The sequence below is a fragment of the Platalea leucorodia genome (genome assembly GCF_965183815.1).
Source record: "Platalea leucorodia genome assembly, chromosome: 1".
NCBI classification, from domain to species: Eukaryota; Metazoa; Chordata; class Aves; order Pelecaniformes; family Threskiornithidae; genus Platalea; species Platalea leucorodia.
Window position 1 is genome coordinate 139098809 of NC_138823.1, and position 72089 is coordinate 139170897.

Consider the following 72089-nt stretch of genomic DNA (forward strand, 5'->3'; position numbering starts at 1 on the left):
TTCTTCTACTGCTGATTTAATAGATAAAAATAAGTTTTCACTTGCTGAAGCTTTGCTTGTTTTGTTGATCAGAGGCTGCTCTATGCAGACTGAAATTATTTTGGTGGGCTCCAGTGAGCAACATCTGTCCTAAGTTTTCAGATATACTATAAGGCACAAATAAAATTTCTCCTCTGGAGGGACTCAGGACTGCTTAATAGAACTGCTCCCCTAACCTGAATTTTACTCCTGTTGCCAATAGGAGCAGGGTAATTATAACGTGCCGTGAAAAAGGGAATGTTAGTTAATGGTATCCCACAAAGCTGTGATGTTTGGCCTCATAGACCGTCGTAAGCAGAACGTCTTGACTGCAAGACTCAGTTGTAAACAACAGATATATCAATCAGATTCATGACAGGTTTAAGTTCTAACTTTCTCACTTTGTCTGCCCCTGGCCACAACTTCTCTGGAACACACTAGGATACATAAACATTTATTGCAGACAAGTAATATATATAACTGATTCACTCATGTAGTAGCCACTGTTATGTGTAAAGAAAATGGTGTTTAAGTAGTCTTTGTTAACTGGATCGGGACCTTTGAGAAGATGCTGAATTTCAGCTATTTTTCCAGTCCCGATGCCTTGTGCACTTTTAAAGGGAAAAATGAAGAGACTATTTTAATGGCAAAATAGACTCACTACCGATATCAACATATCAAAATAAATTAAAAAACAAACAAACAAACAAGCAAACAAAAAAACAAACAAAAAAACCCAAGCCAACAAACTCTTCAATTTTAATTTGGAAGAGTAATCAAAGTAAACATTTTTATTTAATTGCATTGCAATCCTTTACATTGTAAACCTCTGGGTGGGTATACATATGTGCTTTTTCTCAAAACTGAAGCTCTTGTTTTTTCACTGCTGTTATGGAAGATTGAAATACGCCAGCTTGCTTAGCACAATCATAGTTTTCTTTTTTTTTTTTTTTTGTCTCTGAAATCTGTAGTTTGAACCAAATTTTTCTATGTAAAGTGTAAATAACTTAGGAACCCTGTTTATTCTTATTTTTTGTGTTTCTTATTTTTGTAAGAAAGCCCTAAGCTTTCTAATGTCTCATGTTATTTTTGCTACACCAGCCTCTTTCCTTCAATTCCCTAACTACAAGCAAGTTCTTTCCCATCTCTGTGTTGTGTCTCCAAGGACAGACTTTGAGGCTGGTGGTTTCTCTCCTGGAATGCAATGCTAGCTAGCAGAAAATTGTGTTATATCTCCTTCAATCTCCATTTCTGCTCTGTTTCTCCATTTATGTTGATTGTACACACTCTTTTTCTGTTTCTGCCTGTTTTCCTTCTTTTCTCCCTGTCTATTTGCACAGCTCAGATTCTTCAGTGGACTTGATGACCTTTTAATCATTGTGTAATCAGGTTGGTTAGGCACAGTGTTTCTGAGAGCAAGTGGGTAACCGCAAGTGGAGAGCAACAACTGCTGTTTGCTGAGTTCATACTGTGTCAAGCATGACTGAATCAGCAGTATCATCTGATTCACTGTGGTCCAGATAATATTTAAAAACACCTCATGAACAATCATTCCCGTAACTATGCTCTTGGACCCATTTCTTTGCTGCTTTGTTCCTCCTTAAATGATCAGTGGCCTTTCTAGTTATCCTTACTGTGTTGAAATAGTGCTGCCTTCTGTGCTATACTGTGAGACATCCTGAGATATCTTTGACCAGGCTGAGGTCCTCCAAAACAAATTTTCAAAGTGATTGACTCACAGTGTGTAGCACAAAGTTATCTTATGTCTTCTCCCAAAGTATGATTCATGCAATTTGTCCAGCTGAGGTGTTCATGGACTGTCATGTATAACCAGAAGTGTTACTTTATCATTATACATGACTGATATTTGTCTGTCTTAGCTATTTATCCACTCAGTCAATGTAATACCTGTGACATCCTGAACATCAGATCCCTAATGGTTCTAGAGAGAGTAATCATGCACATGAAGAACATACAAGATGCCCTTGCATCTGCACTGATCTACAGGCAGTTTTCACCTTCCTGACCTAATTTTCTAGTTTTTGATGCCACAGATTTTGACTGAATATTGACACCTGCCAGTAACAACAGCACGGTCTCTTAAGTAGAAACCAAGGAACAGCGGGAAGATATGCCGGGAGAGGTTTAGGTTGGACATTAGGAAAAGGTTCTTTACCCAGAGGGTGGTGGAGCACTGGAACAGGCTCCCCCGGGAGGCAGTCACGGTGCCAAGCCTGAAAATATTTAAGAAGCATTTGGACAACGCCCTCAGACATATGGTGTGAATTTTGGGGTTGTCCTGTGCCAGGACAGGAGATGGACTTGATGATCCTTGTGGGTCCCTTCCAGCTTCAGACACTCTATGATTCTATGATTCTAAGTATTAGTTTTCACAAAGAACGGGTCAGAGTTATTTGTACTAGAAATAATGGATAAATTGATATGAGCTTTAGCAGGAGAAAGATCACACCCCAGAAGGTGTTAAATATCCTCATGAATGCCACTGGGCAAACAGATCTAAAACCGGGAAACAATATGATCTGCAAATTCATGATATCCTTTCAAACTATTTAATGCCCACTAGCTGCATTTTCTTGTATAAGATGAAGGATTCAGTTATTCTATGGTCCACAAAATAATTATTTTCTTTGCGTGGTTCTGTTCATTGAATTCTTGCAATATAAAATCCACTCCCGTATATGTTCCCCGTATATGCCTGCTACTTCATGAAACACAACTAGCAAAGATAAAATATGCTACCAAAAGCTTTGTCAAAAACTTCAGCCAATAGGAACTGAGTACAGTGTTACATCAACAGTCTTCAAGTCCCTTACTAGAGTTTCTTGCATGTCCCCATTCCCCAAACTACAGAGAATAAAACAGCAGATTTGTAAACATTCCAACACACATGCAACCATTTTTCTAGATGCTATTTCTTGGAAAAGAGAAAAATTAAAAGGTCTAGTATATTTGTATGTGACAAATAATAATGATATAAATGGCATTCTCACACTATCACTAGATCATAAATTGAGAGTCCCAGATATTTTGCCTGTGTTTTATCAATATTGTGTCACTGAAGTACTGTCATTTTTTTTACTGCTTCATGTTAATGCAACAGTGGTTGAGTTTTGGGGTTTTTTTTAATTCTTTAAGCCACAAATGAGAATCATTGGCTATTTAATTTTCAGCACTCAGAAGAAAAAGAGGAAAGCAAAAGAAAATAGACATTTCCAGTCTGTAGTTCACTGAACAGAGGGGAAAAAAACACTAAAAGAGAAAAAAGATTATGTTTCAAATTATAAGTTTCCTGGTTGTTGTGAGTTTTCATACTGTTAATTAAAATAATGTAAAGGGTTCCTATGTCTATATAAAACTTTACATTAAATAGTAGAAATACTTTGTGTCAAAACATAAAAAATAAGAATGCATTTTTTTAATTTTTAGAATTTGTTTTTAAAAGACATAGCTCTAAGCTTAAGGAATTTCATGCAAAAAACATTGTAAAAATGAATTATTTGTCTGACATCTTACACATATTACACATACTACAAAGTATGAAAAAGCAATAGTTACAGCAAAAATTATTTTCTAGTTTCAAATTCATACTGAACTTTGAGCAAAATATTAATTTCATAGTAAAGGGGAAAAAATTAAGCAACAGGTAATATTAAGAGAAGCAGAATTTATGTATCATGTTATGTTTTTTGACCTTTATAATCTTATGTAAACATTTTGGAATACTACTTAAATACAGTCTTTGAAAGAATTTAAACAAATTGTATAGAAATATGTGATAGATACTCCCTTCTACTGTACAAACAAATTTCATCTCCTGAAGTAAGTTCTTTAACATGCCTTATGAATCAGGTATTCATCACACTGAAAATTTCTAGATTATTGAAAAGAACAATTCTTTAAGGGTCATTACAATCTGGTCTCAGTTTAAGCACATCTTTGATCTGAAAAAGATGAATTAGTGTCTTCAAATATAATTTAAAGCAAACTGGACATTCATTGTCAAACACCCACTAGATATTCAAAGTATCAGTTGTGACAGACGGTTTGTGGGACAGATTCTTAGCTCATGTAGATTGATGAGAATACATTAACATCAGCAGAGTGACATTGATTTATGTTACCTTTAAAATATGAACTGCACATCTTTGATTTCTTCTTTTGCATAGTCTGACTCCATTACGAACGTATTGAGATGGCTGTCTATCACAACAGTAAATTAAGCAAAGGGAAACATGTTTGCATGTGTCTTTTCTGTGACAATTATAATGCTTTCACTTCCCAGAAGTGCCCAGTAAATTACAAAAATGTTTCTCCTGAGCACAATAAACAATAAATTTTACTAAGGGAGACCTTATATTCTAGCTATACACTAGGTATCAATTAAACCTCAAATGCCAATCTGTAAGTAGCTGCTGAAATGAAGACTTAGGCATAGGAAATGACAAGGTGAACAGAAGAGCCTCTTTGATTCAGTATTGGCAGGATTTATATACTACCAAAAGTCCACTGACTTCTCTAATAGAGCTCATGGTATTACCATCGGTTTGAAGATCGATCAGCACTTTCCCACAGGGCAACAAAACCCTTTGCTCTGCTTTCAGCCCCCTGAACAATGCAGCCTTTGTTTGCCAAAGTAGCAGATCCCAACACTTCTGAGCTTTTTAACCTTTCTTCGTGCTGGTGATTACATTTGCAATTCATGCCATGTGGATTGTGGATGCTATTTATAAATCCCTGTGGGGGGAAGAAAAAAAAACAGGGAGGAAAGGTTGGGGAAAAAAAAAAAAAAAAAGAAAAATTAATCTGTTAAGTTCCTCCTGAAAAAGCCAAAATGTCCAGTTTTTAATGCACGTGAAAGTTTTCAAAACATGCTGAGCAGTTAGAGCAACAATGTCTCACATGTCTGCTTATGGATATACCTGCTGTGAGCATGAGAGAGCCAGGCTCTGTAGTGCAGAGGGTGATACAGTTCCTGGTGCCCATTCTACCATTTGCATCTAGAACATAACACCCAGAGTTAGGATTTGCATATCAAGGATAACATTTTTTGCAGATGTTTAGTGAATGGAGAATACGAACAGGAACCACCTAATCTTCACTGAACAGGAGTGACTTCTTTGTGACATCAAAATATGTTGTTACCATTCTTTGTAAAAGACAGTCTTGAAGACAAAACAGAAGGAAAGGAAAGGAAAGGAAAGGAAAGGAAAGGAAAGGAAAGGAAAGGAAAGGAAAGGAAAGGAAAGGAAAGGAAAGGAAAGGAAAGGAAAGGAAAGGAAAGGAAAGGAAAGGAAAGGAAAGGAAAGGAAAGGAAAGGAAAGGAAAGGAAAGGAAAGGAAAGGAAAGGAAAGGAAAGGAAAGGAAAGGAAAGGAAAGGAAAGGAAAGGAAAGGAAAGGAAAGGAAAGGAAAATTTCTTTTTTCAGAGAAGAACTAGTTAAATGTCTTGACCAGTTCTCACACTTCTCCTTGACTTCTGCGGTCCTTGTAATCTGACAAGGATGAGGACATACCAGTCCTTTGTAACCCAGAAGTCTTGAAAGCAGGTGTTTTGGGGAGACATAATATTTTGTTGGCAAAGCAGCATCTCATAGAGGCATGGTGAAGGCCATATGACTCTAGCCAGGTTCTATTCTATAGTTATCTATTAGCTGAGTTTGTCCATTTTCAACTCCATTTCTAATGACAGAATGTCAGATTCTATGAAAAGAAAAATAATAGAATTTAGCATAGAGGTGGCAAAGGAGACAGCAAAACTGAGATGTTTATCACCTTCTTTCTGTGCACAATTTCAAGTGATCTGTGAGCCAAATAAGGAAAGCTATGTTTCCTGAATTGTAACTAAGGCTTCTGCAGAAATTCTAGATGTATTTCAAGCTGAGAGACTCCTGGTAGGGACATACCCTAGCTCTATCAGTCCCAAAGCCATGCCATGCAAGGAATAGTGTAGCTCCATTGTGTAATGCATACAAAACCTATGGATGTTTGTATCTGAGCCAGGATCATTAAATATGATGCAAGACTTGCAGCAGTAGTTCTAGCCTTCTACACCAACAAAACAGACAGGCATATATATTAATCTAATTTTATCTTTCTTCATCTGACAAAGACTGAAACAGGAACACAAATAAACCTCTCTTTATTCTTGGAAAAACTCCCAGTTGACAATAGCTCTAAAGGAGAGAGGCTGTCTTAAGCCAAATCCACTGAGAGGCAGGGATTTCTTACATTTCTCTTGCATTTAGCTGAGCCTAGACCAAAGAAAGTAATATTAAAGGTTAGGTTTCATTCTGCTACTGTGGCATTTCTTAACTTAGGAGAACATGAGTAAAGGTGGCCTGTTGAGATTTGACATGACAACCATTGTCATCTTGTTGAGGTACAGCTTATAGAACAGATGTCATTTATAACACAGTACAAAATCTTTAATGCCTTTTAAAAGCAGAGCTTTTTAAAAGTGCATTTCTCAAGGGATCCTTTTTTTTTTCAGACACAAAAAGCTTCCATACTTTATGTCTGCAGCTACTGCTGCACAATGCCCTCTTTCCCACCCCTGGTGTGATTATTCTCTGGGAAGTCACAAATGAATAATAATATAATTTTCTTTCAAGTTAATGGAACAACAAACAAATCCCAGACCTCTTGCTTTTTAATAATGATTGTAGATTTCACAAAAGGTAATAATTAGCTCCAAGAAGGACAAAAAGTTTCTTGCAAGATCGCCAAGTCACTTCTTCACAACCTCAATTCTTTCATGATTTTTCAAGCAGTAATATATAAATAAATTAAATAAATATTAAATTAACATAAGTACAGAAGCTTAACTTACACTGAGCACCAGAATACTCTTAAATGCTACTTATCGATACTTCCAAAGTTTTCATTTCTTCTATTCAGTCTATTTTATAATAGTACAAATATGGACTGATTTCATCATTGTTCATTGTGAATAATTCTCTCTTTTTTCCCAGGTTTATCTAAGATGAGTAGTTCAAAAATTCCAGGCTTTCCAAGTACTAAATAGTTCTGACGTCTGGCAAATTTCTTTCTTTCTTCTATTTTTGAAAGAGTAATTAAAAAAGTGAAGTCTCATACATTAACCTCTCTTCAACTTTATTTAAGTATTTTCTTATGTTTCATTGACTTTAATATGATAGAAATGTGCATAAATCCTAGCATGTGCTTATATACCTTTCTGAATCATGGCCAAGATGGTAGAATAACCAAAGAGAAAACCTATTATTTCATATACATAGTCCTATATTTTATTCTCATGTTGCAAGGACAATATGTCCTTTACTCCATACATTTGGGGTCTACCACATCCTTGCTGGTTAATTGATCATCATGGGATTAAATAGAAAAGGGTGTGAGTTAATAATGCCAAACATATACATTAGGATAAGATTTTAAAGGAATAAATGAAAGGCTTCAAATTCCAGTTGACACTAAATGGGATATAACTGGGTTTTTTATGCCTTAGAAAATATCCTCCATTATAATATTTCAACTTGGTGGCTAGAAGTGACTGTAGTTTCAGGTGATTAGGAAAGCTGAAGCTTGTATTTTTTGAAGCGGAAAGGTATGAACAGTACTTACTCTGTTAACTAATAATAGATCTGTCTCCCCTTAAACTGTGGGAAATAGAAGCAACTAGGGCAAAACAATCAGATACAGCTGGAATATATATTATTGCTTGTATAAAACATTGGATAATAAATCTTAGTTTGAAAAGCACATAATGAAATTTAAAACTACCTGTTTTAAATCCTTTTAAAAGAGGACACTCCAATTACATTAGACATCTAAATATCTCAATACAGAACTTTGGGTTAGCATTAGCTTTTTGCTGCTGCAACATTCATGTACTTTCTAAAAATACTTGTTTTTTAAAGATTACATATCACATCTTCAGAAATATTATTGGTACCACTGCATTCCAGAAAGACGGCAAATTACATCATAGATTTGGTTTAGCTAATATCATTCATAAAATCCATAGGATGACACATATACTGCCTAGAAATCGATCCTCTTACTAACATTAATTCCTAGAACATGATATTTATTAAAATGCGTACACTCAATGGTGTCACGATCTCGTGTTATACAGCAAGGCCTACATCATTAGACTGAAAAAAGCTCTGCAAACCTGAAAAGCTAATAAAAAAGACTTTGAGAGTATCATTATTCTCATTTTACAAATGGAGAAATTAGAAAACAAAAGAAGATATTAAGTACCCACAGTCCATCTTCACAGTCAAGAAGGAAGTTCCCATTCTCTTAAATGGAAGGAAAATAACACTAAAAATGGAGGGTGACTGGCACAGCCAGGCAACAACTCATACTGGAGCCATCTTTATACTCTTAACAACTCCTCACTTTGACTGTATACTCAGATTTCCTTTCTTAGGTTTTTCATTGCCGGTAAAATATTTCTTACTTTTTTCCTTATTTAAGAAGATGCTTTCTAGCTTACAGGTGATGTAAGCATCAGGAGCAGCAGCAGTTGCTAAACAAACTTATTTTCAAACAGAGTAACCAGCCTCAAAATAATAAAAAGCCTACAAAATAAAAAAAAATAATAAATCGCATGAGCTGTCAGTGCACGGCTTTATGGTTACCTTGGGGCTGCAGCAATTAAAATATGGTATTTACTTAAAAAGAAAAATGTCAGGCTCTTTCAATTCTCAGATCTATGAGTTGGTTTTGTGTTTTATCTACTTCTTTTTGCTATGGGACCATCTGGGAGCTGAATATTATTAAATTGACTATAATAAAAAAATTATATTAACTTATTGGGCAGGCTTTCTAAAGACTCCAGCAAGTTGATGAGGATGTCTTTAGAGAACCTGGGTGAAGTCAGAATGATATGTTCAACATGCTTGGAAAGGTGTCTTACTCAAATCTGAGATCTTTTTAAAGACTTGGCTTTTCCTCTGTATTAAATGGTTACAAAATCCTCAGATGTTGAAAATCTGGACTTGCAGTGTGGAGGGGAATCATCTGTGCTTGTGTCTTCTTATTATTTTACACCCTTCTCTTTCCAAGAATGAAAGCTGTGAATGAAGATTGGAAGATCTTTAATTGCCCATCAAGTAGAAAAAATAGGAGACCTTTGTTAATATTTAGTTAATCAATATTTAGCTCATCTTTTCCTGAAAGCTTCTTGTTTGGATTTCACTTTGAAGACTCCTAAAAACAATGGAAGTACTGCTTGCCTCCCTTCTTCCCCCAAGTCTACTATTTAGTGCTGGCATTTATTCAGGAAAGAGACTTGAGCTTCAACCTCTCTCAGACCAGCATTTAAAGATATTAAGTGAGAAGAATCAAAACCAAGTTTGTACACAATACTTTCCCAAGTTTTCTAGCTTAGGAAATTGTTAGAAACTTAAAGATACTATCTATTTTGCAAAAGATGTTACCAAGCTCATGAAAAAAGAAAGCAGCAAATTGAGATAGCAACTTAATCTAGCCATGATCCCAGTAGTTTAGAATTCATCTGAGACACTGAAGCTAGAAGCTCTGGAACCTGATCTGAATAAGGGGAACATGGATCTGGCATATCCCTGCTAGTGCATCATCCCTGGTTCTGCTGGGATGATGAATGGTTCTTGAGATCTGGTCAGAAATTCTCTTGAGAAGGTATTTCTTTACAAAATCTTCACTTAATGAGCATGATCCAGCAAGAACTTCAGTTGCATTTAAAATGATTCCATTAAAAAAATTTCCAGGAGGCTTTAAATTTGAGTTCATGCACACACACATGCGCAGTGCACACAAACAAAAAAATAAGGAACCATCTGCTGAGGCAGGTTGCTTGCCCTGACATATTTTCACTGTGCATTTAAGAGATAATGGCATGTATCTGCAATGTAATTTCTCATGACAGCCTTTACTTATATCTGTGAAATACTGTGCCATCATTGGTTTTAGTAAGTCTTCCTGTTTATTTCAATTTGTCAGATAAATAGCTGCATAGGCTAAGAACTTAAAGACATGATTCATTACACAAAAATGGGTATTCAACACAGTAAAAAATTATGGATTATTAAAATCTGCCAATGTTAGATATAGTTACAGATAAAAAACAAATATGAGCAGAGATACAAACAAATACATAGACCCAAGATTCATTCAATGAAATTTAATGTTTGAGCTGGGACAGTTAGACAATAGATCAGAAAAAGCCTACATTAAAAAGAAAGACTGATAATCAGTCATTCAGGTGTAAAAGTGGTTGTGTAATTGCAGATCATGACATTAACAACAAAAACTGGATTTATTGATTAATTAATAATTAATAACAACATGTTACTAGTATATTAATGCAAATTAAATGCACAAAATGTCTGCTGTGACATTCTGCAGACTCAGATATTGACGTCTGAATGACTGTGATAACCTATGTATCCCAGACTTTCTGGATACAGAGCTTTCTGACTCCTCTGCAATTTATCTCTGCATGTTTACACACATTAAGACAAAATCACAGTGAGACGCTCAGTGATTGGCTGATACCTACAAGGGTGCAAAATGAGTCAGGTAAAGCAAGGACCTCAATCTAGCTTTCTCTTAAGTGAGTGTTGGACAACATGGGGATACCAGCTATCCTAAGGTATCTCATGCCTTCATAGGAAAATATATTATTAAAATGCTATTTTTCCATTAAAAAGCTTTTGCCTAATAAAACATAATGTCTGGCTCTACTAATTACTACTAACATAACAATTTAATAATGAACAGAAAAAACAGAATCGTAGAAATGAATGAAATATCTTGTTCTACTCATTCCAATTAGAGAAACAACAAAATGTTGTAAACACAATTCAAATTTTGCTTTTAAGGAAAAAATAATCTCTCTTAAAAGTTATATTGTCTTTTTTTACTTGCTTAATGAAAGAAATAGCTCTTGTTCATCTGCTGTCTACATCCTATTTACATCATTTCTCCTGTTTGATAACATGTAAGGTCCCTTCCATACTACAATTTTGCCTTCCTGTGAGGAAATGAAATTTCTCTCTTTTTTTTTTTTACACAATGTGGAGACAACTGCTTTGTAGCCTGAAGGTACATGGAAGAGGAAAGATTTCACTCTGTTGTTTGGGGAGACACCTGAAAAAATTGTCATAAGTGATGGGTCTGGAAGCTGAACTTACTACCTAGCTTTGATTTTTCTTTTCTGAAAAAGAGAAAACAGCTGCCAATTTCTCTGATTCCTGCAACTAAGAAGGTCAGGAGCTCTGTTCAAAAGAAAAAGCATGGGAGGAGCCAAAAATGCAAGCCAGTGTAGAACTACATTCCTTATGAGGATGGCTTCAAGTCTTTGAACATCGTCTTGGATTATTTTAGGTCTAGGAGAATCCATCATGTACGGAAAGCAGATTCGTATCTTATATGGGGAGGAAGAAAGTATATCAGACTAGCATAGAAGGAAAGGATCTTATCACAGAATTTTTTCATAGCTGGCCATTTTACACAGTATTTCTGTCTAAGTAATTTGGGATAATTCAACCCTCAGTGTGCACTGTAGTATACAGTGCCTGTGACACAGAAGCTAATTTATGTTAAGATTTTTCTTTTTCTTTCTTTCCTTTTTGTTTTGTTTTTGCAATATGAGAAGTAAGTGCTCTCTGCTTCTCACACTTTTTCATTAATTAGCTGGCTGATGGGCTATGGCCAGTTCCACAGCTCACTGAGCAGCCTAATATTAATATCATGTAGCTTTGTCACTTTACCCAAATACTATATAGCTTCTACTGTATAAATAAACAGAATCTCAGTAATAAGAAAACCTCTAGGTCTTTTTGCTGGTGGGTTTTTGGGGGATGGAGGGGATTAGGGATGTTTTATGTGTGCTAAAGACAGGGGAATAAAAAAAAAAAAAAAAAAAAAGATGGACTGGTGAGTCCTGTATGTGAAAACAGTCTTGCAATCAAGCAAATAGAATCAAGCTGCTGGATTAGAAACATGTGTAGCTTACATGACCAGAAAAATACTGGTGAAAATATGAAGAAAGATTTTTTTCTTATGGGGCAGACTTCTGGAGAAAACATGAACAAAGCTGTAGTTAATGCTCAGTTTTGAACCACTCTTTGCAAGACAGAAACTGACAAACTGGAGCAAGTATAATGAAAAGAGCAACCAAGATGATTGGGGACTGGGCCACATAACATATGGGCAGAGACTAAGGAAGCTCCATTTGTTTGGACGGAAGAAGAGAAGGCTGAAGGGAGTATCTAATTGCAGTCTTCGAGTATTTAATGGGAGATTACAGAAAAAAACTGAGCCAGACTCTTTGTAGGCACTCAGTGAAGGGATTAGAGGCAATAGGCACAAGTTTTAGTGAGATAAATTCTGACTGAACAGAAGGGAAAAAAAATTATAATGGGAGCTGCCTGGACAGGCTGTGGAGCCTTTGTCTTTGGAAATATTCAAAACTCAAGTGGAAATGGTCATGAGCAACCTGATATAACTTTGAAGCTAGCCTTGCTTTGAGAGGAAGGTCCCCTAAGGTCTAGAGGATTTTCAGAGGTGTCTTCTAGCATAAATTATTCTATAATTCTATAAAATAAGAGAGATATAGTTCCTTGGATTTTTTTATTATTATTTTATTTTTCTTTTTTCTTTTTTCTTGTTTTTTCTTTTTTTTTTTTTTTCTTAAAAATAGCTAATCACACACAGTCTGAGAAAATCACCATTTTAAGTTTGAGAAAGAATGAAAACAGTAGGTATCGATTTCCCCTGGGATCAGGAGTTTGGTGGGGATGTGTTTGTATGAGGTCATTACTTGCATTTGAGCTTAGTATGGCTTCGAACTTTCTGAATTTGTGGGAAAAGGGCACCTGGTGAGCAGCCTGTGTCTGAGTAGCTATGACTGAGCCCACAGGGACCATCTATATTTTCTGACTGAAGTTTAACAAAAGAATACTTTGCCACTAACAGGACCATTGAGTTTGAATGGCTCTGTTCAGGATCTGGGGTTGCTGGAGCTGTAGTATGGAAATGCCCTGTGGAAAAGCGGAAGTGGGAAGAGACTCCATTATCTGCTTGGCAAGCTCAAAAGACCATCATACAATAGTCAGTGGAGACACCTAGGAGGGTTATCTGGTCTAAAGTACAAAGCACAAAGAGCTGAGACCCGTGTTCTGGGGTGATGAGAACACTGAGACTGTAATCACCAGTTTTTCCCCAGTCTGTAACTTCTTTCAGGAATAAAGTGTAATTCTGTGTTTCTTTATTTCACAGTCAATTTCTTCAGAATGGTGTTGTCTGAAGGGAACATGTTAAGCCACTGGAACTTTGGAAATGTTACAGATCTTGACAGTCCATTGCTCTAAAAGATGTAGATACATTACACAGACACACAGACGTTTACACACATATATGTAGTGTACATATAATGTGTGTATATATATATGTATATTAAGTATATATATGTGTGTATATAGTGGACTATGCTGAAAAGACTGAGGTGTAAGAGCAATCCTCAGCACATTAATAGCCACAAAATGGCATAGAAGCACACTCTCTCATCCTTTGACAGACTAATTGCAGGATAATTTTTGTTCAGAAAGCATGGCTAGACTGAGACATGCTTCCCAGACAACTAACAGAGCTCTCACCTGCTGTAATTTGTTATTATTAGGAGAGAGAAAGTCCATAGTGTATAGCAAAGCAGTGAAACTACTTTCCCAGTAATAAACCAATGCACTAGTCAGCTAAAGTTTTGTTGTACTATTTTTTTATTTGTGACTAGACAGATCACACTGATCGAGTTTTCTTCAATTCACCCACTATTTTGCATATTTCTTTTCTTATTTCTGAAGTTTGGCCAGTGCAACTCGTCATGTTTCTATATTTGATTCTGAAATCAGGAGTGTGCAGATCACAACCACGGGATGTACATACATAAGTAAACCCCATGGAGAGGACTTAGAGAGACAGAACTTTCCATTGCGTCTATAGAGAAGAAAAGGGACATTCTTAATCACACTGAAGGATATACACACACAGATGTCAAGATTTCAATTAATAAAGGAAGTTTCTGCGAACCAAGGACATCAATGAATATTAGATTTAGTAAAGACAATCCCTGTGGATCAAGAAAATATTGAAATGCACAATTTCAGTCACGTGAAGAGAATTCAGAAACTACTTGAAGAGACAGCGCCCATTATTTAAAGACATTTTATCTTGAAATAGTTCCAGACTGCACAGTAGCCTACAAAGATCACTTCACTAATAGTTCAGAGTTTGCTTACAGGGTCTTCTGCAAATAGTTGTTTTCTCAAAAAATACTGTGGAGGTCAGTGTAAGCACTATGACACAAATCTGGTGAATATTTTGCTCACATGTACTGTTTCTCGTGCAAAATGAGCTAATGCACAAGTTAAAACGGAAGATAACAACAGAGACTATGTCCATTTCTAAACTGGTTTCTGAATGTGGCCCACTCTGGGATTCATTGTTATAACTTAGAGAGGGGCATGGTCATTGCTCACCAGGAGCACCACCCAGATCTGCATTTCTTTTCTACTAAAACAAGGGACACCGGCATGCAACAGCATGCCCGGGTCACAGCACAATCTGAAATTCTTTTGCAACCCAGCACAGCGGTTAAATTGGAACATGTTCCTTACATAGACCTGTATAAACCTGGGATTAGAAAAGGAATCCCTAACTCCCATTTTCTTGTCAAGATGCAAGGAACTGGCTATTTCTCTGAGTTGTAGCTTGCGAAAAAGTTCTGTGTCTCTCTGAGGATGTGGGACAAAAAAAGCATTTAGAAGATTTTTGAGTGGGACACTGAGATAATCCTTGGCAATCTGAGATTTTCTGGCCAAAATGGACATCTGGTTACTTTTTACAAGATTTTTCTAGCCCCACACATCATATTGCAGCAGTGAACTTGCTTAACAACTTGTTTCATGATAGTAAATGTAACTTTCTAATGATATATGGAATGTCCCTTACCCCCACCCTCTTCAGCGAAAGAACAGTCTGAAAAATATCACTGCTACTTGGAATAGTCTAACAGTGGTAAGCAAAAGGGGGAGAAACTCTTTCCTCATTAGGCAATATACACCAGCCAGTCTGGCCTTGAACTATCACATCATCTTTTTCAGTTGTACTCTGATGTGTGTATCATAAACTTCTTGGTCATACACCAACACGAAGTGGAACAGCTCTCCATATCTATAGTAAATCTGATGACGCTATGTCAGCTAATCTGTTGATATAGACTCTACACTCATGACTCTCAAGTAACTGCATGGTAAAGTGTGAATACTGCCTCTAAAATAGTCTTTCAATATCTTTTAACTCATGTTATCTTTCTTGTGACCTCTTTTCCTCACTCTCAGCATTTGGTATATTTTGCCCTATCACCATTATATTGGTTTTAGCTTTCTCATGATTACATTTACTGAGTGTTTCATAGATTTTCTTTTGGTTTTGGTGATATAAAGGATAACGTTATTATTCTTCCCATGCTCATGAAATGGCACAGGAGTTGTGAACTATAGCTGTAGCTGACTTGATTAAGAAAAGCCAAGCAAAGTGGGGAAAGGACAGGAAGGTTATGCTAGAACTATCCAACTCTGATGTTTTGTTCCAGGTTCCTTCATCCGGAGAGTTTATGCAATGACTCTGCAGGAGTGGACCTGATCACATTAATGATACAGTAAAGTAAGCAGTGAAACTTAACCAGAGAAGTGCTATCACAAAGATGATTTTATGACACCCTATTAGGCAGAGCAAGATGGTGTAGAACTCATATCACAGTTTCTTAACCTAGCGTGTGATGTCATTAACTCAGATGGAGAAGCTGTTCTGATTTTAAAGAGTTTTGAATGCATGAAGCCGTAGCTATAAAGTAAACTGAGAATAAAGAAGGAAAAAAAAATATTATTAGGGACCTCTGTTACATGTGAGAAATAGTAGAGAAAGTAGTAAAAAATGGCCTGAGTGTCTAGTCACAGAGACAGGCTTGGAGTAGCAGAAGCAGAAATAGGTTTGTGGTATGACTGTACATGTATGGAAGAGTCTGCCTGAGCTGCCATTTGGCTGTCAGCCTCTCTGGAGCACCGACACCAGAGTAAGCTTCAAGTCCACTGGCAGTTCTGATAGGAAGTGTGAAGGAGAAAACTGCTGGGCAGCAATGTGAGAAGTCCAGTGGAGCAGCAGAGAGCACAAGTTGAGAAATCAGAATCAACTCACAAAGTTCTTTTAGACTGAAGCTGAAGTTAAAAACAAGAAATGAAGCTCTGGGTCACTTTCTGAGAAGAGATGACCTTGTGCCCAGAGAAGGAGTTTTGGTAGATGAGGAGCAGCTCCTCCCACTCTTCCTCCCTTTTACTTTTAAGCTCAGTCAAAAACTTCCTGATTTTAGGGGGTATAATACCACTTAGCAAAAGACATGTAAGTATTGGTGCTTGTTGGAATCCCACTTCACCACAACAACGGCACTTTTGGGAGTGTCTTGAGATGTCTACTCTCAGAATCAAGACATTCAGAAACAGCATAAATAAAATGCAGCTATCTCAAATTATTATCAGGAGAACATTTTTAACTAGACAGATTTTATAGGGATGAGATTGTTCATTGGTGGCTCCTGTGTCACTTACTTTTGGGGTACATACTGTTTCTTCCATGTATCTTGTAGCCTAATACCCTAGCAGAGCAAACATAAAGTACTTAGAAACGCCATGTTACAATTAACTTGCAATTATTAAAACAACTGATTTGTCTCTGATGTGAATGTTCCTAGGGAAGAAATTGTAATCAAGCAGCACCATATGGACAATAGAGATTTGAATCACACAGAAAAGAGAGTGACTAACAAGAAGTTACGAGTGTAAGTTATTGTTATGCTGGAAAGTGGATACAAATTTCCTCCTGTGCCTAAAACCGTTGAAGCTGGGGAACCTTCAGTATAAAAAATTTAATTACTAACACAGAAAGAATAACAGGACTCACATTTCTCTAAACTTTTGCAAACACAGGCGAAAAGCAGTAATATTTCTACCTTTTACATCTCAGAGGAGTCCTAATTTTTGCTGTATAAAGAGTCAGTACTGTTTTCAGAACTTATTACAAAACACTAGTCATTGAAAATCTAGTAGTGAAATCAGTAGCAAGAAAAAAAGGTAGCTTGTTGCTTAGCATTAATAAACAAAAATGCATTTTGGTTATGTTATAGTTGATGCAGCCTTAGGGCAGCTGCCAATCAGGTCATGTTTTATGTCTCTTAGTTCTTTGCTATTAAAAACAATCAAGGTTACCACGGAAACTGCAATTTTATCACATGGTACTTTTGCAGTCTTTCAGCTACAGAACATGCTATTAAAGAAATATTTCTGAGTGCCGTGTACTTGTGTATTTCTTAATATTTTGAATGAAAATATTTTTAACTCACAGTCAAACTGCCTATTAGGCATATTTTATTTTTGCTTTTAGGAATATCCAATGAAGGATGTATTAATGAACATATAAGACCTTATTCACTCCTGAAATCTTCCACAGTAGAAAATAAAACGGAAAAAAACCTCACCCTTTATAGTTCTGATAAAAATATAACTATTCTAGTTCACAACATGTAAAATTATTACATTTTAAATGTATTTCTACTTTGTCTTCCATTTCATTCACCTCCAACTAGATGGATAATAGTTTAAAGTATTATGATTTTTGTGATTATATTTTTTAAAAGAATGCTAAATGTTTTATTCAAGTTCATTATTACTATACATTTAATTTGTGTTCATGGTTATTCTCTTTTCAGTCCTATAAAAACAAAAAGAGTTTTGCTCTTCGGATTCATGTTTGAGAAAATCATTGCTGTTCTCGATAATAAGAGTGTATATTTACAAATATATGAAGCGTAGTTACAGCTTGATTCTTTCAGGTATATAAAGTGTACATAAAGGTATATAAACCTCATTAATGTCAGGGTTTTACAGTTATTTGGCAGAATGAGTAACCCAGCCAAAATCTAAAGTGCTACTCCAGCTGGGATGAACACTTGAGAAGAAAACACCCAGCACAACAAATTTGTTGCCACAAAGGCAACAGCAGGATTTGTCCTAGTCAGCTGACTCTTATATTTTGTCATGAAGGTGTAACAGAGTCAATTTGAACACCAATGGAAGAAATTAAGTTTATAAGCACAGGTTTATAAATCTGGATGTGGTATTTGTTTTGGAATAGATTGCTCATCTAGTTTATGAAAGAAAGAGAACATAATGAATTTTTTTAAGAACCAGTGAGTTTATTAATTTGTTGAAGGAATGAGCAGGTGTTTTCGTGAACTTAACTCTCAGGTTCTTCTAACCATAAGAAAAAAAAGAAACAAAAATAGCATGATTAAGCAGGTGGGCTGAGCATATAGAGGTAAGCTATGATAGGAAAGAACATTTAAAGAGGCAGTAGCACAATAAATATATTAAAAGCAAATTCTGGCCAAATCTTCCAATTCCATACTTTTTAAATTTGCAGGCATCCTGCCACTTTTTCCCCCATGGAGCTTACATTCTTATTCTTCAGCCTACTGTATATAATAATTTGTCCCATAGGACAACATAGTCTTCTCATAAACACATAATTTATATTTCAGTTGGAATGACATTTACTTCAATTACAGTACTACTTTTATTATTAGCAATAGTTATTTATTGGATGCCAGTATTAAATAAAGGGCTGTAAAAAATGCATAGCGTTAGTGATTCTATTTGAGCCGATGTTTTAAGTGCTTGCCTTTATTTGTATACACTGCAGTTGTGGTGACTGAATAGTGATAAATAGCAATAAACCATAAACTCAAATTAAAACCTACAATGTCATGGCATGAATGATCCTTTTACATAGCTGAGAAATGCTGAGATGGACTAAATAGTCTGCCTTGTTCATTTCAAAGATGTTAGCCACCTTAATATGCACAGGAAACCACATTGGATCACATCCTTCTTTCCTCTTAGAGTCAGAATCGCTGGATAATCATCAGATGAGGCAGGTTCAGAGCAAGTCTTCATTCCTAAATTGTTAATTACAAGGCATGCAGGCCTATATAAGTTAGGGAAACCAGTTTTTTGCATAGATGTGCTTAAGCTGGTTCAGTGCATCATTTTCTGTGACACTGCAAACACATGTATCCAACTTCGAATAGCCTCTGCTGTCAGGCCTAAAGAAGACAGAAACCCACACAGACCTGTTACTCCGTATGTTCTTTATGGGGAACGCAGGGCTGGTGCTGACTTTCCCCATCCTCGCTTGCTCAGGAGGCCCAGAGCACTGCAAACAGGCAGTTCTAACAGAGCCCAACAGAAATATTTTTCATGGTACTCTAACTGCTGATTATTTTTATAAGTTAGGCTGGTCAGCTTTTGACAGGTTCTCATTTACTGTGTAGAGTATAATCTGGACCCTAGCAACAGATGGGTACCCTTCCTGAGGTCTGCTGCTCACTGGCTTGCAGTGCGTGCTGAATAGTGCCTGCACAGGTCCCTGCAACAGCACTGCCCTAGCTGCAGGTATGGGCAATGCAATCAGACAATACAATTCAGCTTCTTTTCCAAAGCACTGTCTTACTCTTTCTTGTGCCTCACCTCCATGCTTGCCTATACTCCTTCTCCATCTTTATGTTGTACAGTTTTTATACTAACGTTGCATGGATATTGTTTAAATGGGTTCAGCAAGTAGTTGTTTTCGTGGAGCTACCTTTGTTCCCTTTGCTGACACCTTTTCTACAAGAGCAGCAGACTGCATTGCTGCTGCCACTGCTTGAATCTGAGAAACAATTTCACAGTGAGGATTTGCTTCTTTTTCTCTACAGGCTGCTTGACAGTGATGCATGAGGAGGCTACTGTGAGCAAGTGTTGGCCTCCTCCCTCTCTCTACTGACACAGCTATTACTTCTAGCTTTGTCACAGCTTATAGAAGATCACACCAGAGCTGAGGATTTTGCTTTGGTGACCGCTGTTTCTCTCTGATACTCTGCTCTAAGTGGAATCATTGAACCCTACTTTCCTATGGTAGCATCATGCCTTTCTTTCAATTTTCTCGTAAATAACCATTCCATCTTCCGCTTGGATGGTTACGTACATGAGGTCTAAATAAAGAGAAATGGAGGAAAGGCAGAAACACAAGAATCTTACCCTCACAACCAGAGAACAGCCTGTTCTTCAGATGTTTTGCCTATCTTATGACAAGTAACATTCTGTTAAAGAACTTGTAGCTAACCAGGAAACAGGTTTTTCATCTGATGAAAATAGTAATTGTGAAGTCTTTGTGAGAGTGTGGGCAAAGATAGCTGAGATTATAATTGTTCTTCATTTAAAGGTAACACCGAGACAGGAGAGGATTACCAATAGAAATGCAGTCAATATATATAGGGAGGAGAAAATAAACTTACTAAATTTGGGACTGGGAAAATGCCTTCTCTTGCTGAATCTGCCTCGTGCTTCCTGTCTGACACTGGACAAGTCACTCACTGAGAAATCAGCTACAATAGTGACAGCTGATATTTCACCATATGGGAATAAACTTGGAGCAGAAAGTACAGGATACAATATATCTATGATTCATTACTGACAGAAAATTTTATATCAAAATTCTTTGCAATGTAGAAGCTGGTTTCAACTGAAATTCCTTCTTTTAAATATAAAATTATGCATCCCAGAGAAAACTATCTGTATTTTTTAATAAAAAGGAAACTCTAGAAATCTCTCTTTTTATCACAAAAATTTTTTCCTCAATTAAAAATGTAAAAATAAATATTTTTGCAAAATAAACTCTTTTTTTTTGGTCCAGATCTCATGATTTTCCTCTCTCTTCTCTCATTTTTATCTATCCCCCCTCTTATCTTTGATCTCTAGGCTCAAGGCTTCCTGACCACCCCTCAGCATGGAAGAAGTCTTCCTGTTTTTCATATGGCAGTAAGAAAAAGAATGGATAACGAATATGAGTGTGACATTTTTATATAGAAAGAGAGGAGAGAGCACTTACCAGCTCTAGCACATGGGAGTTTTGGTTTGATTTGTAGTTTCCCACAGGTCTTTGTGCAGCATAGCTATGCATATCAAGTGAGACAACTTCAGACAGAAAATCTACATTACAGTTATGGAGATTCTGTACAAAAAGATGGTGGAAAATGGTAGATGAATAACAACTACGTTGAGGTATCTAACTCCCTTAAGCTCCTTTAAAATCTGTCTGTGAGTTAAATACACATTTAGAGGTTAGGCAGACAGATAGATATCGCTATTTTGCCGTTACTGCTTATTTAGCCTTTGACCTTTGATAATGGACATGACTGCTGGAGAAAATGGAGTACATCAGACAGAAAAAGTGATTCTATATTTGAGGACATCCAGGATCAAGATAAAATATATTGAATAGTATAATATAGACCAGCCAGTGTTTTCATTGTCAGAGTAATAACATTTTATTTTTCTTCAAGCATCTGCTGCATCAGCAAACAAAATTGTAGTAGATCTATGGTTTAGCTGAGAGTAAATCCTAATGAATTAATTTCTGCTGGGGAAATGAATATTAATGTCACTATATAAACCAAAAAACATCAACAAAGAAGCAGAGTCCAGAGTAGACCCCAGCCTTTGACAGCCCTTGGGCACTGATACTTAGTTCAGTGCACTCAGTCACATGTCTGAGTTTTAACTCTTTTATTCCTCTCTCAAGGTACATCACACCTTGGTGTTTCAAAGAGATAGGGGTTTTTTATTATAACTATGGGCCAGAAAGCACTGACATGAAGCAAACAGCTTTGGCAAACACAGAATCGATCAGAGGCTTTAAGGGCTTAGCAATCCACAGACAAGACATTTCTCAAAATATTTGAAACATTGGCTGAGGAACAGTGCAAGGAATCATCTGGAAATGTTTCCTGTTGGAAAAGAAAAAATTCTCACATGGAAATATTATTTCCTTACACAAGCACAAGCAGTTTTTGTGGCACAGAAGCCTGAGGCACTCTTTACTCAGACCTCTGCTCCCAACACGCCCCATACTATGCAGGATAAAATATCACAAAATCTCTTCTCCTTTCTCCCTCTCTTTAAAACAAACAAGCAAACAGGCCCATCTGCTGCCTTTTGTTGATGGTGAAGAACCCTTAAGGCAGCTGAGAGTAGAATATTTGCCTTCATCATTGGGTAGGATTCTATTCACATATTTACAGTGCAGTCAAAATTAAATACAAGAATGCAAAAGGAGTCCTAGCCAGCTTGAATTTCATCTACATAAGAGGGTGTAAAAGTGGTGCTTGAAAGAGCAGTACTCTAGGGAGGCTGAAACTGGAAAGATATTCACGAACATAAGCGAATAGGTTTACTGTACCAATCAAGCACGCTGGCAACGAGGACCACCTGCCAGAATAATCTCTCTCTGAGACTCACTTAAGGAACTAAATCACCTGCTTAAAGTTTTATTTAAGTGAAATGGCCCAGAAAAGCAAACACAGTGTAGCTTGTCAGCAGGTCCTCAAGGGAGGGGCCATTTGTTGCTTGCCCAACTTGCCAGACGATGAGCACTACGTTTCCACTTAGTCTGAACGACTGAATTTTGTATTGAGTAGTAATCCTCCCCTCCTACGTGCACACACACAGAGTGTCTTATAAGGCATGCCAAAAGAATTATGATTTTGGTCACAGATATATTTAGTATGGGAAAACAGGCACTGTTGTGATAGCTATCCACGCACCTAAAAGTACCTCTAGCCCATAGAGGTAAGTGAAGCAGAAGTGTTCTGATGTTTTTGTGGTTTGGTTTTGTGCTCTCTTGAATGACCTTTACACAGAACAATGTTTGTTTTAAGATTACCATACTTATTACAGTAGTTTTTACGTATTCCAGGTAGGAGTTTCACTCACTCAGGTACATAAAATGGAATAGTTGTTCTTCTTGAAAAGTCAGGCAGGGAATGAGTTATTATAAAAAAGTGTGATTAGTTTCATTTTACAGGTAGAAAACAGAAGAAGAAAACTTCAGTGTCTCACTTAAACCGACATAACAAGTTGTAGCACTTCTAGGGCATAGTCATTTTTAGTTCCACTCTAACACCTTACAGAAAGATTGCTCTTTCTCGGCATTGTGACTGTTGTAGGAAAATAGCTGACTTCAGGCATTAATATGAGACCATGTAAGAAAGTTAGCAGTCGCTCAGAAATTATTAAAAAATGTAACTGATTTATTCTGGTGTATGCATTCACATCATAAGATATTTGGGGTGCAGAATCCCTGTACTGTGATATGCCCTAAAATTTCACAGTCCTCATTCCAGGTTCTTTCGCTGAAAATTTTTTCTATCACTTGGCACCTGTTTTAAGAGCTCACTGAAGAAAGACTTCAAGCAGTGCATTATGTTTTGTGCAGCCCTACTTATAACTATTCACTTCATTCTGAGACCCAGATTCTGTCATTCTCACTCACAGTGAATTTTCACTTCACTCCATGAATTGCTCCATTGGTTCTACTGTGGGTTTGCATGCTTCGAGGTAAACAATTGAAAGTAACAGAATTAAGCTCAGTATACTTTGGGCTGTACTAATTCTGGGAATGATGAAGGTACCATTTTTGTCTTCTCCCTCCATCACTCTCTGACTGGGTCAAAGCAGACAGTCATAAGAGAAAAGCTTTTCTTTTTTTCCAGAATTTATTTATCAATACAGTGATATTTAAGGCACACATAGGTCTTGATTGATTTTTTCTGTATATCTGAGCCCTGTGTTTGGGGGCATTGATTGATAAGGAAAGTAAGGACTTGAAGTCTTTTACTTAAAATATGTTATCTTCTATGTCACAGAGGTGGGTAGAATAGAAGATGCTTATTTTTTAATGAGATCTTTAAAAAGCCATCATTGTTTTCTTTGCTTTTTTTCCACTCAATTTTCCCTCAAAATGAAATAAAATAAATAAGCAGCCTCCATTAAAATTGCATTTACTGACTGAAATGAGAACAACATTGTGATGTAACAGGTTATTTACAAAGATCTCTGGGTGGCCACAGAAGAATTGCAATGTAACAACCAATTAAAATTAAATCCTGTATACCATCAAAAAAAAAGGGGGGGGGGGGAGAAAAAGAGGTCAGACAATTAGATCTAACAAGGCTTTCAGCATTGTAAGGCTAGATGGTTTATATAAAAATAATGGTACAGTGTCAAACACATTTAGACTCTCTGAATGCGCACAGAAGGCTATTCTGGCATTTTTAAGTTCCCATTTTTAAAGTGTAACTTCCATCATTTGTTGCTAACTTGAAGTTCATCGTTCACGACGGATAGACAGACCTTTCCCTAAGAGAAAGAAAACTACATGCAGGATACATAAGTATGTGAGTGGACATGCATATATCACACAGAAGACAAAAAATAAAACAATTCCTCTGGCCTTGACTAAAACTGACAGCACTGTACAGCCTCTTTAACATCTAGGGAAATTATTCCTGGAGTAACTCAGTGAGCTGTGATAGTTTGTACACAACGATCTTCAGAAAACAAGTGACAGTATTATTTGTTTTCCAGAAGAGTCCAGGATCTTCTCAAAAAAAGTTTGGTGTCATTAATATGAAAAGTGTAAAATGATAACCAAGCCTATTTTTTTTGGATGAGAGAGTGCTGTGGTGTTTCAAAGCCCAGTGAATGACAACTACACCAAAAGAACAAACCACGAGACATGATTTTCTGAAGTAGAAATTACCCAGAACTTGTGGCCAAGTCAGAGGGAGTTGGGAGTGTTCAGAGCTTGGGAAAATCCATCCTTTTCTTTGACTGTTGATGGCTCAGTACTACAAATTTACTGTGTAAAGTCATGGGTGATACTAACCACATTTATGTTATAGTTTTACTTTGTATGCAGGTTGCAAAGAAAGAGAAAACTCTAAATAAGTGTTCCAGTTTCTTTTTTTTTTATTTATTATCGAGGATTGGCTTTACAATTACAAGGCTTCTGTCTCAGACATCTGCTGGAACAATGACCATTAAGATGACAGAAAAGGAATATTTCCTGTCTATATTCCCTACTCTCAAAGTAATACAGCTGATGGCACAAAAGATATGCACTAGAAATTCTCAGGGCCCCTAGATGGCAGTCAATAGAGGGATTAGAAATGACTTGTCCCTTCAGCTTCAGAAAATGAGTAGCGGGGATACCTCTGTGAATCCCTCCTGGGACACTCACTAGTGATTCCTTAATTCCATGTCTTCAGAGTAGCTTATTTCCTTCACTTTATTGTGTATTTTTGTGAATACCTGCCTGGCTGCTATCACTATTATCATTTCTATAAGTCTGCATGATAACATACATGTTTACTGTTATACCAGACCATACATTTGTAACTGAAGTAATTGCAGCAGAGGAAATTGGGGGATTCAAAGGAATTGATGTTGCACAGGACTGTTCATATTTGCTGTGTTCTGCAAAATGCAGCTCACACAGAAGATATGCACTGAAGCGCAGACAGTGGATTTATGTGAATTTACTGGCGAGATCCTTCTGAGAAGGATAGGGTCCCTGGACCTGCCGAGATGCCCAAGATGCAGGGACTCTGCCAGAACTGCACTAACTGCCAGCACTTAAAGAAGGGCCTTTCTCTCCATTACACCCCTCAGACCTAGCTAATTCTTAGTCCTTTTATTCTAAATCTGCACTGGGGTCAGATTTCCCTCTTTCTGAATAAATGTGGGAAAAATTTCAAGTTCTGTACATTCTTATCAGTCAGAGATGTGAATTCCACTTTAACTATGCATAACTAAAAAGCATGTTTATAGCCCTGAGATGGATTTTTAGGGCCACTGTAGAAAGAAATGCAGAGTTCAGTGATCTTTACTCACTCCTATTCATATGCATAAAGAAATTTCTTTGTCCCATAAAACTTAATCTTTAGCTAAAGTACTGAATCTCAATTATTTAAATTGGACTGTGTTATAAAGCATTTTAGAGTATAGGAGCTAGTCACTCTTTCTCATGTCTTTTATATTAAACGAGCTGTTGTGATCAAGTTCTAACTTCTGCTAAGCATAAAATGTGATTTGATATTTAAACTGAGTAATAGCAATTTAATTTTCAGAGTCTCTGGGAAAGCAAAGATTCCACCAAGTTCAGTGTATTCTGTGAGTTATCAGAAAAGTAGGCTTTTTAAATTAGCATCTTTGCTTGGGATCTGAAAAGAATCCCTTCCATTTGTTAGTTTGCATGAAAATTAGTTTGACTCTTCTGTTTAACTTCTGGCCTGTTGGGCTGTATGCCTTGCATTAAGCTTGAATATCCTTGAGCCAGATTCCAAGGTCCTTATCAAAGATCCAGCTCAAAATATTTTAATCAATTGAGTGCTTCTAAATTGCAACAGTGGAAATTTGTAAGAGTTAAGATCAAGCGAAAATGGGAGGAATTTAAGCAGCTGGGTTCAGTTCTGCTCCCATGTTGAAATAATTGATTCAACTGGGAACAGGACTGAATAACTGTTAAAAGCTAACAGTAAAACAAGGCCGCTACAGTTTAAAGAAGAAATGATGGGTTCTCTTTCACAAGTGAAAGAAATTAACAACATTTGGTTCTCTTATTTAATCAACTATATTTGGGTTATTTGCTGTAAGGAAAATATTATAGTTTGGTGTATCTAATCTTTTCCTAGGTAGGTTTTCCTTTGAGTACATCTTTTTTGCACTTCTTTTAATATCTTATACATAAGCGCAGCCCATTATTAGGTTTAATTCAAATGGATCTCACTGTGGTTCATACTCAGGAAAAGAACACAGACACACTGACCTTCATGTACATACTCTTAAATGTCATGATGCATTCAGAAGGTTTTCTGGAGAAAGGTCTAGCTTTTAATACAGTCTTTCAAAAGATCTCTTTCCTAATCAGGTAAAAAAATAATTGCTATACTATAACTCTTTTTCCTCATATAGATCTGTATGATTTCTATTACAAAGTCTACAGAGAAAATGGTGTGGCTATTAACTTGCCAGCTCTGGCTGAAGAGTTCCATTTTAATTTCCCTACCCACCCTTATATTTTTACTGCTGTTCTAGGCAGGGCTCTGTGGTCCAGAAGCTGTTGTAGGTTCTTTCATCCTATTGTTGTCTATTGATTTTACTGGGAATTAAGTCAAGTCCCTTACAAGCTCTTGGCTTTGGTTTTTCTGGGAGAGTTTCACCTACTGTCAGCCATCTTGTCAGGCATCTAATCTGAATTGACTAATTTAGATCTGGGCTTCTTCTAGTCTACTAAGAAATAGAGAAAAGCACTTCCAGAAGCTCATTATCCCAAAATAGGTATTTAGAATAGTGAAAATAATCTGTTCTCTGGCAGGAATATGTTTCGATCTTGATTTGCTACAGAGGGAGGTTAAATGATTAGCTTAGACTCAGTGGTTAACTATTGAACAATTAGCTACGTGTGGTCAATCGAACCAACTCTATCCCAATACTCATTTACCAAATAGGAACAGTACCTAAAAATCTCACTAAGCATTTAAGATTCATCTCTCACTAATGAAAACATTTCTCACTAAGACGTTATGCAGCAGATTAAATTTTTGAGACATACCAGCAGAAGGAAAAGGATTTTTTTTTAAGGGTCAAAGCCTGATCCCCCAGTCACTTTATAGAATACTTCATTCTTCTTTCCTGGCAGGCATAATCACATTGAAATAACATAAGGATATTGACATTTAGTGACCTGTTTAGCTGTCTTTTCTGGCTTAATAAAAAAGCCTTTTTTTTTTTATTATTTTTTAATCTGAAAGACTGTTTACCTCATGCTAAAATGCATAATGTTTTTTTTATGTCATGCTGAAAGCCACATATTAATAAAATGTCATTAGTAGCTAAAGTAACAAAATGAGTTATAAAAGATTCTAATGGCAGAATTATTATCTATGCACTTCTTTTCTTAAACCTCAAGGCCCATAGCAACAATAATATCTATCTCCAATACTTCACATTTATTTCTCAGACCCAGTGGAATGAAGTCATCACTCTAAAACAGATAGGATTAACTCTGGGTGAAAACGTACATTTACTACTACACATTCCAGCATTGTAAATAGTAATACAGCTTTTAAGCACTGAGCAGAGTACTAATACTGATAATGAAAGCAAGATGGACACTCTTGAAACAGTCTGCTGAAGACTTATAGAGCAACTGTAATTCTTAATGACCAGGGAATTTTTTTGCAATTTTTTTACAATTTTTTACAAGTTTTTAGGGGGTAGGATAAGGCCAGATTCTACTACTCTCATTTGTATTGCTTCACATTGCAGTACATTGGATTTATTGGATTTTTTTTCTGAAAACAGAACAAAACAGAACAAAAACTATTCCACTTACATAAGTTTGTCAGCCATTATAAAGAGAAAGGAAAAATTATTAAATGTTTTAAAATTCAAATGTTGACAGGTTATTTAATTAGATTTAATAAAATAAAAGTTGGACCTGCATAAAAAGATGTAGCTTCAACAAAGTATTCTATGTTTTTGACTAATTATAAAACTTGCTTATAAACTAAACAAGAGGTAATTATATATAAAATTTTCTTTCATATGCCAATCAATATAGCTTCCCTTTTAACAAATCATTAAAAAATAGGGCTAGAAGGGTTGGGCATCTAGTCTTTCTTATAGTGACCCTATCATAATCACAGCTATTTTCATTAAATTACCCAAGCCCTTCTTAAAATCAGTTAAGTAACCTGCACTCCCTTCTCAGCAATCCTGTTTTATCTGTGTTCTTCCTTCCTAATTCTGAGCTGCCTACAACAGCATTAATGGTCATATCCAATTTTCTTACAAGAGTAAATATAATCCTTTCAAAAATTATACTGTCTACCTTTACTATTGTTCTTATCAATATTAGTACCTTCTAGGTGCTGTTTTCTTTCCTTGATGGTATTGCTTTATTTACTTCTATATGCACATTTATCTAAGTCCTCTTTTCTTCCTAAAACTCAAAGTAGCTAGTAGACTAAACTTTCACAACTCCTTTCTCTCCATTCCTGAGTTTAAAGTTGTGCTTATCTCAATTTCCCAAACGCTAGTTCAGAAACCTTGACTTCACAAATGCTCAGAGGGACAGCAGTAAGAGTGCTCGTTCCATGAAAGGGAGGATTGGAGATGCTCCAGCTTTCTCATTGTAGCAGTTCTGCATCCTCAAAGCACCCTTCCCACCACCACAACCACCCCCCTCAGCAGGCCCATTGCAAAGGAAATCTATATTCTCCCTCAAAAATGTATTAATGATATGGGCCATGGCTTCTGTGTGTTAAAAGTGGGTCTGAGATCAAATTCCTCTGTGAAACCACCTCCAAAATAGCAACTCAGTGTTAAGGATGCTGCAGCAGTTTAGGTTGCTCCAGAAGTGGAGGATGCAAGCCCACAGGGGGTCACTGTAAGAATCCTTATAGACTTGTAAGAATAAAGAGAGCAGCTGCCAGAGTGTGAGAATTAAAGGTTTTAATGGTTTGAAGTAACTTTTGTGTGTCTCCAAACTTGTTCTCTCCCGTGTTGGAGGTAAGCTAGATTTGCTGAGCTGATGGGGTTCTTTGAGTTCTCACTGGTCCACCTGAATTTGGGGTTTTGTCTCTCTAAGTCAGTACAAGGCTGCTTTTCATGTCAAAGAAACTGAATGAAGACCATAGAGAGAATATTATTTATCAATGCAGAAATAGTTATAAAGATCTGAAATAGATTCAACAGTGCAGTGGAACACAGAGTAGAAGTTCATGCAGATGAAAAAGCAAGGAAGCCATGACTGGAGGAGCAGATTGTGCTCGCAAGAAAATCACTGATACAAAAACCAAAGGGCAGTCAGTGGAGGAGGGAGTTTTGACTGAATATCTGCTTGGCAATTTTGAGTTGATACTTAGATTTTGAGATCAATAGCCATATGCTGAAGGTGGCTCAGAACTGCATTGCTATCCTCCTGCCTTCTAGAGCAGACAGTAATCTGAATTAATTAATACCAATCTACTTTTAATAGAGTGTTTCCGAGCCACATTTCAGTAACAAATGTTACACACCAGAAGATAAAACATAGCCCTATCTGATATATGTGGAGCCTCAGCTGTACATATTTGACCCCTATTTTACACAGTTGCGGCTCATTGATTCTCTCTTTTAAACTTCTGGACTGAGCACTCAGCAATCATTGGACCACCCATACATCTTCTGAGCTGATTTAGTCTATGAACTGTAACCCTGCTACAGGGCTGTAATGTTTCTGGCACCTACAATGCTGGCTGCTTGTCATTATGACATATAACCTAGAAGATGTACTTAAGAACAAATAACCTCAGAAGTGTTAACATGCCATCAGTCTTTTCAGCTGAAGCAAAGGCAGGGCTCAGGACTATCCAAAAATGAATAAATGAGCAAATTCACATACTACCCCGGTAGCCACCAAAGCTCAGGTTTGGAGCCAAAAGTGTCAGAGAAAGAAAGATACCTAGACAAGGTCTTAATGGCTCAAAAAAACTATTCATTTTACCTCATGAAAGGCTGTAAAGTTACGCAAGCCATTTTTCTTGCTTTTACTTGAAAGATATATATTCTTTTCCACAAAATGTCTTCAACTGCTGCATGAATCTGGTGATGGACAAGCTTAAATTATAAATATTTTCCTTTTCCAAGGTTTATTAGAAATGCCAATATGAACATAGACCAACTGAAATAGAGCATCCTAATTTAATGTAATAGAGCTTTATAAAAGGTCAGGCAGAACATTTTACACTGAAAATTAAAATATAGATAGCACTAAAACTGGAGTTACTGTTTATCCCACTTCAGTCCTGTTCTTAATGAAATTGTATTGAATTTTTTATAATACATCAAAGGGTCAACACGAAACAGTTCACAGAGTATTAAATATATCAACAATACAAAGCCAGGTCAGATAATGGCAGAATTAAACAAAGACGAAAGGTAACAATACTGGCTTCAATTAATGTAGTGAATTAATGAATGATCTCTATTACTCTACTCATGTTCATTAAACAAGTATAATGGGCTTCTGAATTGTCCATGTGAACCCAGAGAGTCTATTCAATCAAAATTACCTATGCTTACTGTCAATCCCTTGCTGATTATTCATTGTCAGAGGCACACATAACTAGCCCTTTGGCATTTTCAGTCACTTAGAGCTCAAGCGCGCAATATTACCAGGGCTGTGCCTATGAACACAGGCTCCTCAAAGTGCATAAACCCCCATTTTATATAGGGGGAACTGTGTGTGTGTGTGTGTGTGTGTGTTTACATACATAAATAACATACTGGTCCTTATTAGCTGCCCGCAGGGCTAACCACATTTTCCAGTTATGTATCCATCCCATCTTTTAGAACAGTGCGATTTGGACTGTGGACTCCCATAGAGAGTAACAGTTGTGGGCTGAAAGACCAAGTGGCTTCTTTCAACCAAAGTAGGCTCTTCCTAGAGAAAGCAGGAGGATGAAAGGAGGGTGTGCACAAAGCTGTGCCTTTATGAGTTGGTAGCATCAAAATACGAGTGTGCCAGCAGTTGCCAATGGCTGCTAGAACTACAAGCAACTCCTTGTAAAGGAAGGGACTGTGGCCCTTGGTAACAAGTCTTTTCCTCCTGGTTTGTGGTAACTACTGTTATTGTTTGTCGTTTGCTATGTCTTGGAGTCACTGTAGGACTTTAAATTTCCCCACCACCCATATTGATTTATGTAGCTTAGTTAACAAACTCCTGTGCTTATCGTGGTGAATCTCCCAAGCTAGACAATAAAAACCTACAGGATTTCATGTGTGCATTTTCAGCAGACTTTAAGAACGATATATTACAACCTGGTCCTTTGTTTGTACCAAGGCCAATGACTGCTGCTTATTTAAAATATATTGTCTTAAAGGAATCATCACTGCCTGCTCATGTTTACCCAACCAGTTTCTTACAAGCTGTAGAAGCAGGATCATTTTTCTGCTCTGCTTTCATTTGCTTGAGTTAGGTGATCACAGTTCAGCTCTTAACCTTCTTATGTTTTTCTTGCTGTTTTCAAGCTGAAAACAGTGTCTTTCTCAATAGCCTATAGAAGATGGCCATGTGGTTTTCTGTTACGATGCTACTTTATTTTTGTGCTATTTTATGACAGGACTATTAGAATGAGGTAAAAGCACTAAACTTATGTTAAATGTTTCTGTAGGAAAGATGGTTGCATTTATTAGGATTAATAGACTACTTATACTGGAAACTAAAATCCTCTTTTTATTCACATGCAATATAGTGTGCAGGTAACCAAAATCCAATCTTCTTAATCCTCAGTGAAGCAGCTTTTTCCCTGACTTCAGCGACAGTTCAATTTCTGTTATGCTAACCATATGCTTCTGATTGATTATCAGTTATATTTAATTATTCAGAGTTACAGATGGCAGTTTTGTGAGGCAAACTGCTGATCTCTGGAGGCCCTGTGTGCTGATGCCACTGCCTCTGCAGTTACAACTCTTGAGTCCCCGAGGTTGAAAAAACCAGGTAATTTAACCACTTCTGTAAGCTGTATTGGCCTATCTAGCCAGAATAGAATGAAAAGATTCTGATACTAAGGTAGTAGACTAAATCCACAGAGATGGAAGAGAGGATATTAAGATGAATGCTCTGAAACAACCTGTGTTGCCTGTAATTAATGCCACTCTTTCTCCTTATCTGTTGAAAGAAACCTTTGAGTTGTGCTACATTTTTTTCCTCCACCAAGTTTTTCCCATTCTCCACATTTGAAGGGTATTTGTATGGTAATGGAGAACCAAGTCCTTGCTTCCCTACTGTAGGATCTTAGGTCTAGACTCTTTGAGGCCCTGCTGTTGTTCGTTGGAACACCAGTGTGCAGTTCAGAGCAATACTTGGTGAGCAAAACAGGATGGGTCAGATGCATTGGTATCAGAGTGGAAAGTACAGAGACAGCAGAAAGCCAAAGAGAACAAAATATTCCATCTCCCATTCTCCAGATGTTAGTAGTTGAAAAAAAAAGAAAACACACACACACACAAAAAAAATACAAAAAAACACCAAACAAGAAAAGAAGTTATTCAGCATTTTTCCCCCCTGTGCATTTTTTTTTTTTTTATGATGATTACTACAGGGACAGTGGGAGAGAATCTGTTGTTTGTTTTTTTTTTCCCACACAGCTTTCTTGAGAGAGGTTTTTGTTTTCAATTCACCTGATAGTGCAGTCCCAACAGAATGCACCTAACAAATCATAGTGAATGTCTGCACCTTGCTATGTATCAAAGTCCCTTAATGTGCCAACAAAGTTCTCCAAGGTCAGAAAAGCAGTTTATCAACCTCTTATATCTCTTACTGCAGACAATAAATTTATTCTACTGTTGGAATCTATGAATATTTCAGATGTTCTGTGAGATAAACACTATTGCTTAGGCTGCTCTGCATGTCATTGTCAACTAGTAGCAAGCACTGTCATTGCTCCATGCACTCTGTACTTTTAGCTTCCTCTCAGCTCAGGAAAATGCAATGCTGTATGGCTTGCATTTTTCTATGATGGCCTTTAGTTCTTTAAAGTTTGTTTTTTCCTAATGCAACTTCCCATTAACAACTAGATTGAGATAATTAATGTTTTGAATAATTGCTCATTCCCCTCTGTCTTAATTTCTAAGCAGTCTAAAAATTGACTTTAGAAATAGAAAAAAATAATGTCTTTTATAGAGCTCTGAGTTGCATATTCCTATTAATAAAGCAAACAAAATATCTTCCTTGACTATTTTCATAGTGATCAGTGAAATCCAGGACACTTCCTATTTCTATTTAGCTTAAGCAAATGTATTTTATTTAATATATACATAAGTCTAGCTCATCTTAGAATAGTTTTATGGATCCCTTTAAAATATCTAATGAAATATTTAATTCACTTCTTACAAAATCATTCTGAGTTTTATCACATTTTAGAACAAGTACTGCCCTAGTGAGCCAAATTAAAGTTCGTTTGTATGATGTATGACACAAGGAATAAGAAAAAAAGTAAGACTTTTTTAACTATCAGCTTTCTGGAAGGACTTAAAAAGCCAAATATGGCATTGGACTCCTTCTTGTATCATAACCTTCATGCAGAAGTAAAAGTAATATAACAGTAGTTAACTTTGCGACCTATGTTGAAATTTTAGATTCTTCTGGGAGGTCTCAGTGTTTGCATCTACGACTAGCCAACAGACCTTAAACATCATTTTGAAACTTCAATTGATAGAGACATTCGGCTTTCAAACATGGGAAAGTGATGGAGAGTAATGCATTTATATACAAGACATTTCTATACCTGAGTCCATATTTACAGAGAATGACTACTAAAATTCAATGTATGACCTACCATGTGTTCTATCATATTTCTAAATAAACTTAGCCCCATTTCACCTGAAAGGACATTTTTCCACAGCAATTGAACATAGTACTAACACCTGCTTCAAAAGCTTAAGATTTATAATTTTGGTAGTGAGTTTTGTATTAGAAAATATGAATATGCCTAGTTTTATGTGATGTGAAGTAAATATGGTTACACTGGTGATGAGTTCCTAAGAGAATACCTACATATTTAAAATAAAACAAACAAATAGATATGCGTCAGGAGTTCTACCAACAGGAATAATATCTCCTGATTTTTTTTTAAACAACAATTATAATAATGCCAACTTTCCAGTAAAAGTAAGCAATTCAACCCCACCCCCACTGCTTTGTGCAGCAATCCTCAATAGATCATTGCCATTTTACTAGATTTTTCTTTTTCAGCAGTGACAAAGCTATAAAAGGCAGAGGAATTGTTTTAAGATGGTAGATTTTCTAGTCATTCCAATGTTGATATAACATAAAGGCTTCTTTAAAGGAGTTTGTTTATTTGCTTCTTCACTTGCTCAGCATCATCAGGTTCATAAAAAAATAACTGGTCCCTATTGTATAGCTAAATTGAATCAAATCGTTTAAGAGATTGTTTCCCTAGACTGAACATATGGATGTAAGATAAACATTTTGTCAAGCCTGTAGTATTCATTTCAAATGCTGCTTATAAAGAGTTATAAGAAAAAAAAATATTCTCTGTGTTTTACAGTGGTTTACAGTATGACGCTTGCATTAAGCATTAGATAACAACTGAAAAGTAGTTATCGAGAAGATTATCTTTTCTTCTTTGCTTCTAAAGCAAAACTTAAAAGCCTGATTAACTAAGTAACATTCAGCCTATGTGAATAACGTGTTTTCTTATTTTAGCTTAAATCCGTTTTCTGCCTCAAAGTCTCCTTAAAAAATAATCCTTTTTTTTTTTTTTTAGTTGATGGAAAATAATTTCATTTTTCTAACCAAAATGGTTCAAATTAAACAAAGGGTTTTGTTTAATTGGAAATAAACAATTTCACTTTTAGTGTTTGTTTGGTTTTTTTTAAAATATACACAGAACATATCCAGAATTTTATATTTATTTTCTGTGTGCATTTGAAGGATTTGGGTCTCAAAATGAAAAACTGAATGTTAGTTGAAATATTCTACTGCAAAATATTAAGACTTTTCCTTAAAAAATCCCCAAGTGATTTTGATTATACTTTTAAATACATAGTATATGTACTGTGCTAGTAGTCTGAAAAATCATCACTAAGCCTCACAAATTCAGATTAATTTCTGAGTAATATTGATTTAAACAAATAGTGTATTTTCATAAATATTCCACTAGCATGAAAAAAATTACAAAATGTCTAGTGAAAGAGCCTGAGGAGATGAAATCCAGCCTCACATTTCTGGGACAGTGACATAAACTCACCTCTAATTTATAGGTTTAACAGCCCAGCCACTGCTCACTGGCTGTTGAGAGATGCTGCAATTTGTGTAAAAGCAAGTCTGCTTCCTTTCACCATCCCCTCTTAGGCATTCCATGAGTTATGAGGACCAAAACAGAGACCATATTCAGAGGCAGGTGAGAAACCCTTGGAGTAGTAGCTCCCAGTCAGCCCACGTGGCGTCTACACATACACCCTAAGTGAGGTGGGACACATGTCAAGAACCGGAGTAAACCCCTTTGCTGATTCTTTAGAAGGAATGATATCTTTTTTTCTTTTTTTTTTTTTTTTCTTTTTTTTTTTTTCTCCCCAGTAAAAATGCCTTTTTAGTTACTGTACTGAGAGAATAATTATGCATGCTCTGGATCTAACAGGTTTGAAAGATTCTCAGGCTACCTTTCCTACAGTGCATTTCAGACAGTAACCTCAGTATGTTTCTAGATGGATTTTTTGCCTTCCTCAGACTCATATAGTCCCTGAGTTACAGTAAATTCATGGACAGTACCTTGTCACCTGTACTTTGGTGATGGACCTGGGACAGATTTCACACTTGCTGTAATTTGGCTCCATTTTATCCAGGTCACTCTAGTAGAATACAGTTAAATATGCTGTACACTCTTAAATGAGTGTATGCAGTATTTATTACCTGCTGGAAGAAGTGATAATAAAATGAATAAAAACATTGGAAGTCTATACAGAAAGAGATTTTTTATATAATTAGGCCTCTTGCAGAATTATTTGACAAAACAATGTCACAAAAAACCAGTGACTATTTACAGAATGGATTTCCTACAGCATGAAGGGTTTCCCTGTAAACCATTACCTGCCTCAACTGTGCAATGTAAACAGTATCTACATATTTTTGTCTTTAGTATGGTTATAAAGTAATGTGTCTTTTATATGAGTCTTATCTTCCAGCTGTAAATTTAATAGTTACTGCAGACTATACCACTGACATTACTTTTAATGATGTGAGACTCCAATAACTCCTAAAGAGTTTAAGATTAATGCAAAAGAACTTAACTTTGTGAGTCATGACTTATTTTTATTAGTAACTCTGCAGTTTGATTTAGACTGAGAATGGGAGAGAGTATTATTTGCCCACAGAAATGAGAGGCTGTTCATTTTATTATATCATTCATAAGTAATATGTGTTTGATTCTAATTTCTGTATGCAATAGGGATTCAAGTATTTGGGGGCAGGTAGGTCAAAATTCTCGCAGGCAGCATAGCACCAGTATGGGGCCCGTTCAAACTCTGCAAAAGGGGCTTTGTGGGAGGACCCGATCATCAGCTTCAGACCCAGACCTGTGCTTCAAAAAGCAAAAGCAAGTCTCAAGTACCAGAGACAGAAACCCACAAAAAAATTATTTGCCTTGTTGGTCCAACAGCAGAGAATGGAGTGTGCTGTTACATCAGATAAGAACATTGTCAAGTTGAAGCCTGATAATTTCTTTGTACCCGTCTAACCAGACCATTGGAAAAGTACCTTCTTACTTCATCTTTTCAGGTAATAAGAATGAGGCTGTCAGGAACTGAAGTAAGCAGAGAAGAGAATAAATAGTTTTCATATTGGAACTGTCTGACAATGAAGTGGCTGAGATACTGACAAAAGTATGCAATTTCATGTGAATAAACTATTACACTGCATGGCAGCAGATATATTAACTATCTTTAAAAGACGTGTTCATCATGGTGCCGGGGATTTCAGACAAGTGAAATTGACCTCAGTACCAGGGCAATCTGTACAGTCTTAAAAACAAAAGTGTAACCATTATGATTTTATAGACAGAGGCAAAAAACAAAACAAGAGAATTCTTTCCTGTAAAATAAAACACCAAAACACACCAAAACATGCCTATCTGATCTATTTGATGATGATGAATAGTGTCAAATAATTCTGCAAAAGGTCAAATTGTATAAAAAAGATCTTTCTGTATAGACTTCCAAAGTTTTTATTCATTTTATTATCACTTCTAGCAGCAGTTAATAAATATTTTGATGACGTCAAAACAGTGGCCCATACCGCTGATGATTTATCAGCCATTCTCACTCTCAGGGTTCAGAGAAGAGTGATCAAAATAATAGTAAAACAGCTCCATGTAAAGGAATGGGATTAATAATCTAGGACTGTAAAATGTTAAAAAGGGAAATATAAGCAAAGCAACATTAGAACCACACCAAATGATTGACACAGAGAAGATAAATCCTTGTTCTTGTTTCTTTGTTCTCAGGAAATGAAGACAAGAGACTTTCTAATAACAGTAAGATTAAAAAAACCTAAAATATACTAAAGTGGACGTTACTTCTAATGCCATTTTGATTATTTAATTTTGTGTTTGCAGTTTTCAAACTGAACCGAATCTTTCAGCTCTTTGAGTTCCTGTTGTCTCATGAACACCAGCCTTGTCTTTTGGTTTGTGCCAAGTGGATCTCACCCAGTCAGAGAGGAAAGCAGAATATGAACTCTCTGACCTAAATTAGAAAAGCTAACTGCTGCATAACATCAGGATAGGGATTATTGTGACCTGACTATGATAGAAACACATAGTTTTACCAGGCATCATCAAAAACATGTCCCAGGTTGTTGGCATTTTTTCTTAAGATATTAAATAAGGAAGCTATCAACTAATTGAGACCTGTGCTATGAAATAAGCATCATTACCCACAAAAATGACAGTTCTCTCAGAGCTGGGTTCATTACAAATACCAAGCAAGGCCACAAAGGTTTTAAATCCCTTGCAGTTTCAGAAAAAAGCAAGCTCTATAGCACACACAAAAGGTTTCAGAGAAAAGCAGACATTTTTTAATGGGTTATGTGCATAGAGACTGCAAGTGGAAGCACTCACTGAATAAAACAATGACTAAAGAATGAGGATGGTATCATTTTTAGGGCATGCCTAGAGTAGTGCTTGCATCCCCATTTCACAGCTGGGACCTTGAGGCATGGAGAAATCACTGGTCTAAAGTACTAATGTTTCAGAGATTAAAGCCATGTAAAACCTCTCATGGATTTCAGTTTTGCTGCTGTCTAGAGCTGAAAACCAGAGTCACCTCCATCCTTCATTCTTTTTGCTCTTTTCTGTTTCTTGCAGCTGCAGCCCAGTCTCCTTTATGTTCTATTATTTTTTTTCAAAGGCAAAGAATTTCACTGGTGGCCGACACCTTGCCAGAAGTACCTGTCCTTCTGATAAAGATTTTCTTCATAATTTGAGAATTGGATTGGGAGATGAACAATTGTTTTCAGAAGTTATCTGAGATTAACCACTGCCAAGAGTTTTACCTTTAGCTTAGTTTAGTATGTTTTTCAGCTCCAAGAGGGAACAATAAAAATGAAACAGTGACTTGTGTATCATACCCATAATTGCCAATTTACTACTAGGTTAAAAGTGTATTTTTCTTGTTTATCTGATATTCTGCTTTGCTTCTTTTCTCTTCGTTTGTTAGCTGTGTTTAAATACTTGTGTGAATAAATCTTGTTTGTTTATGTCACCAAGTCACAGCATTGCTTGTAAATAAAAGTTATTAAAGGGAATAAAGATCTCAATTTGTTGTTTTGGAAACATACTTCATTAAAAACAGAGAAATCAAGGCCTAGCTATGAAATCTACCTTCTTCTTGACAGTTTCTAACATAACTTGAATTCTAGCTGGTTTAAAATACTGCAGATTGCACATGACTTACAAGACCTCAAGGGAAAAGTGCTTCCTAGTGAGTTTTTTTACAATCTGATTTCCATTAAAAGCTGAACAGAGGGGTTTTTTTTAAAAAAATCATCATTATGACCAGAAAAATTTAACTCTTTTATTTGTTTATGAAATAGATTAGAAATTATCCTCTGATGCACTCTCAGGGTTTTCATTTATTGAAAATCCCTATTGACTTTGATAATTGACTTAGTAATTCCTGTTTGCTTTCCTGTCAACCATATGTCACACACGTATATTTCCATGGGTGCATTGTTATATCTGTTTTGTAATAAATTTCATGTGCCCTTCCTATTCTATATATTGTCTTTATAGCTGTCTGTAAAGTTCACAAAGCAAACAGGCTGCGGTGCTTGCAGTAGGTAATAACTGAAATAAAAATAATTAAGAAATGTTAGTGTAAGCAAGTTCAATGCTTCTTATGAGTGATGAAACTACATACAGAATTCCTTTGGGCTGCCTCGGGGCAAGCAGGCAAAGACATTTTTAACCTTTCAAAATCTGGCTTAAATATTTTGCAAATTAGAAAATTCCTAGAAAGAACAAGAAATTCTTGTTTGTTAATATGAATTTGTTGTTCACCTCATGCAAGAGGTACAAAAAAGCACCATCAAACTATAGGTCAGCTTTAAAACCCACAACATTTGGCAGGCACAATAGAATATTTTGTTATATTTCCATTTAAAATTAATTTTTGTAACATACATCAGGATTCCTTAGCAGACTCTGAACCAGGACCTAGCCCTCCTTGACAAAGAAGTTGAAAATGCCTCCCTCTATAGGAACTACATTTTATCATATACTTCTATGAAGAGCAAGCCATACGGAGAGCTCGCTAAAAGATTCCTGCTTTTTAAAAGTTATCAAACATCTCTCTCATCTAAACAACACAGGAGGGAACTGAAAGTTCAGTGAACCCGTTAATTAAAACACAGCACGGCATGACAGGAAAGTAGGACCAAAATATGTTGGGGTTCAAACCCTGCGAAACAAGTCAGAGTAAATTTGGCTTGGGAAATTTGCTACATGGGATAGTTACAGGTCATAATATAATGTATAAATAAACACCTCAAATATTGTTAAACTGTTCATCCAACATAGGCGTAGTTTGTCAACTTTCCCACGCTGGCAAATGGTTATTTCACATCATTAGTACAGGTAAAGCTAGTAAGAGTAACTGATGGGAAATGTTGGCTTTCTAATGACAAGTACAATGTTTCATGTTATGAATGGACCTTATGGTCCCAAAGAAATACAGATCTTTCTATTCACTAACTCACCGGAATTCCTTTCCTCTTTATTTCAATTTCTGCATTACAAGTATCCAAGAGTCTGAAAATCATTGCTTTTCTTTAGGAATTGAAAGGGTACAGTTCTGCAGGTAGGTAAGACAGAGACAGAACCAGACTTAGGACACAACTGTATAAGTTCTCTTTCAAAGGTTAACCTCTAAAACACACTAGAAATGCAACACAGAAACTCAGTAAAGTGAATTTCTGCAAGAGGACAAAAGGAGAAGTCGAAGCTGTTCTTTCCTAAATCAGACAGAAGTTATTAGTGAAATGCTGGTATTGCAAGCACTAGTGCTGTGTCCTCTACTATTTTTATTCATATTAATGAATTGGATAATGCTTTTGAAAGCAAGATTTCCATGTGATTCTAAATTAGGAGGAACAGTAAATAATGAGGAACAATGCAGACAGTAACAGGACTAATAGATGACAAATGTAGTTCAATGCAGCTTAATGCAGAATAATGAATCTGGTAGTGAAGGGGAAAAAAAAAAAGAAAAGAGAGAAAACACTTACCACCTGCAAGCTCAAATACACACACACACACACACAGAAGAATAAAACAAATGAAACAAATGAAAAAGAAAGGAATTAAGTTGCGGGCATGTCCTTTCCTAGAAGGAACACTTTGCAATGCTCCAGCCTCAAGATCACCTGAGGGTAAAAAAACAGGTTAAAGTTTGGATGCACTATAGGGAAGATATAGAAAAAGAGATGATGATTATCACACTTAAAGAGAAAATGCTGAGTTTTTGCAGGTCTGTTCTTGACTTCTCAGTTCATTTTTGTTCCTAAACAGCCTGCCATGGACTAAGCACATGCATCGATAGTTAAGTTGATGCACAGGCAGTGAATGTTGCAGAAGTTTGCACTTTATTTTGCAGTTAGAGAGACTGCTATTTTCAAACAGTTTCAATCCATCTTTTGTTGTTTGTCTTCAGTTAGCCTGGTAGCCATGGTTTCCAAAGGTTCCCTGTCACTACTGCGCTACTGGAAGTTATTTTCATGAGTATACGCAGTGTTTATACACCCCACTTTATGTCTGCTTTCCGAAAGGCAATTCACAAAGGAGCAACAGTTTTGCTTTTTATTGTTTAAGTTTATTCATTTGCCTTTTAAAAAACATTTCTATGAATAGCTTTTTATGACTAATCTTTTCAAGTTACTACTATGATGTTAATGAGACCAGTATTCTCCAGTACTGGAAAATTGCTTTTAATGCTGAATCTTGCCAGTTTTCAGTTGTAAGTGGCTGAGAGCATTTCATCTGAAAGCTGCCTGGTGTGTTGACATAACATTCTGATTCATGGTTTTCCTCTGAATCATAAAGCAATTTGGAAAGCACCACTGCATTGTGAAACACAACCTTTATCACAAGCAACTGTGATGTAGCTTCTCTGTTATGATCTTGTTATGGTATGGATATTCAATGCTCTAATGCAGTGCATCACTTTAGTACGTGCTTAACATTAAGCATCCGAGTATTTCTTTAGATGTGGATATCATTGTGCAGTTTCTTAAAGAATTAGTCTTCATCAAATGATTTTAATTCTTTTGGTGTGTCCTTTTAGAGAGTTACCCATTTCATTAGGTAAAGGCTTTGTTTCCTCAAACGTTCTTTTTCATTGTTTTTCCTTCCTGATAGGAGATTATGGATAGAATTGTATTTCTTATTTTCTTTCCCTAAAATTATTTGTTTAGTTTTTGCCCTAGGGCTTCTATTTTGTACACTAACAATATTAATTGCATTGCATTAGATTTTTTTCCAAAAACAAAGTAAATTTACTCACTACTCTGAAAGACTAAACTTTTGCTTTTCTGAAAACATATTTATTATTGAAATATTTGCATGTAGTTTTTCTTCTTAAGAAAACACTTTTGCTTATTATAAAAAAGATTTTTCACTTTCCATTCCCTGTTTCACTTACCTTTTTTTTGTGAATTTAAGATCAACTGGCTCAAAGTACCATCTTTCATGTACCTTGCAAGGTTCTTCTGTTGAGCTCCTTGACTGACAGCATGCTTCTTTCAAACACTGGATCTTGAAGATCAAGGCCGATGAATGTTATTTTGGTCAGATGGGAAGGGAAATTGCCTTGATTTTGTTCCAAGCAGGCAATTAAGAAATGATAAATTGGAATCCCTGTAAAGCTGGAAACCATAACTCTCAGATGTGTCATGCATTCTGAAGTGTAAAAGACCTGATAATAATAATAAATACTATTACTAATTGTAAAACAATGCAAATGAAGATAAGCATATAAGAATGAGGTGATTTAAAAGCTGGCATTTGTTTGGAAATTTCTTCTTAATCTTGTGAAGTTAATAATTTTCCCACCTTTTCTATGTAATGTTTGAGTCACCCATCCCTTGTAATGTAAAAGTAATCTTTTAATGTCTTAACATATGTCACTTCTGTAATTTCCATGTGTAGTTCTTCAACAGAAATCCAGGACCTCCTCCACATTTGTAGCAAGCGGTGGCACTAAAGGGGTTACAGGGCACCACTGAATCAGCCATCTAACATAGCAGAAAGCAATGTTACTACCTTCTCCCAGTTGTATAGGCTACATCTTGAAATTAAAATCTAAATCCGGACTTGTACTACAGAGGTCTTATAAAACATGTTGAATGAACAGCAGTATTTTCTGAGTGAATTTGTAGGTTTTAAAGCATTGCAAAAGGAAAGAAAGACTATGATCATGCAGAGCTCAGGTCTGGGAAATCTGTTTTGAGTTCTTGGCTTGTTTCACATTTACAAACTGCTTCATTTTACTCTTCTTATGTGTAATAAATTGGGAATCTGTAAGTTCTAGTACATAAGTGCATTGCTAGTACCACTACAGCTGTGAATATTCTTTGTCTTTGTCAAACAGTAGGAACAAAATGATTGCTTGTGGACATTGTATTTTCCTGATAAGCTCTTCTTCCAGGTTATTTTGGATTAAAACCGACATGCAGAGCAGAATGGCACAGTTCAGGAAAGCACTGTAACTGTGCGCAGGGAGCACAGCTAGGAGGCTGCTACCTTTCACACATACTAAATTTCATTTAAGAGAATCTACCTGTTGCACTCATTTCTGGGCCATATCTGCTGCTAAGTGAATATCCGTCACCTTGTAGCTATGAAAGTTTTCACAGCCATTGCAATTTGTAACCAATGGATGTCTTTTTTTGATTAAAAAAAAGATACTTCAGGAGATGTACTCAGTGATATTCATGCAGATAATATGACCTAAGCGAATACTGTTGAGCATGGCCTAGTACAGGGACTTCTGGGGAGGTAATTTAATTATTCTGATTACCTACTTAAGTGACCTTCTTCAATAGCTGAATAATGAAAATTACTTGTCCACAAAATTATCTGAAATTGAACAGTAACTTTGACATTTTTTCTGCTCAGAGTTTGAAAAAGAAACAAGTATCATGTTTAGAAAGCCTGGGATTTCCTTGCAACCAAGAGTTTTTCATTTTTGTCTATTTTTTGTTTTCCTCTCTATGTTGTACTCTAGACTAATACTTTGGTATATGGTAACTAACAAGTTCAGTAGAAGTCAAGGTAAATATTAAAAATGAAGGTGTTTGTCCTTTCATCTGATTACCGACTAATATGTGTTGTAGAATTAATTCCCACTTAGTTTTTGAAATGTTTCACTACTTACTTTTAAGCATAGGTTTGTGAATCGATTAGAATCTAGTCTTTTTAAGATTTCTGTTGCAATTACTCTACATGTTAAAGAGACAGGAAACACAATCAGAGACTATTGTCGTATTTTTTGTGAGGTATGATTTCATTCATTTCATCTGAAGTTCATCTTCATTAACTGTTTATAAGAGAAAAATGAGCGATGTTTTAATTGAATTCACTTGAAATGGAGAACAAGGAAACGCAACTGCAGAGCAGCACTTATAAACAGAAGCTATCTGTTTATTAAGCAAAATTAGAAAGAACAAAAGATTTACCTTAAAGGTCATTCAAAGAATGTATACTAATGACTTATTTTCTCTACCGAGGATCACATTGAGTGTGCTGTGTCAGAGGGAAATCTCTTCAGATGAGTCTGAGTTTAACCCTTTTTTTGAAATTCTTGCATGAGAATAGTTTAAAAATTGTTTATTTGATCTACATCTGAAATCCAGGTTTTCTCACCTGTTCATGGAGAGACAGAGGCCTCTTCAGTGGGGAAATCCTTCCTTTCTGCAGAGAGGTGTCTGAGATCAAAAGGCACATTGGCAGAGTGCCTACCTTTCTCTGCAATGACAGCTGGAAACCCATGACCAGCTTAAGCTTTGCTCCTGATTTTTAAGCAGCTGGAGTTACATGAAACAAAAGCCTTATGTCTGTAATTTGACTGACAGTGCTGTGAACAAACAACGTAATACTGGAGAATTTTGAATGTTAGAGTAGTGGAAGTCCAAGACCGAATTACCTGTTGGATCCACTGAAATGCTTCTGTAGTTAAATGTGCTTAAGAGCTGAAATACTGCGAGCTGGCAAAAGCTTCTATGTCAGTATTTGTCCACCTGTGTGATAAAACTTCAGAGTCGCTACGGTGTCTAGAAGTGAAAGGGATAGATTGCCTACATGTTAGCCGATATGGCTTTTTTGAAAGAAACCTTCAAATAGAATACATGTGCATGAAATTAAATATGCATATACATCTTTGAGGGCTGAGGTCGTCTTATACTGCAAGATTTAGCAAAGAACTAACATTCATTTGGGCCCTTTTCCCCAGTCCATACTGGGTTTAGTTTGCAAATGCAGTGATGTGTCTTCTACATCAGCTTTAATTATCTATCAAGCTATGCAGGGATTTTGAGGGGAAAAAGTATTTTCATTTCAAGCTAGCTAATATTCCAGTGGCCTTCTACATGTTGCTTTTTAGATTTTGTTACCCTCAGTATGAGCTTTCTAGGTTAGAATGAGAAGTTCAACCTCAATGTCAGACTGTTCTAGGCAGTAGGCAGGCCCTTCTACAGTAATTATAATTAAAGCAATTAATGAGCGTCATTTATTAATTTTCATAATTAGGATAATATTTATCTGCGTTTTCATCATTTAAAGACTCATTTGAAGGATGGTGAATTAAAACCTGTATCCTGGAAATGCAGAAATCTAAAAGAGTTATAAAGATTGTTTTTATCAGATTTCTTGTGAGATATTTATACTTTTATTATGGTTTATTGATGCATCTCCTAAGCAACACTTATTGTATCTAAAATAACAAAAAAACCTCCAAAACCCCAAAAAGAAGAAAAAAGTCCCTGGCCCCGTGTTGTTTTTTTTTATTGTATTGAAAATGAAAATATTTAGCTTTATGTTAACTTGGTGTAAGAAAAGCTATCAGGGAGGGGTAGGATTCACAGCTCAAATTCTGCGATCCCAGAAACTTGGTGAAGGTTTAAAACCCAGAATAAAATTCATCTGTGACATTCGAAGTCCTGCTTTTACACCTATCACCAGGCACTAGTATTCCTAGGAGAGCTGAGCTGGAATAGCTGTCTCAGAATTAGTGAACGTATGGCAATGCGCTGGGAGAGCGGCAGAATTTCTGTTGCCTGTTTCTTGTCAAAATAAGATACAGAAGCCAAATTCTAAGCTAATCTACTGTGGCAATCCTGTGACTTTTCCCCAGGGCATGCCCCATAAGACCAAAGCCATTTCAGCAAGTCTGTAATTGGACAATTACCTTTTTCCAGCCTGTAAACGCTGACTCGGGGACTTGTCTCCCATTAATCTTTTGTCTACCAAATGGCATGTGCATATTTATTTCATAATGTTCACTATACATGCAGAAAAAAATGTCTGTCTACCATTTCTTATAGTTAAAAATGTGTAACAACTGTAATTTGTTTCGGTCTCTTAGTGACCCAGTGGGTTAGTGCACTTAAAGCCTTTTACTTCTGGAGACCTGGGTTCAAATCATTTGTTTGAGTTGACAAGGGAAATGTGTTGCCCTCAACATATTTCTTACCAGATGTTTGTACACAATGACAATCATCCACATAATTCAGCATGATTGATAATCTCTGTTCAGAAAAGCATTTTTATGTCTAAAGCAAAAAGATACAATTCAGATTCCAGTTCAAGCACAGTAGCTACTCACAGGGAGAAAGGTGGAAGAAAAAAAGAATGAAAAGACAATTTCTAATGCGCATATACTTCACTTCAATTAGAATTTATTAGAAAGCCTCAGCTTTGCAGTCCTTTTTCTGGTAAAATTCCCATAGAGAAAAGAATAAATATTACCTGGAGATGGTTTACTTGACTGGCCCTGTAGTTCTTGTGACTTGTGGCCAAAGTGAAGAAAGCACTTTGATCATATTTGTTCAGCCATTAAGATCTCAGTAACTCTGTTACTAAATGTCTGTGAGGCACAATTACCAGAAAGCCACACCAAATAAGCATTTTGTGAGAAGAGCCAAAAAAAACCCAAAAGAACAGACATTTGTGATATGTAGGCATAAGTTCTAAACATCAGAAATAATGTTCTATTAATTTTAAATAGCATCTTGATTTTCTGGGTCAAACACGTAAAGGGGACTTCAACTAAACCACTCATTTTGTGGTCACAATCAATAGTGCTTAGAGTTTAACTACATGATTTGTGCCTGCAATCAGGTATTTGGACATCTAAATACTCCAATTACTTGCACCTGTAATTGATTGCCAGTGCAAAATTAGAGGTTGCATTTTAAAATGTGGCCCACAATGAAAAACAGAAGGATACCAAATAAAGAAAGATGTTCTATGCTGAAGTGCCAAAGTAGTCTGAAATGATTATTGTTCGAGTATGACACCAGGCAAACAACATCTGCCAATCCCATAGTACAAGCAGATACGACCCATTAAGTGGAAATGGAAATGGTAGCTGAAGAACATGGAAAGAATGAGGTTCACCAAAATAATCTTATATAAATAATAATCAAAACAGCTTATTTTCATTCTTTGCAAATTTTGCAGACTACTGCTTTATGGATGTGAAATAGTAGTGAGAGTTATGCTGTGCTAGGCACTATGCAAGTAAAAAATAAAATACTGGGAAATTTTAAAAAAATAAGACATCTAAAAGTGTAGAAAAGTAATTTGTGGGACTTCATAAATTTATTATGTAACCATCTCCCATTTAGAGTTTAAAAAACCGGGCCTATAATTCCCACTTTCCTGGAATTACAATCCCGTTCTCATTTTGCTAAATTTTATCATCAGGAATGCAGGTGTTCTTTTTTTTTTTCATGTTTTGATATTTAATTGGAAGTATTTTGAGAATAACTTCAGCAAAAAGGAAGTATTTTAACATATATGAAAAAAAATCTCAATTTTCAGTATCAATATTTAATCAATAGCTGGTTTGGATTTCTTTTTTCATAGTTACTTACTTTTCCCTGCCCACACCCAAAAATTCATAGTGAAAAACTGTATTTTTCTGTCAACTTGCTTTTAGCAAATATTTTTTTATTATTTGTTTGTTTTTAAATGTATACCAAGCTTACAAAAAAAACCCCATATATTTAGCTGTACAAGCCCTGTAAATAGTCCATACAGACATATCAAAATAGAATATTTATGGACAAGGTCAAATAAAAAAAGAGCTATGTGTGTGAAATTTCATTGGGGTGAATATAGTGGAAGAACAGAAAACAGAAAAATTAAGAAACTCCTTTCTGTGTAATGGATTTCTTTATAACAAGTTAAGATTGCTACGAAAAATTATGTGGTGTTTTTGTCTTTTATATTCTAGGCCCTTCTTGTCATAGGGTAAATATGGTAAGAATTGGACAGCTAGACTAACTGAAGATGACAACAGGGGAAAGGACAAAGAAAAAGTCTGTTGTAATTTAATTCTAAAAGGTACCATCATTTATTTTCAGTTGGCATTCAATTTTCAATACACTCATTTTAAAATGCATTACTGTTTAGTTTTGAATGTTATGGTAATTTGGGAATTGACTGAGCTTTTCTCAGAGTTACAGATATGAGGCATATTAATGAACATGAGTTTCAGATGACAAATGGTGCTTGAAGTTTCCATGTCTTTTAATTCATTTTTGATTAGAACATGGATGTTTTCTGAAATATAGATGGCATTTGCCAGCCAAAATGGTCATCTGATTTCAACATACAATGTGATGCTTCAGTGAAGTTTGAACTTTGGAGTGATTTAAAATTCATTGGTAATAGTGCTATAAAGGCTGTGTTCCTCGGTTCAGAATGCAATAAACTGCAGGATAGTATCTCCTTTGCAGCCACACTGCACCTTCAGTCTATTTCATTTATGGCTTTTTTTTTTTTTTTTTTTTTTTGAATGAATGAATGAATGCTATGCTAACCTGTGAATTCCAGCCGTGCTTCATCGTGCTTACATTGTCAGAAGCAGGTGCTGGTGCCTAAGGGTTTTACTAAGGGAAGGAAAGTGAGTGGCATAAACTGAATTGTATTTGTTTAGAACACAATAGAAATATATTTATGCCTATGCATTAAAAAACACATGCAGATTAAAATGAATTCTGGGGAAGATAACTTCATTTTGCTATATATTTGCAAGCCCAAGATTATGTTTATAATAACCAATCTGGATCAGTTAATGTGAAATGATTGAAAACAAAATATTAAAAAATGGATTTTTCACGTTCAATTTTTCTTCCTACTCAGCTCAGAAAAGATTACAATTAAAAATATTTTCAAGATTCCCAGTGCTTCCAGAATGCATAAATAAACCAGATCGTAGAGGGCCTTAATTGGTTCTCCTCTTTTTTTTTCCAAGGAGTAGAAAAGCCAGGTTCTAGTCATATGCACAGAGTGAAACTCACTGATTATGTTATCTTTAAAAACATTTTTTATATTGTTCATCACTTTACATTAAATGTAGCTGCTCCATTTTTCCACTCTGGATACACAAACTACCTTTTCACTTGGAGTGCCACATGATGCTTTGTGACTGCTCTGTGCTTAAATCTTTACAGGAATCCTGTGCTTGCCTGTGCATAACAATGAAAATACTCATCACTCTTCACTAGAGCTCTAACCCTTCCAGGAAGATGCAACTTCAAATGTGTGCATCAGGGAGCAGCAAGAGCAGGGCTGCTCCTCGAGAGCGGACAAGCCAGGAACCGAGGGTGGCTCCACCTGGGGCTGTGTCCTCACCAACAGGACCCAGTCCCACATGGGCTGAACACAGCAGGCAGAGCCAGGTGCTGGTAATGGGGTCCATCAACAGGCACCGACAAGCAAGTGACGGACGGGGTCCAGGGTCCTTCCGTGAAATCCAGCCTGGAGCAAAAGCAGACAGGGCCAGAGACCAGGCTGAACACGAGGCTACAGCACAAGACCAAAGTCCATCCGGGAGACAGGGCCAGAGACAAGGCTGCATACAGCATATATCCAAGGGGTCCAGGAGACAACCTACTTACAACACAGGGCCAAGGTCTATCCATGATGCAGGGCCAGAGGCAGGGCTGGAGATGCACACCGGAAACAAAACTCAGGCAGTGACTCACCTTGCTCCTCCTTGCACTCTCAAAGTATTGTATTCATCTGATAGACCACCAGATTCTGATATCTCACTTATTATGGGAAATTTGGTCCACATATTTTTTAATACTTTAAGTCTCTGTTACATCTATATTAATATTTGAAGATACCTTTATTTTTACATCTTTCTATGAAATTGTTCAATACATATTAACATTTTTGGAACATTCTCCTTGAAGGCATAAATGCAAGATGGCTCATAAACTCAAATTGTTCACTGACAATTGGATAGGAAATTTTAGAATCTTCCAGTATTTCCTCATCAATTATTTTACCCAAAGACATCTGTATACCATTTGGAAATTTCTATGCCTCTTTTATTCCTTAAGAAAATGTTTTAGAACATGATGCTTTCTGAAGACTTCTTGATGGGCAGGAATTAATGGCACCCTGAGAAAGAAAAGACACAAAGTAAATACGTGCTGATTCCCAAGAAGAGTGTGGATTCCGGCAGTGGTATGCTATTACCTTTGCTGTATTTTTCATGTTTTCGCTTGATTCAGCAGTGGTATCACATTAATATTTAATAATGTCTACACCATTTTTTTTTTAACTTTTTAATCCTACGGATAGCTGTGCAATGAAACCTGAAAACAGACTGGCAGTATTTTAGTTTGTACTGAATCATTGAATACTTGCCCAAAAACTACTGAAAACCATGAAAGGCTTTCTCAGGTGTTGGACAGTGCCTCTTGGTATTCAAGGCTGTTAGTTGATGGCAGATGCAAGATGGCAAAGTCACTTACAGGAAAAAAAACCTTTAAGAAAACCTTTCCACCCATCAATGTTTATAGAAAATTTCTCATTAACTGAATTTGATAGTTTCATATGCACACTGAACAGGAACAAGAGACTATATATTGTCTGTTCAAATGAAGTCTTTAGTATTATGGATTTGTTGTGAAACAAACTCAGGTGAGTATGAAATTTGTTTAGAACTGCACCATACAATGAAATTTAATTCACCTTAATCACTTGTAAATGCTCTGTTGACTCTGATTATTTTGAAGGAATTATTTATGTGAGTTTCCTATATTTGTACCACAAGAAGCAAATAAGCAAACTGAAAGTTCTCCACAATATGAGGTACTGTACTGAGAGTCTGAGAAAAAGATGTTGAATAATTACGCTGAAAGTGTTTTAGTAGATGTCATTAATTTTACTTTGTTTCTATTGAAGTCAACATATAGAATGTTTTATAGCATGGCAGACTGAAAAATTTTGTACAGTTGACATCTTTCTCTATGTCAAAACATCAAAGATCTACAGATTTCTGTGGTAAAGAGCCGTGCAAGTGGTGAGGTGCCAGCAACACCTGTACTCAGCTGAGGTTTCTGCTGTGGAAGGCTAAGTTCAAGACCCTAAAGTTAAATGTCTGATAATGCAGAAGGCATGAACACCATCCAAGTCCACTGAAAGGCTTAGTCTGCTAGATGTCATCATTTATGCATGACACAGAGGATGCTCACTGCACCAAGCACAGACCACAGCAGCTATAGATGCCTCTGTTCACAACCACAGGTTGTGATGCCAGCTTTACCTGCATGAATCTAATCTCTGCTGATTCTTTCCTAGGGCTGGAACACCAAAACCCATCTCTCTCAGACACATATCTCTTCATAGGAGAATGCCTCAGCCATCAAGATACAGGCTGTACTGTGGACAAAAAAAAAGTGAGAGACTGTCCTTCAAATTTCAAATTATTGCTGAATCAAGATTCACTATGTCAAGAGAAAAGCAAGTTAGCAAAGTTAAAATTTTGTAGTTTTGCAACCAAGAGACAAACATTGTTACATGCAAAATCTTGCTATCTGCAAAAAGGGGTCACAACATTTATATGCAGGTCTAAGAATTTATTGTTAGTTCAATTAACAGTTTAACAATCTCATCAACAAGGAACAAACCTCTCTTCTTAACAGTCCAACTCCAATAAGAATAATGTTTCTAGTGTAAATTATGTAATTATGACAGAAAAGCCTCATCCACAGTTAAAACTTACACTTCCTAATATCATTTTCTCTGATATTGCGCTCACCCCTCCAAAGACTTTCTGAGCCCTAAAATTGACAATCAAGCATCACTATTCCTGAACAAGAAGTGTGTGTGTGCGTGCGTGTGAGTGTGTGTGAGTGCATGTTGGTGTGAGTCATCAGTGTCCCGAGTTCTTTGCTAGGAGGAGTATGATGTTCCTGGTGAAGGTTTCTGCCTCATGCAGCCTGCTCACTTGCTCTTTCTTCATTGCTTCCTAGAAAGGTTTTTACTGTCTAATTAGCTAAATACATATTAGTTGTCAGCTAGAGTTGCAAGTCCTCCAATGGGCTTCAATTTTGGACCTGAAACTTCTAAAAAAGGAGTACCAGCATATGTATCATCTGAGTTAGTTTCAAGCTTGAAAATCCCTGAGTTTTTATTCAGGGATTATTCAACCAATTTTGTATGTGAAACCTCTTTTTATATTACAGCTGTAGAAAATCCAAACAAAATCTATTCCGCCAACCTTGTATGTCCTTTCCCTTCAAACTAGACATTCAAGAACATATTTAAACTGTAGCTCAAGCAGTATATGGGCTTAATTACAATCTAATGGTAGAATTCATCTAAGAATAAACCGAGCATTACAGTGAAAGGGGTATGAAATACCCACATAAACACTTCTAATGCTCATTCATTTTTCACAGAAACAAAGGTATTGTTTGCCAAAGTGTAAAATTAAAATGAACAAACAAACAAAAAACCAGAAAGCAAAATGAATAAAAATTGAAGTAATTTAGATTTCTGTTCTTAGCTATAAATATTTTTTAAAATTGTCCTATAACAAGATTCTCAAAACTTAGTGCTTAAAATTAATGTACAAGTGAATTTAGAAGCCTTGGTTTATAGGAGGGAGTGTGTGTGATTGAAAATCCTGTTGTAGCACTCACTTTGGTTGTAAAACTAAAATTTCACAGTTGCTCTTGAAAATGCCATTATATGAATTCAAGTACTTTAGAAACCCTTAGATATCTGCCTCATGCTAACAAACTTAGTAAACTATATTTTTCCCTTAGAACAGTATAGCAGGAATGCAAAAAGGCACTATCTGAAGATATCCTGTGCTGCTTTGCACTTAGCACACTCTTGAATTACCAATAGTATAATTCAAGACAAGAGGGGTTTTTGTAATAAATATTTATTACAAACACTTACATGGAATGGTCGTCTAGAAAAGTCCCCGTAAGAACAGCATGACTGGATGAAACCAAATATCTGTTTGATCTAGTATCATTCTTCAGAGGTGGTCAGAGTAGTTGTACAGAGAAGAATATGAGACAAATATAGTGATATTTATTTTTTCTGTCATATAATAATTTCATTTGATGCCCCTTCTTTCTTGTATTGTGAATAATTACTCCCTGTGCCACTCACAATTATGGACTACTATTACACTGCCCCTGAGCTCTCTCTTTTCCAGGTTAAACGGTCTCAGTCTATCCCACAGCTAAAATAATTTCTGTTATCATTGTCATTATTGCTATCTGTATCTTTTCTAACCGTACCACATCGTTTTTGGCATTGAACAACCAGAATTTTAGTGTATCAAAAAGTAGGTGTACCATGCATTCTTAAATTGCAAATATTTGTCTCTTATTCTTTTCCTACCAACCCATAGGATTCAGAATCTTGGTTGTTTGGGTTTTTTATCACTACTGAGATTTTATGTTTCCATAAAATTACCTATTATAACTCCAGATGTTATCTCCTGAATTGTAGTAGTTTGTTCTGAATAAGCTTCTAAATAACGACCTGCAATATTTTCAGGTACAAATGTTTGTATATGTAAATCTTGCATGTTCAGCTATCCATTTGCTATACTTGTAAATTACCTAATTTTGTTGCAATGTGGGTTTGTGAATACACAAGCAGATGTGATTAACTATATTGTGATCACATTTTTAAGGGCCCTAGATCTGATTTTCATTGGCCTCAAATTCCCTGTTGACCAAACTGGTACCCACTCTAAAACTATCGCCACAATGATTATAATGTGTTTTAATTTAGACAATATTCACATTCAGATTGAAACTCCCGCTAGAACAATCCAAAGGGCTTTCATATGCACAGGGTCACTGTAGCTAGAATATGGAGAGATAAGAGATGTGTAAAAATGTACCCACTCAGGTGACCCACACCCAGGTTTGCCTGACTAGATCACAGTCTTGTGTGGGCTGTAGACTCTTTAATACTTGCTGCACACCTGCCCTGCTATCTTGTATTTTTTTCCTCTTTACAATTAACAGGAGTTATACTTTAGAATCAAATTAAAATGAGTTGTAATTTAGGATGAAATTGGTGGGACCGTCATGCCAATGAGAAACTACATCATAAAAGTCTACACAGTGACTAACTATATATCACAAAACCTCCACATATTAAAAAAATGGATTAATTAAATACTTTTTTGTTTCTTCAAGTAAGCAAAATGTTTCTAGAACATTATGTCCCTGTATGATGCAAAAGACTGGTGATACAGGGGAAACAAAGTATTTCCATGAATTTCGTTTAAGTGTCCACATGCCGCAGAAAAGCTTCTACAGCAGTGTAGCTGCAATGCAATACGGAAACAAAATCGTAACCCTCCAACCTGATACATTGCCCCATTCTCTCTAAGTATTTGTTGGGCAAAGAAGAGACATATAGGACAGTTCATTGTTTCTTGATCTTGTAATGCCTTTGTCATAAACGAAGACTGAAAAACAAATTGTATCATTGTCCAGTGCAGCTGTAGGTCATAATATATATGTAAATGTGTTTTTCATTATTTTTCCATAGTAACTACAGATACCTCTCTATAATACCCATAAGTTTCAAGATCTTTTTCCTTTTCCTTTCCCCTTTCCCCTTTCCTTCCCCTATTCCCCTCCCTTCCCCCTCTATAGCTGTCCTTAAACCTATCTCCTGAGCTCCTGAGCAGAACTCAAGTGCAATAGCAAGGCATTGCATTCATTGTTCACACCTGACAGAAAAAGGATCTTATGAAAGAATACAAAACATGACTGGTATCAAAGCAAATACTTTCTCAATACAATAGCTGTGTAGTACAGAAAGAAGGATCTAGAAAAGAAAGTCGTAGTCAGTTTAACCTTTCATAATATTTAATAATAAAAGGTACATTTTAATTTATTCCAACTCAAAAAATTGGCACATTACATATGGAATTACTGTGAAAAGCATGTTTAAGTTGTATGCTGAATGAAATTCAGCCTCACAGTTTTAGAGAAGTACAGATTGGCTTTTGATTTGCCCCAAGGCACTTCTGTTCTATCTCCTGTGTAAAATCAGTTGCTGCTAATTCCTTGATTTGTACTACAGACCCGCCACTTTGGATGATTAAAAATCTTTTATGTTGGAGTACTTACTATTTTTCATTAGGCAGTGTGTTAACGGAAATAGGAGTCTGTCTTTGTTGGGGATAGAAGACCTGGGGGGAATGTTCTGAATTTCTGAGAAACCTTTAGATCTTTGGGGATGGCAGGAAGGGGAAGTTTCCCTTTCTTTTGTTGTTGTGATGTGAAATTCTCTGAAGTTTTTCTTCCTGAAAACATATTTTCTAATGAAGCTTTTTTTGTATTTGTCAAATGCAGTTCTTTAATCAAACAGATGCAATAACAAAGCAAGCTTTTTCAACCTTCAGAAAGAATGATCAGTCACAGGTTTGCAAAGCAGGAAAACAGAAGTTAAGGTTCTGAGGTATGCCCAAGAACTCAGGTTCGGCAATTATAGGTGAGATTCTGTACAGGACCTCTTAGACCAAGTTATGTTTTATGGTCAGTCCAGCTCAGCACTACTGCTGTTCATCCGAAGGATTTCATGGCACCTTGGCTGCTCCTCAGGCATCACATAGAACAGGCAGTACAGACATCAGGAGAAGATGCTATAATTTCAAAGTACTTTGATGCACTGTTTGAGCCCACTAACTGAGGCTATATCTAGACTGTGGACTGGTTGTTATGTCAGTTGTAATGCCAGTCATCCTGATCAGAGCTCTGAATGTAACACACTGCAGCTCCCATAGGACCTGTACTCCCAGTTTCCTTCCCATGGAAACCATGGTATGGGGAAGAAGAGGAGCAGAAGAAACTACCCGTGTCTTGTCCCACAGTGTGTCAATATACATCTGGGATGTGCACCTCACTAAAGACCAGGAAAGACATCCCAGACTGAGTAGTTTGGACACAGCCTTAGAGAGCTCTGGATGACAGCCTTGTGTGACAGCACACTCCTGTTGTCACTGACAAGGTCCAGCACTTCATAAATGTCCACATTGTTTCGTGTTGCACCCAAAATCAACTCTGCCCCTTTTACCTTGTGTCCTTCCACATTTGTTGTGAAATAGCCCTTGGAAGCAGTATTATAGCCATCTATCTTCCTCAGTTCCTTCTCTGGAGGATCCTGTAACCAGGAGCTCAGGGACAGGCACTAAAGACACTGAAAACACAAGACAATAAAATCATAGAATCATAGAATCATAGAATCATAGAATACCAGGTTGGAAGGGACCTCGAGGATCATCTGGTCCAACCTTTCTGGCACAATCTAGACGAGATGGTCCAGCACCATGTGCAGCTGAGTCTTAAACATGTTCAGCGTAGCAGAGTCAACCACTTCCCTGGGGAGATTATTCCAATGATTGACTGTTCTCATTGTGAAAAATTTACCTCTCGTGTCCGATCGGAATCTCCCTTGGAGTAACTTGTACCCGTTACCCCTTGTCCTCACCATGTGACTCCCTGTAAAAAGGGAGTCTCCATCTTCTTTGTAGCTCCCCTTTAAGTACTGGTACATGGTGATGAGATCACCTCTAAGCCTCCTTTTCTCAAGGCTGAACAAACGCAGCTCTCTCAGCCTATCCTCATACGGCAGGCTTCCCAGACCCCTGATCATCTTGGTGGCCCTTCTCTGGATCCCCTCCAGCCTGTGCACATCTTTTTTGTATAACGGGGACCAGAACTGTACACAGTATTCCAGTTGTGGCCTGACAAGTGCTGAGTAGAGAGGGACAATGACTTCTTTATCTCTGCTGGTGATGCCCTTTTTGATGCAACCCAGCACCCTATTGGCCTTGTTGGCCACAGCAGCACACTGTTCACTCATATTGATCTTCCTGTCCACCAGGACCCCCAGGACCCTTTCCATGGAGCTGCTCTTTAGCCAGGTGGATCCCAGTCTGAGCTGCACTCCTGGATTATGTTTTCCCAGGTGCAAGACCTTACACTTGTCTTTGTTAAACTTCATAAGGTTCTTGTTAGCCCACTCTTCCAGCTTATCCAGATCTTCCTGCAGGGTGGCTCTCCCTTCCAGAGTGTCTACTTTCCCCACTCAATTTGGTGTCATCTGCAAACTTCATCAGGCTACACTTGATCCCGTTATCCAGATTGCTTATGAAGATATTGAATAGCGTTGGGCCCAATATCGATCCCTGGGGGACCCCACTTGTGACGGGTTGCCAGTTTGAAAAAGAGCCATTTACCACCACCCTTTGGGTGCGGCCCATCAGCCAATTCCTCACCCACTGCACAGACCACTTGCCTAGGCCATAACGCATCGGTTTCTCCAGGAGGAGGCCGTGGGGAACCACATCAAAGGCCTTGGAGAAGTCCAAGTAGACAACGTCGACTACTCACCCCATGTCATCCGAGCTGGTCACTTTATCATAGAAGGCCACCAGATTTGTCAGGCACGATCTGCCTTTTGTGAAGCCATGTTGGCTTTTCCCAATCACGTGCTTCATTTGATTTGTGATGGCCCCCAGGAGGATCCGTTCCATGACTTTCCTGGGGATTGAAGTAAGGCCGATGGGCCTATAATTACCTGGATCCTCCTTTGAGCCCTTCTTGTAGATAGGGGTAATATTTGCCTTCTTCCAGTCCTCTGGGACATCCCCTGATCTCCATGACTTCTCAAAGATTATAGAGAGTGGCCCCACAATGACATCATCCAGCTCTCTCAACACCCTCAGGTGGATGGCGTCAGGGCCCATCGATTTGTAGGGGTCAAGCTCCTGTAATAATTTGCATACTAACTCCTTCTTCACTGATGGTGGGTCTATGTTTGGATCCTCCTGGATTTTTGTTCCCAATGTCTGCGATCCAACAGTGTTGGTAAAAGCAGAGGTGAAGAAGGTGTTGAGAACCTCTGCCTTTTCAGCATTGTTGATGACTGATTCACCTCTACTGTTTAACATTGGGCCTGTGTTTTCCTTCTGTTTCTGCTTGCAACTTACATACTGGAAGAACCCTTTCTTGTTATTTTTGATGTCTCTGGCCAGTTCCAATTCAAGTTGAGCTTTTGCCTTTCTAACTGCATCTCTTCACACTCTGGCAATGCCCTTGTAGTTCTCAGTGGGCAATCTTCCACTTCTTCATCTCTGGTACACATCTCTTTTGGTTTTAAGCAGACCCAGGAGCTTGTGGTTGAGCCAAGGGGACCTCTTGCTCCACTTACTTCCTTTTCTTTTATGGGGGATAAACTGGTTTTGTACTTCCAAGGGAGCATTCTTGAAGAACTCCCAGCACTCACTGGCTCCTTTATCCTCCATGGAAGCTTCCCATGGAATCCCTCCCAGCTGAGCTCTGAGCGAGCTGAAGTTTGCTCTTCTAAAATCTAGAAGCCTTGTCTTGGTGCTAACCTTCAGCATGCTCAGCTGGATCCCGAACTCCACAATATTGTGATCACTGCAGCCAAGGTTGTTACTGACCGAGATATTACAAAACAGGTTTTCTTGGTTTGTGAATAGCAGGTCCAGTAGTGCCTCCTTCCTGGTTGGCACACCTGACATTTGTAAGAGGAAACAGTCCTCTACACATTCCAGGAACTTGATGGATGACATGCGAGCTGCTGTATTGTTCTTCCAGCAAATGTCTGGGTAGTTGAAGTCACCCATGAGAACCAGGTTCTGTTGACCAGAAGCTTGCCTTAGTGTCCCAAATATTGCTTCATTGGCTTTATTGTCATGGCTTGGGGGTCGGTAGCAGATGCCCACTGTAAGGTCCTGGTTGGAAATGACCCCTCTGATTTTGACCCAGAGGCATTCAATAGAGCACTCACAATCACCGTAGTTGACTTCGATACATTCGAGGTTTTCCTTAATATAGAGCGTGACTCCTCCATCTCTTTTTCCCCTGCCTGTCTTTGCGAAACAACCTACAACCGTCCATCGCAATTCCCCAGTCATGTGAGTTGTCCCACCATGTCTCAGTTACTCCTACGATATCATAACCTTCTGACTGGGCACGGAGCTCCAGTTCCTCCTGTTTGTTTCCCAGACTATGGGCATTTGTATACATACACTTGAGATGATTGTTCCTCTGGTACACATCTTGGGAGACAGCTAAGGAACATCTGTCGCTGCTCTGGTTGGCCTGACTTACTCCCCAGCTGGATGTGGTGGCATGAGCATTTCTGGTTTGGACCCCAACCCCCCAAGTCCTTCAGTTTAAAGCCCGCCTCACCAAGTTAGCCAGCCTGTTGCTGAAGATTCCCTTGCCCCTTCTAGACAGGTGGATTCCATCCCTCCCTGGCATGTTATAGTCATCGAAGAATGCCTTATTGTCATAAAAGCCAAAACCCTCACGACAGCACCAGCCACGTAGCCAGGAGTTGATATGCATTATGCGCCTATTTCTGGCTACCTCCTTCCCTCAAACTGGCAAAATGGAGGAAAAGATAATCTGGGCACCAATGTTTTTCACTTGCACCCCCAGGGCTTGAAAGTCTTCCTTGATTTTACCCAGGTTTCAGCTTTCAGTGTCATTCATGCTTGCATGAAATAGTAACAACAGATAATAATCCATTTTCTTGATGAGTTGCGGCACCCTCTCAGCCACATCTCAAACCTTAGCTCCTGGAAGGCAGCAAACCTCTCGTGACGCCCTGTCAGGTCGGCAGATGGGTGCCTCAGTACCCTTCAACAGAGAGTCACCCACTACGAGTACTCGTTGTTTCTTTTTATGGTGTCCACTGTGTGTTGCTGGTACAGTTTCCCTTGGAGGGGGCTTTGCAATTATAAATATATACATATATTTATATATATTATATATATAAAAAAAATTATTTAACTTCAGTGTTTCCTGCAAGCATAGCCACTTTTTTCAACAGTAGATTATAGTGCTCTGCACCTAAACAATGCGGGTACCCTAATCCTGTGACTACCGATCCACAGAATGGAAGAACAACTGAGCTAATTTCTATGCAATAGTATATAAGGAAAAATGAACCCACTGATGGCCTTCTTACAAATATCTCTGCTGACATAAATTCAAATACCTTCTAGTGTCACTTCCTTTCTCCTCGCTAAGAACAAGCAGCTCTCCAGCATGATGGTGGTGAACAGGGTAGTACAATATATTTGGCTGATAACAGCAGTAGGCTAATTCTGTTTCAGACTATGGATCCTATGCATTTTTTCCATGTAGAACAAACTTAAACCTTCTGTCAATGATCACACCTTTTTAATTCCCAGACCTGCGCCCACTGTTCTTGCCACAAAGTTGGAGAGGCTAACAAGGACCACTTAGCAAAAAAAAAATTGCTTAGAAAAGTTTGTGAGAAGCCAAAGATTTTTGTATCCTGTATTCTTTACGCTGGATTTTCTGTCCTCCAGCTGCCTGCTGAGACTTGCTTGCAATGTTACCTGTCGCCTACCCTCGGACAACAACAAAGCCATATTAAAAGCGTGCCCTTTGGAAAGGGCAAAATCTTCCTGCGTATACGTCGTCAGAAAAAAGGTAGTTATGAACACTGGGACAGTTGGCTCCTGCATGCACCCTACTTGTGCTTCATGAGTTCCCAAGTTCTGCTTATCATTGATATAGTGCCTCATTCACCGGCTCTGCTGGAATATAAATAACATCTCTACGGTTGAAAGAAAAGGTTAATATGCAATGCATAAACAATACGAGAATCTCAGCTTACAGAAAATAACCAGTTATGCTAGTTGGGTGGAACACAAATTGAATTTCTGAGAAAACGCCTGTTGTTCAAGGATAGAGAAGCTGATTTGTCAAGAACAGAAAGGGTTAAATCACAGTGCAAGGACTGAAAGCACTGCTCATGGCAACAAATATTATGAGCAAAAGATGCCAAGATACAGTACCTAAAAGGAAGATGAAAGTGAAAGAAACTACTTAAAAGATAGGTAATTAAATACATTTAATAATTTTGTTTAATGTTGTATTATACTAAATTGCTTTCAGCATGTAAAGAAAATTTTAGTGAGATTTAAAGAAAAATCTTTTCCCAACTGCTTTTTTCTTATTCGAATACCGGTCAGACTAGGGTTCTAAACTTTTGTTGCTGTTATTGCCAAAAACGGGATAACTTTAGAATTCTTCTGGCTCTTACACATTCTTGGGAATGGAAGCTGAAGTTTCAAGATTAAAGCTATAATGATAGTCTGCTATAAACACAGTGAGTGAAACAGAGGAAGAGAAGAAGCTTGCTGCAAGGAAGTCCTGTTATGAAGTAGAACTCTGGTTGAAATAACATATTGTTCTCTCTAAAAAAAACACTGGTTCCTTCATAAGTGTAGTTCCTGAAATCAAAGCTCTAGAAGAATCCCAGGAGACCTTCAGACTCTAGCAGTCTGGTAAAATCCTTTATTGAGCCTTGACCAGCTGTTAGACTTACAGACACTCAGCTTTCTTATGGCACTTCATGTTCTTCCATGCATATCTTCAGACATTTGGTGAGTAAAGTACTTTATGAAGAAAAAGTCACTTGTTTCCTAATGCACACCAGAAAAAAACCCCAACCACTCCAATCTAAAAGTTGGACTGAATAAATACTTGAGCGTCAATATATTCATTACTTCAACATTTTTGGTACTTTCATTTTTACCTTATAGCCCCCAGAGAAGAATTCAGAGCATAGAGCTGAGCATGAAGGATCACTGTGCCATATGGAAAGAGTTATGGACTTTAGAAGAATTATCCAGAAGAACGGACTACAGCTGTGTGGCAAGAAGCACAGCAATATAACTGAAATCACTCCCATTTCTGAAGGTCATGCACCTGGAGCAGGGCTGAAAAAAACCTTTTCACAATCTAAAACCTGAATCTTTTACAGAGGACCTATATACCTACAGGTATTTGCTGTAAGACCTGAGGAGACCTGAGAAGGATCTCCTGAAGGAAATCCTGGTTTTAACTCATGTACTAATAGACTGATTTTTTTTTTTTTTTTTTTTTTTCTCAAGATGTAAGAGGTACTGATGCTTGGTGTTTGCTTGATAGAATGTGAGTCATAGAGTGAAAGGGGGAACAAGGAAGCATGATCATAACTATGTTGCTTGGTAATCACAGTCAGGACTCTAAATTTTGCACCGGTTCTTGAGGGTAAATGAATGGGCAAAGTGGACTTTTATGACTAATTAAATTAGACATTCAGTGGATGACTGAATGCGGAGACCAGAGTTGCCAAGCCACCATGTTAGGAAGGTATACAACCATGAAATTTCTTCTTTTGTCTCTTCCCTGTGGAATGAGTCTTACACTGTTTGTTGAACAGTGACCCAGATTTTATAAATACAGTGGAGAGGTACTCATGGGAAAAGGCATTATAGCCCAGGATCCCTTGAGCTGGCAAAGTCCCTTATACTGCAAATTTCAGAGTTTCTTAAAGCATTCTTTATATCATCAGAGCAGTTCCTTACACAGCTATATTTTTATATTGTTTGAGAAAATATTTGCAGTGGTAGCATTAACAGTACCGAAAATCAGAATGCTCTTGTTTTCCAGAAATACTTTGCAAAAGGTCCCTCTCAAATCGAAGTAGCAAAGCAGGTACACCTGGAGATGCATTTTAGACTGCTGATTGCCCATTTGCTTCTAAATATTTTCTTTAAGTTTTCTTTATTGTTCAACATGTTGTAGTTTGCAGTAAAGGAACAATAGCAACATTTTTCTCCACATTGCATATTAGTTTTCCCCAAGATCTGCAGCTTTTCCTTACAGAGACATGGCACATTCATTTGAAAGAAAATATATGGGAATGGTAAGTAAGTTGAACAACACAGTCATAGAATAGATTTTATTCACAGAATAAAATAATTAACTCAGTTTTGTGGTTAACATTTTTCCTTTCCTACCAATATTTCTGCCATTTTTGTCTTTTTTATCTTGTCCTGTCTGAGGCGAAACTGGGAAGTACGAGTGTAAATTCTCCCTTTGCAAGATTCAGAGAAACAACTTGAGCCTTGAATTTGCATGCATGTGCATTAAGCACCAGGCTAATGGCTATTCTGGATGGAGTAATCAGTCTGCTGGAGCTGTTCCAATCACATAATATCAGTTACACTAGAATCATAGAATCGTTAAGGTTGGAAAAGACCCTTAAGATCATCGAGTCCAACCATTAACCTAGCACTGCCAAGTCCACCACTAAACCATGTCCTCAAGCACCACGTCTACCCGTCTTTTAAATACCTCCAGGGATGAAGACTCAACCACTTCCCTGGGCAGCCTCTTCCAATGCCTGACTACTCTTTCAGTGAAGAAGTTTTTCCTAATATCCAACCTTAACTTCCCCTGGCGCAGCTTGAGGCCGTTTCCTCTTGTCCTATCGCTTGTTACTAGGGAGAAGAGATCGACCCCCACCTCACTACAACCTCCTTTCAGGTTGTTGTAGAGAGCAATAAGGTCTCCCCTCAGCCTCCTCCTCTCCAAACTAAACAACGCCAGCTCCCTCAGCCGCTCCTCATAAGACTTGCTCTCTAGACCCTTCACCAATTTCGTTGCCCTTCTTTGTACACACTCCAGCACCTCAATGTCCTTCTTGTAGTGAGGGGCTAGAAAGAGGCTTACACTGCAGCCCAAGATTATTGGCAAACATTTTGATAATGAGTCATGGGAACAGCAGAGGTGTGAACAAGTCTTCCTTACATCCTCATGATAGTTTCAACTTTTTGTCATAGCCTGTCATGCAAAGAAAAGGTGTTTATTTATGTGAAGTCATTTAGCTCAAACAGGAGGGATGGACAGAGTTTTACACCAGAATAGTTGCTGTACTTACATGGAAGTCAACAGCTTTGGGCTTAAAACGAGTGATTTGAGAAAAACTATCTTTTTTTTTTAAGGACTAGTCTCTTTCTTTATGATTTTCATAGAAAATTCTATATTGTGGCTAAAAGATGTGGACAAATTAAAACATTGACTAAACTGGTAGTTTATTTAAAAAGTTTCTGTTTTGATAAATTAGTATTTTCCAATGGCTTTAAAAGCAAAAATTTCCAGTTGGTTCTACACTTGAGTTACTGCCCTTAATAATAGCAATACACTCTCACTTACTTTCCTGACACACAATTTATTTCGTAGGTTGGTTTCGCTTGTGTAGTTTTAGAATAACATTATCTGGTTCTTTCATAGCAGATATGCAGTTGTGCCTACTATATAAAAGGCAGAGTTATTTCAACAGATGCAAATATGCATGACCTCAGTCCACTGTGATCAGAGCTGATAGAAACCAGCTCTGGTCCAAAAATCTTATATGCATACTGTAGTGGCACAGTGCCTAAGTTAATACACCTTGCAATGCAGATCAGCTTGGGAACAGGATTATATCTGCTGGCTAATAGCTAATAGCTGGTTAATGCAAATCAACAGCAGGAGAGTTTTCATCAGTCTTAGACAGCCGCTTAGACATGTTCTAAGACTACAAACAAGTTTTCATCATACCTCCCAATTTTTAAGTTCATGGAAGGAAACATTCTGCTTTTAAGATATTTTCTACAGTTTTCTCCCTTCAAAAAGACATTTTTTTCTGCAATTATTAAGAAAAATCCCTTTGACCTATTTTAATTCACCCATAATCTTTAAAAGAAAGCAAAACAACAGTTTCCAGGGTAAATTTTACAGTTATTACTTATTTTTTGAACTAATTTTAACCAAAGTAACTGAACTTGAAGCTTGGAAAAGGAGATGGACATAATTTTCTTTGACCAATGAGATCGTGGGATGAAATTTACCATTCTTGGTCTCTACCCAACAGCTAAATTTTTTTTAGAGCAAAGTCCATTTATCTGTTCAAGGATACCTTGAGTGATTGTGCTGTGATGTAATATAGCCTTCTCTTTAAATAGGGCTATAGCAATATGTACTGTAAAGTTTCCATTAAGTAAAAATACTTGTGCTTCATTAAAAAAAAAAAAAAGTTGAAAATTGAAAACCTTTTAGAAAGGCTTTTTTAAGATACATAGTAGAAAACCACTATTTTGTTACCCTTTTAATGGTGTATAACATGCTGTATGGACCATGTGCACAGTCTAACTTGCAGAGAAAGAACACGAACAGAATAGTCCTCTTTCCATGTTCCAGTTGCAGTGCCACATCCAAAAGCTGAGCACCTCCTCCCAGTGAGATGATGTGAGGCAATGAAGATCCTATGCAACCCAAGGGGTGAGAAGAAAGCAAGTCAAAGATCTGTGCAGTACATGGAGAGCAAGTTTGCCTGGCCCTGGGCCATTAGCTTTCCAGTCAGAATTCACAGCTCAGGTGCCGTCTCTGGGCAGGGCTAGCATCGAACTGAGTGACTCTTTCTTACAGTGACACCATTTCATCTTAAATGTCCTGAAAAGTCAGAACTCTGGAAGGCAGACTACCAACAAAGGGTTTCAGGCCACTGAGCAAACTTTCTGCCCCCATCTTTCCCATCTTTCTCATCAGAAGCAGAAGCAGTAGCTATTCTTTTAAACCCTCCATTTTCTGTGGCAGAAGTGACTTTGATCCAGGCTTGCCCCTAGATACTCAAAGTCAAAATTCATTTCTGCCTCTACAGAATTTGCTGGGTCTGATGCCTGCATTTTCTCCATGCCATGGTGTTCATTGCAACAGAAAGTAAAATGGGCTTGCAGAACGGGTCTTGCAGTTCTCAGAACAGAAGATTTCCTGATACCTTTTTTTTTTTTTTTTATGTAGGCACCCATACTGTATGTGCAGAATCATTTCAGATAGTACTTTGGATTTTTTCCCTGGCTATTGCACTTCCACCCATCACTGCAGCCCCTGAGCACCAGAATCCTTATGGCTGCTTGTGTGTTGCAAGGGTTGTCTCCAATATCAGCCACAGCAGAAGCTACTACATACCAAGAATAAGATTGGCAACAGGACGGAAGCCATTCCAGATGTTTTGATTCAGCACTTATGCCAAATTTTCTTTATATTATAGAAGTAAGGCTCCAAGTCTCTTAAAATTATGGGCTCTCTTTCACAGACAAAATCCCCAGAGCTGTGATTCTAAAGTCACAGAACTGGTACGGTGAGAGTGCACTCAAAATTATGTTTCAGATACACTTTGATAGCTATTATGTGAGGACTCTGAAAGCAGGCTAATAGAGGAGCTAGAGACAAACTCTGTCCAGATAAATGCTGCGGGTGATCCTGCTGTAATTATGAATTTCTCTGTTAACAGATGCTCACATTCAGAATCTGTCTGACTGTGGGTAATGGAAGAGATTAATATTTGCCAACCAGTGACCTTGTGTTTTATATGGCTTTCCACAATTTACCAGCTTCAGAACAATCAATAACAGTACTAAATAGGCGAAAAAATGAAAATTGGAAGAGCATTTCCAGAGGTGCAAGCTACATCTATTAAATTTTAATTAATTGAAGAGCTGTGTTAAAAGATAGAGGCTTTTTGTCACCTTTTTTGCACAGGTGACTTAGAAATGGGCAATTTCTTTTCAGTTTTTGACAAGATTCCTGATTTCATGACAAAGTTTTCCTGAGTTCATTTAACAAGGTTGTTGACCTGATTGGCATGGCACATAGCCTGAGACAAGTTAACAGAAGAACTGAAAGGCTTTTTTTTTTTTCCCCTTACACTGAAGCTTATTTGAGGTTTGATTAGTAGTGACATGTTGTTTTTAAAAGAGAAATAAGAAAAGTTAAGATTATGTTCCTTTTGTTTTTATTCAGAAAAAATGTACTCTTTTTTTTTTTTTCCCTCTATTAACAATTCAGATATTTTTTAAGGTGCACAAGATCACAGTTTATAACCTTAAAAAGTAAGTGTGGCTAATATGTGATAGGGAACAGAGCACCACTAAAAAGATTAATGATCAAGCTTGGTGAAAGGAAATAAGAAAAGGTAAATGGACTATTTGGAGGATGATAAGACTTGGGGGAAAGGTTGCTTTTTTGTGGTTACTCAGAACTAAGTAGGTAGGAAAAATCATTTTAACCGGTTTTTCATTAGTTACTAAAAAATATGTTGGAATTTTGTGCAGATGGACAGGAAGGCTAGTGGCTGCTATGTAATTCCTTGTCCATCTTTGGATGCTTTCCAGTACACACAATTATTACAGCAGTTTCTATATATTATTTGATCAAAGGAGAGTTCTTAAGGCAAGTAAGGAATCCCCTTAAGGTAAGTCCGCTTTAGGCTGAAATTAAAAAGGAAAAGAGACCAATTCAAAATTTGAATCTATATTTTAGTAAGTATCCAGTTTAAACTTGCAAATAACTTACTAGAATTCTAGGATCTTCACTCCATTGCAAACTCAGCTCATTGCGTTATGCATCCTTCGAATGGCTTGTTTAGCATGCAGGATGACCAACTGGCCCTTATAGAAAAGTCTACAACCTGAATATAAATGTGATGGCAAAACATAAATCTCACACTTGCTGATTTCAGTCAAACCCCAGTGATTCTGTTTTGTATACTGAACATACATTGATCCTTTCTTAGAAAACAGAAGTTCTCTAACAATAGAAATATGCCAGCAGTCTGGCACATGTAATCCTCTTTATCTACATGAAAATTCTTTCTTGTATGCTTTAGTGGATGAAATGTTTAGTAGCATTGACCCAAAGCAAATTATAGTTGTTACTAACATGCAGGCAAGATATATTCACTCAAACTTCATTAAAGTTTCCAATTCTATCCTGAAGAAAAATATTAAACATGGCTTAAGTCAATTAAATAGATCATTGGTATGACATGATTTTAATATTTAGCAGTATCTCAAATGTCTCAAGAAGAAAGAGACTCAATGCATGTGTAGAAAAGTTTCAGGATCAAGTCTCAGATTTATTAGTCATCCTTCAATACCTTGAGACCAATTCAATTTGTCAGAGCTGGATATCATTGCCATTTTCCACAGAATCCTGGGTTTTAAATCAAGGCCAACGTAGCATCTAACCTTGGAGTGAAAAAGAATTTATAGTATTGCTGGAAGGGCCATGTCTCAAAGGGATTTAAATCTTTTGAATAATCCATTCTGATTTTTTTTTCCCCTAGAGGTATAAAAGAGGACAGCTGCTACTATGTTTAACAGAGTAAGTAATAAAACCACATGGCAGCAAGAGTGATCCACACAGCAGAAATAATATGTGTATCTTCAGAATTTATCTTAAATTAGGATTTTACACGAGGAGAATCCTGAGTTGTCTTCTAATCTGTTTTATGTGACTTAGAGAGATTTGTTCTCTGTCATGTTTTAGCTTGCTTTTCTTCTGGATGGATGCTTTAGGAAGAATAATATTAATTTTATATGAAACATGTTAGGGCAGAAATTACATTATGCCACATTACACCATACCAGATGTATATGGAGTACATATATATGTGTGTATGTGTGCCTACATTTCAAACACACACATGCATCTTTCAGGACTCTACAAGTTCCCACTATAAAAGTTGTGTTTCAGCGGCTTATAGTTCTGTGAAAATTTAACCAACCAAGCTGAAATTTGTCATGCCAAGTGTGTGCCTTAGGCTGATATGTTTAGTTTTAGTAAAAAATGGTTAAACCCTATCTGACAACTAAGCAAAAGGACTAGTATATAGTTTTCCTTATATTGCAAATTTTGGCACCTCGTCTTTAACAAGCTCAAGTGCTACAAATCCCTTAAGCAGAATCTTGAAGTTCACTGGAGATGTGCCTTTTGGCACCTCTGTGAATATCTGCCTGAATTTGGCTAAAATTACAAACCTTCAAAACAACATAGTAAATGCTCAATGAAAATGATGTATTAGCTGGAATTCTTGAATTTTCTATGTGGTGAGCAAGTCCCACCCTAAGGCTGCATGAGACTTCCACTTCCTTCCAGCTCTGAGCTCCTGCAGCTAGTGTCAGATCTTGGTACCTGATCTAAAAAGCCCAAGTAAGATTGTGCCTCAGACACTCTTGGTGCCCTTCCTGTCTCATCCAAGGTGTGCAGGGTGTCTGGAAAAAGCCACCTAATTTGAATGGAAAAGTGATCTGATGGAGTGCATCCATGGGAAGTTGCTGGGGAAGCAAATTATTATAAGCTCGAGGGGAAGGTATTGAATGGTAAACTGGGGTTAAGAAACAAGCTGTGCCAGGACCAACAAGGGCTGCTCTCCAGGCAAGGAGTAGGGGGACTGGTGGCCATTTGGAGGAGAGGAGGGTGAGAGTGAAGGATGAGAAGGGACGTCTGAAGTGTCTGAAGAATTTGGTGAGCAGAAGAGGGTGAGAGATGTGGGAAGAGGGTTGTTCAGGAGCTACAGTGAGAAGCCAAGGAGGAGACTTTGACAAGAGTCATGGTGAGACACATAAATCAGATGAGCTCAGGAAGAGAGAAGATGGATAGCAGGTTGAGGTCCTTGTCAGAGTCCAGGATGTGCATGAGAGAGATGTACTAGAAGCTTAGGAGATGTCTAAAGAAAGAATGGACCTACATAGGTGGGATATGTAGGCAACTGGCAATAGATTAGAGAAAGAAAAATGTGGCTGAAACTGAATTTCTTTATAGTTCTATATGCTATACAATGCAATATACAGAACCATCTAGAGCTATCTATGTTAGTTATCACGGCCCTATGACAAATATAAGTTAAAAAAGAGTAGCTGTAGGCTTTGTATTCTGTATTTCTCTCTTTTCACAAGCAAAACATCACATTCCTGCATGTACTTAGGGTGTGGGCATCTCCTTAACATTCTACATGCAAAATAGTAAACCCGCCCCTTCAAGAGTAACTGATAGTTAAGTACAAAAATTAATTCATTAGACTTTTCTTTTAACCTTTGATAAAAGAACTCCAGAATGAAAGTACTATCCTCTTAGCTGAACTGCAAAGCAAAACACCCAAGATGATACTTTAGATGGAGAATACACACTAAGCAGGTTGACTTTAGAGAAGTGGTTAGGATTTAGCATGAAATATTGACTTTTTTATTCACTTCACTATTTGCTCATTCAATGAAGTTTTCCAAAGTGTTCCACTCTGTGATATCAATAACTCCGATTAAACCTTGCCATGACATTTGTGGAATATTAGCAATAAAGCAAAGGACTATATAATAAGAAAAAAGAATCTAACATAAATATAGTTTGGTTGTTGGGTTGGGTTTTTTTGCTGCTCATACTGGCAGTTGGGCAGTTGGAATACATGCATGTGCTTAATTAATCTCTTTTTTTTTCAAAAATTAAAGTTTCTGAAAACTAGATAGAAAAAAATTTCATTTAAGCAAATTGCCTTAGTTTTGTTAGTGATCTAAAGTAAGCAATGTTAATATTTAAAGGTATACCTACCTTTAGCTTGAGTAAATACAGTACTGCTAAATATATCTTAGAGACTTTTTTTTCACAAGTTTATAGGGTTCCCCAAATCAGACAATTAGATTTCTAATAAAAAAGAAATATTATTTTACAGGCAAAAGCAAACATCAGCAACAAAAAAAATCCGAAAAATCTAATAGAAGCACTAGAGTTTCTTATGAATGTACTCAAGTAAAAAAAAAAAAAGAAACAAAAATGCTACTAATGTCAAAAGAGAGAGATGGTTAGAAATTTTTTTTGCGTTATCTCACAAGAAGAGGAAAGAATCATAGAATCATAGAATCACTGAGGTTTGGAAAAGACCCTTAAGATCATTGAGTCCAACCATTAACCTAGCACTGCCAAGTCCACCACTAAACCATGTCCTCAAGCACCATGTCTACTCGTCTTTTAAATACCTCCAGGGATGGGGACTCAACCACTTCCCTGGGCAGCCTGTTTCAGTGCCTGACTGCCCTTTCAGTGAAGAAGTTTTTTCTACTATCCAACCTAAACTTCCCCTGGTGCAGCTTGAGCCTGTTTCCTCTCATCCTATCGCTTGTTACTAGGGAGAAGAGATCGACCCCCACCTCACTACAACCTCCTTTCAGGTAGTTGTAGAGAGCAATAAGGTCTCCCCTCAGACTCCTCTTCTCCACACTAAACAACCCCAGTTCCCTCAGCCGCTCCTCGCAAGACTTGTGCTCTAGACCCTTCACCAACTTCGTTGCCCTTCTCTGGACACTCTCCAGCACCTCAATGTCCTTCTTGTAGTGAGGAGCCCAAAACTGAACACAGTACTCGAGGTGCAGCCTCACCAGTGCTGAGTACAGGGGCACTATCACCTCCCTGGTCCTGCTGGCCCCACTATTCCTGATACAAGCCAGGATGCCACTGGCCCTCTTGGCCACCTGAGCACACTGCTGGCTCATGTTCAGGAGGCTGTCAACCAACACCCCCAGGTCCTTTTCCGCCAGGCAGCTCTCCAGCCACTCCTCCCCAAGCCTGTAGCATTGCATGGGGTTGTTGTGACCCAAGTGCAGGACCTGGCACTCAGCCTTGTTGAATCTCATACAGTTGGCCCTGGCCCAACGATCCAGTCTGTCCAGGTCCCTCTGTAGGGCCTTCCTACCCTCCAGCAGATCAACACTTCCACCCAACTTGGTGTCATCTGCAAACTTACTGAGGGTGCACT